General features: G+C 44.2%; 1 protein-coding gene across 3 annotated transcripts; it reads left to right on the top strand.

Annotated features, from left to right (window-relative positions):
- The first annotated feature begins 17525 nt into the window (after positions 1-17525).
- LOC122945998 (perilipin-3-like) lies at positions 17526-63942 on the top strand. Of its 3 annotated transcripts, none has more exons than XM_044305269.1 (8): positions 17526-17569; positions 39237-39320; positions 44226-44424; positions 48334-48416; positions 49412-49697; positions 60701-60900; positions 61017-61136; positions 63403-63942. In XM_044305269.1, the coding sequence occupies exons 2-8, from the start codon at positions 39264-39266 to the stop codon at positions 63763-63765; spliced, it is 1308 nt and encodes a 435-aa protein (XP_044161204.1). In that variant the 5' UTR covers positions 17526-17569; positions 39237-39263; the 3' UTR covers positions 63766-63942. The 3 variants fall into 3 exon arrangements, with proteins under 3 accessions (XP_044161204.1, XP_044161214.1, XP_044161195.1); XM_044305279.1 differs by lacking the exon at positions 17526-17569 and adding an exon at positions 39023-39086 and having other exon boundaries at positions 60701-60837; XM_044305260.1 differs by lacking the exon at positions 17526-17569 and adding an exon at positions 39024-39086.
- Positions 63943-64633: the final 691 nt, after the last annotated feature.

The following is a 64633-nucleotide window of genomic DNA, read 5'->3' as shown; positions in this document are numbered from 1 at the left end:
TAACAAACCGTTTCAAAACATGTGGTATACCAACATTAAAAAGGTTAGCTGATACGCGTTGGTCTGCTCATCATGATGCTGTGAATGCCTTACAAAAAGGGTATGCTACTATCAAAGAAGAGAACACAAAGGGAGAGGTCTGTTTACAAGCAAAGGGCCTAAGCAGTATTATGGATCAGCTGGAAACGGGAATAATGATTGAAATATGGTCTGTAATTTTACCCAGGTTTCACAGAACCAGTCAGAGTCTCCAAGATGGAAAATTAGACTTGCATACAGCAACAGGCATGCTGAACTCTCTGAAGGATTTTGTTCAGTCTCTGCGTTCTAAATTCTCTGAATTTGAACAGCAGGGCAAAGATATTACCTGCTGCGATGAGTACCAGCTACAACATGGGAGGAAAATTAAAAGAAATAAGAAGTGGGACTATGGTGATGCAGAAGATGCTGATATGACACCATCTGAAAAGTTTAAAGTGAGCACCTTTTATCTTATTATTGACCAACTGACAGAATCACTGAGGCACAGACAAGCAGCATACAGCGTCATTCAGGAAAGATTTGGCTTGCTGTTGAAATTGCTGTTAGAAATGTGCACTCTAGCAACAGATGGTCTATGCTCCAAAGCCAGAACACTAGTGACACAAAATCCTGAAGATCTTGACCCCTTGTTTGCAGATGAAATTGTACAGTTTGCCTCTCTTTTCAAAATTTACCAGTCTTCCCCTGCAAAAAAAAGTCATTAATGAAAGTCAAGAACTACAAATGAACAAGTTTCTGGTCACACAATCCCTAGTCGGTGCATTTCCAAACACACATGTGACCCTCCGCATGTATTTGTGTTTAATGGTCAGCAACTGCAGTGGTGAGCGTTCGTTTTCAACATTAAAACGTGTGAAAAATGAACTGAGATCTTCAATGGGTCAGGAGCGTTTAAATGCACTCTCTCTGTTATGCATTGAAAATGGGTTGCTGAATGAGCTGAATCTTAAATTCTACAATTGAAGAATTTGCAAGCAAGAAGGCAAGAAAAGCAAATGTGTAGTTTAATTATAATCTGGCTATTTGATTCGTTTTAGGTTAAAATGCAGTTTAGGATTGAGTGAATATGAATAACCCTGTTTTTGTGTTCGTTACTCTCTGCACTGTTATCATACAATTATATTTAATTTGTTTATATGGTTTATGTTCTATTTGTAAAAAATGGTTGTTCTGAATGTTGTATTTATTATGGCTTTATTTAATTAACTGGTTTCCTACTGTTTGCTAAAAAAATGAAACTTTTTCAATCCGTTTCTATTATGGCACTTTAATGGTAATTAAAAATTTTCATTTGTCTTAATACAAATGCTTTGCGTTTTGATTTTATATATTATGTATATATTTCCATAAAAAGGCCCAGCAAAATCCTCAGCACCAGGCCCATGATGCTCTTAATCCGGCCCTGCTTGCAACAATTTTCCAGTTAGATATAATGGTTCCCCCAGTAGATGATGACCCCTTCACTGCCAGTTATATATAATACTTCCCCAGTAGATGATGGTCCTCTCAGTGCCAGTTATACATAATGCTTCCCCCAGTAGATGATGGTCCCCTCAGTGCCAGTTATACATAATGCTTCCCCCAGTAAATGATGACCCCCTCATTGTCAGTAATATGTAATGCTTCCCCAGTAGATGATAACCCCCTCACTGCCAGTTATATATAATGCTTCCCGCAGTAGATGATAACCCTCTCAGTGCCAGTTATACATAATGCTTCCGCCAGTAGATGATGACTCCCTTAGTGCTAGTTATATATAATGCTTCCCCCAGCAGATGATGACTCCCTTAGTGCCAGTTATATATATAATGCTCCTCTAGTAGATGATGACCACCTCAGTGGCAGTTATATATAACGCTTTCCCCAGTAGATGATAACCCTCTCAGTGCCAGTTATACATAATGCTTCCGCCAGTAGATGATGACCCCCTTAGTGCTAGTTATATATAATGCTTCCCCCAGCAGATGATGACTCCCTTAGTGCCAGTTATATATATAATGCTCCCCTAGTAGATGATGACCACCTCAGTGCCAGTTATATATGACGCTTTCCCCTCCTGGTTCCCCCAGGACATGATGACCCCCTCAGTGCCAAATACATATAATGCTACCCCCTCTTGGTGCCCCCTGTAGCGGTGACCTTTAGTGTAAAAAAAAAACACAAAAAAACACATCACTACCGTTGAAGAAGCATCCTGCCTAATCGCCTCTTCAGTTGTTCTGTAAGGTACCATTCTGTCAAAGAAAAAGGTGTAACAAGATGTATTTCAGAGTCATTCAGGTAGAATAAAAATAAAGCATCTCCTTTAAAAAAACAACAAAAAAACAACAACTGTGTGCCTATCCTTTAACCTTTCTGTTTCTATATATTCAATACTCAAGAGATGCTTCACTTGATCTAGTATAGTGGAGATGGATGGTGGGGCTGTTTGCAACCATCCTTGTAAAATACATCTCTTGGTGACCAAACAAATGGAAAGGAACGTCCAGAGAAGAGGCATCCCCTCATCATAATGGAAAAGAAACAACTGAGGCCTCAGGAGAACCCTCTGACCCCACATAGCATAAAACATCTGGTTCACTTCCCCTCATACCTCAAGGGTCTTCGGACACGACCAAAAACCACACCACACCACACCGCACACTTAGGACAACAGGTCAACCTTTCTGGTTTATCAGGATGTGGTGATACATTAAACCCGTAAATAGCTTTGTAAATTATTCTAATTTGGGTATCTCTTCATGCCTCATTTATTATATGCTTGCATACTACCTCTTGATTTTAAGTTCCCACTCAGTATCATTCAATTGGGTGGACCAACTGGAGAAACACGGGTACCCAACAAGTAGGGCCTTCTGCTGTCTCATATGGTTGTAAATGGAAGTTAAATACTGATACTGTGCCACCCCATAGATCGCAAATTAGGAACCACCTTCCTGTCTACCTTTAGGAAAGCTGATATAAAGACAGCTTTGATTTGGTCACCCCACAGATTTTCAAGTCATGGCCAGGCAGGATGATGTGAACACTGCCTGCCATGTCATTCAAGGTGAGCAGTGCACCGCAGGAGGAGGGAGAACAGAGCCTCTAGGAATAGGGGCAACATCCCCATTGCTCCTAGAGACTCATTTGCATAAAATAAAAAATTTTCCCCCTCTAAAAACACAACACATCCTTTCCTGATGATAGGGTGGTGATTGTCTTCCTATCCTCAAACACAAACAGTACCTAATTAAAATCCCCACCCACTATCTTAGCAAGACTCTGTCACATAGGTAATTCACAAAGGACTTCTGTCCCGAATTAGGGGCATAGATATTATAAAGGTTTATTTTCCTGAAGGAGCCTGTGATATGGATACGGTATGTAAAACATGCCCTGAATCTTCCGCCTCTACAGTCTGTACTCTATGAGAGAGAATTGCTTTCCAATTAATACTAAAACCACCACCTTTCAGTTGAACCAGCGCACAACTTCTGCATTCTTGGGAAGCCTTCTATTTTAAGATTCCAGATTTTGAGAAGTGATCATTTATCTGTGCTTAGCAAAGGTCTAGGTCAGGGGTGGCCAACCTTACAGACACAAAGAGCCAAAAAAAAAACGTATGAACACCAGGAGCCGCAAGCTATACATTTAAACACGAGACACCGTATTTTCCGCCCTACAAGATGCACAAATCAGGCGCCAAGTGTCAGACCCTCAGTGCTCAGATCTCTCCCCATGCTTAGATTTCCCCCCATGCTCAGATTTCCCCCTATGCTCAGATTCCCCCCCATGCTCAGATCTCCCCCCATGCTCAGACCTCCCCCCCATGCTCAGACCTGACCAGACCATGCTGAAACAAGACCCCCCCAATGCTCAGATCTGCCCCCCCATGCTCATATCTTGTCCCCCATGCTCATATCTCCCCCCTCATGCTCATTTCTGCCCCCCATGCTCATATCTGCCCCCATCCTCAGATCTATCCCCATGCTCAAACAAGACCCCACCATGCTCATATCTGCCCCCATGCTCAGATCTGACCCTCCCATGCTCAGATCTGACCCTCCCATGCTCAGATCTGACTTCCATTGCTCGGATCTGACCCCCATTGCTCAGATCAGAGCCCCCATTGCTCAGATAAGGCCCCCTCACATGCTCAGATCAGGCCCCCCCACTGCCCAGATCATGACCCCTCCATGCTCAGATAATAACCTCCCATGCTTAGATCAGACACCTCAGTTCTATAATTTAAAAAAATGTCTTCCCTCTCCTGATCAGGCACTGGGCTCCTGCTCGGGCACCTGCTACACTGCAGGTCTGACACGCTCTCCACTGTGACCTGATGAGCACAACGTCAGGTCATAGTGCGTGTCTCCACGTACTACGTTCTTACACTGTGTGCATCAGGACATCGTGGAGAGTGAGATGGAGCTGCAAAGTAGCAACAGTGCCCGATCAGGAAAAGATATGAGCATGGGGTGGAGAGTGAGCCGGCCTGATTGCTTCCCGACTCCAGAGCTAGAGCCGCACTTTAAGAAGCAAAGAGCCACATGCAGCTCAAGAGCCACAGGTTGGCCACCCCTGGTCTAGGTTTTTCCGCTAGCCACCATTTTGATTTATATAATACAATTGTGAACATTAACTGCTTTTCTTATTTGCTCACTGTAAAGAGACATTTTTTTAATTGAATCTGATAATTCCAGTGAAATAATGGAAGATATAACGTTTGCTCCATTGCCCATGTGCTAACTAATGTATCTAATGCACATATTCCTTTCCAAAATGTGTTCTGTTCCGAGAACAGTTTTCTAATTCTACACTATGACATTTGCGACCTGAAACTGCCTCTGACAGCAAACATATTTTACAATCTATATCACATATTCCTTGGTGCCCACATTACCTGTGATGTCACATCTTTGTACTCAAGCATATCTCAAGATCTAACCTTGATAGCTTTATCCAACCATTTGAACAGGTACAGTGATTATGACGAGGAAACCAAGGAGCTCACATATCACAAATCACGGCGTTGATTTTTTATGAAAACACTTTTTTTTTTGTTTCAATGGTGAATTTTTCTTGCAAGTTAGAGAAGCTTCTATAGGGGCAAAGTTATTTTTGTCGCTCGCTAATTTATTCGTAGCATGGTGGAAGGAAGGATTTGTTTTTACCAATAGCAGCCCTTTTTTCTCATCCACCATTTGGTATGAAAATTTATCGACGACCTCCTCATTATATGGAGAGGTCTTCAGGAAGACATACCGGGATTACTTAAAGGATAACTGTCACACTTAGACCCTAATTTCAATTTTCATATATGTAGTTACTAATAACATGATATTCCAGAATCAGTTACTATTAGACTGACTTACCCCATATTTAATAAGATTCAGTCCTTAGCAACCAGTCTGCATAAAACTGCAATCTCACTATTCAGTTAAGATGGCCGCCACTGCCCTCATCCTGAGGCTAATCCCGCCTGCCCTCACTAGCCAGTAACAATAGCCCCCCAAAAGTGTCAGTAACCAGAGTCCTCCCCCCTAAAGGGTTAATCTCCTGCAGCACAAAGGGGTCCTCTTACCACATGTTGCTTTCATTTATACACTGAGCAGACGGCAGATCTCCCTTCCCTGGTCTGCGCTGCTTATACTTTAAATCTATACTGGCAAATAGTGCACATTATACACAATAATATACCAGTTCTATATCAAGATGATACTTTTTCAACAATATTGAATGGGAGATTTACTTGTGTATCAAGAAGGCATCCTACTATTGGTTCTTTGATTTAACCCAGCCTTTTTTTTATCTGGAAAAAATACAACATACTTGGCTAAATACAAAAGGGTTTTATAAATCTTGTCATAGAATATGCAGTTCCTGTGATTTTGTGAGCATTACCAAGTCTTTCTGTTTAAAACCAGAATACAGAAACACCTCTCCGATGTGAACAATGAAAAAGTTATAAATGCTTCTGCAATATCGAGACATTTTACAGCTGTATACAGAGGTGGTCTATCTGTTTTTTTTCATTCTGTGGCATAGAACGTGTCATCAAGCCCCAGAGGGGTAGTGACCACAGGAAAAAATCTACTAGCAATAGAAACGTTTTGGATTTTTACGTTGGAGACGAGAAATCCAAAGAGTTTAAATAAAATACAAGCTGCTATACTTTATTACAATCTACTGCATTGTATTGTACAGCCATCTGACCCACTGGATCTTCAAGAAAAATAATTATAAAATTGCAATTTTGCCAACCTCACTTCCCCAAAAATGGTTTAAAAGTGATCAAAATGTAATCTGTACCCCAAAATAGTACCAATCAAACCGTCACCTAATCCCGCAAAAAATGAGTACCTACATACGACAATCGCCCCAAAAATACAAAAATATGGCTTTCCGAAAACTGAGACACAAAAACATATTTTTAAAAAAGGCTATTGTTTGAAACAGAAAAAAATAAGCAAAATAGACATACAGGTAAAACAAAAAAAATTTGAATATCGTGTGAAAAGTTTCAATATTCTAGGCTCCTAGACTCAAAGTATCACACGCTAGTCAGCTAATTACTCCATACCCCCTGAGCAAAGGGGATCTGAGATTGGGACTTTGGGGTTTCATAAGCTGTAAGCCATAATCATCCAAATTCTAACAAATAAAGGCTTGAAATATCTTGCTTTGCATGTAATGTGTCACGAGGGTGTCAAGAGCCATGCCTGACTCCGTTGTACCCGGGGTCAGGAGGTCGCAGCGGTTGGCTGCACGCTCTATGTCAGATAGGGAAGTTTCCTTATGGTAGCTTTCTGGGTTTGCTTTACAAACCCTTTTGGCTCACTCAGGGATCCGTAGCTCCTTCTCTCAGCTGTTCCTTGTCCAGCACTCCCAATCCTCCTTATATTCCCCTCTCACACTTCTCTGGTTGCCAGATATAGAGCTTCCTGCCTGGACATCTATTCTGACCCACTGGAGCTGTGTTGCTGTGTTCTCTGAGTGTTGCCTTAGAACGCTACCCTCCGGATCCCTGTTGGACCTTTGTGGACAATTGTTGCCGTCCACCTGGGTGTTTGTGTTTGTCTGTGTTTGTCTGTCCTCTCCCTGGTGTTTCCCTCTTAGTGCAGTGGTGAGGACTAGCGATCCCACCGGCCCGTTCATTATCTAGGGCTCATTTCAGGGAAAGCCAGGGTTTAGGCACGTGATCGCCGCACGGGTGAGGAACCCGTCTAGGGACGTCAGGGCAGGCAGGTGCCAGCTGCAAGGTGAGTTAGGGGTCACCACCTTTCCCTCTCCCTTGGGCAGGGCTTTCCCTGTTTTCCTCCCTCTGCGTGTTGCCGGTCATTACATTATATCTGGCCCTTATTTTTGTGTAGGTAAAAAAAAAAAAAAAAAAAATTTTTTTTTTTTACCTACTTAGAATCCAGTATGGATCCAATTGCTGCTCTGTCCGAACAATTTCATGGCCTGTCTTTGGAGGTGGTAGGATTGAAGGCGTTGGTCCTCCAGCAACAGCAGCAATTACAACAGACCGCAAGCCCAGCGGTTGCTACTGGTAACCAGGTTGTTGCGGAACCCAAGGTCCCTCTCCCTGACAGATTTTCTGGGGGAAGGGACAAGTTTTTGACGTTCCGTGAGGCCTGTAAACTATACTTTAAACTGCGTCCTTACTCCTCTGGTAATGAAGAACAGCGGGTGGGTGTTGTTATTTCCCTGCTGCAGGGGGACCCGCAGTCCTGGGCGTTCTCTTTACCTACTGATTCCCAGGCTCTTCGGTCAGTGGATGAGTTTTTCGGGGCCTTGGGTCTCATATATGACGACCCTGACCGAGTCGCACTGGCTGAATCAAAATTACGGAGACTCCTACAAGGAGAGCGGCCGGTAGAGGAGTATTGCTCTGACTTCCGTAGGTGGGCTACGGATACCCAATGGAACGACCCGGCTCTCAGGAGTCAGTTCTGCTCTGGGTTATCCAAAAGGGTTAAGGATGCGCTTGCATTGTATGAGACCCCCTTTTCCCTTGATGCAGTTATGTCCCTTTCTATCCGTATAGATAGACGCCTTAGGGACAGGTTGAAAAAACCGGAGCCATTGGTAACCCCTCCCAAGCAGCAGTTAGTCTGTACGGACTTAGACGAGCCTATGCAGCTAAGAGGAACCACTCGTCAGGTCCGTCCTCCTGAGGTTCGCCGTAGGCGTGGGGGTTGTTTTTTTTGTGGGGAGAGGGGTCATTTCATTAACGTCTGTCCTTCTTTCCTCAGAAACAAAAAAACCGTCGGAAAACTACTAACCCCAGGCTGTGTGGAGGATGTCAGCCGGGGGGTATACGTTTCCTCCATACGTACATCGCAATTTGTGTTGCCAGCGGTTATTGTTTTTGGTGATAAGACAGAGACTGTTTCTTTCTTTCTAGACAGTGGAGCAGGGGTAAATTTGATAGATGCCCATTTTGCCCGCACTATGGGTTTGTCTCTCTGTACGTTACAGAGACCCATTCCCATATTTGCTATAGATTCTGCTCCTCTGTCTCAGAGAAACCTCACCCACATCGTTCATAATTTACACCTTCGGGTAGGGGACCACCATAACGAGATGCTCTCATGTTATGTTCTGGAGGGGCTTCCCACTCCGGTGGTGCTGGGCCTTCCCTGGTTGGTAGCACACAATCCAGTGGTGGATTGGCAGGCCAGGGAGATATTGGAGTGGAGTGAGCCGTGCAGAGAAAATTGCTTAAATAGCAATTGCTTAGTCGCCTCCATAACTACCCTACCTACATTTGTTTCGGACTTTGAGGACGTTTTTTCTGAAAAGGGTTGTCAGAAGTTACCACCTCATCGTCCTTATGATTGCCCGGTTAACCTTATTCTTGGCGCAAAATTACCCAAGACCAGGTTATATAATCTTTCAGGTCCAGAGAGACAAGCCATGAAGGATTATATCTCCGAGAGTTTGGCTAAGGGACACATCAGACCCTCTTCTTCACCCGTGGCTGCAGGGTTTTTCTTTGTTAAAAAGAAAGATGGGGGGCCTGCGTCCTTGCCTAGATTTTCGTGAATTAAATCGGATAACCATCCGAGACCCATACCCTCTTCCTCTCATTCCTGACCTGTTTAACCAGATTGCGGGTGCTAGGTGGTTCTCCAAACTCGATCTTAGGGGGGCCTACAATCTGATTCGTATTAAAGAGGGGGATGAGTGGAAAACAGCTTTTAACACCCCTGAGGGGCATTATGAAAATCTAGTTATGCCTTTCGGCCTGACCAATGCTCCTGCCGTCTTTCAACATTTCGTTAATGACATTTTTAGTCATCTAATCGGCAGGTTTGTGGTAATATACCTAGATGATATCTTAATTTATTCGTCTGATCTGAAAACACATGAGGAGCATGTCAGACAAATACTACAGGTCCTACGGACGAATGAATTATATGCTAAAATTGAAAAATGTGTTTTTGCCGTTCAGGAGATACAATTCCTAGGTTATTATTTATCTGCGTCAGGTTTCCGTATGGATCCCAGGAAGGTCCAGGCAATTTTGGATTGGGATCTTCCTGAGAACCTCAAAGCACTACAACGGTTCTTGGGCTTCGCGAATTTCTATAGGAAATTCATTAAAAATTATTCGGTGATCGTAAAACCCCTTACTGACATGACTAGGAAGGGGACTGATTTTTCTAAATGGTCTGACGCCGCTAAAGTTGCTTTTTCCTCTCTAAAAGAGAGGTTTACCTCAGCACCTGTACTAGTCCAACCTGATGTCTCTCAGCCTTTTATTGTTGAAGTCGATGCATCAGAGGTGGGAGTGGGGGCTGTGCTGTCTCAGGGTCTGTCTCCTGGCAAATGGCGTCCTTGTGCTTTCTTTTGCTAAAAAACTATCTGCAGCAGAACAGAACTACGATATTGGCAATAGGGAACTGTTAGCTATTAAACTTGCGTTTGAGGAGTGGCGTCACTTTTTAGAGGGGGCAGTCCACCCCGTCACTGTGTTTACGGACCACAAAAATCTGCTGTACCTCGAATCAGCTAAGCGTCTCACCCCTAGACAGGCTAGGTGGTCGCTATTTTTTACCAGGTTTAACTTTGTGATTACCTATCGTCCTGGGGTAAAGAATACCAAGGCTGATGCACTATCTCGTTGTTTCCCTGGAGGGAGTAATGTGAGTGATCCGGTACCCATTCTACAAAGAGGAGTGGTTGTCTCTGCGGTACACTCTGCTTTGGAGGGGAAGGTGTTAGAGGCCCAGGGGGACGCCCCGGTCTCTTGCCCCTCAGAGAAATTGTTTGTACCGTTGAACCTACGTCTCGAATTATTAAAGGAACATCATAATTCGGCACTTGCTGGGCACCCGGGTAGTAAAGCAACCTTAGAGCTATTGTCTCGTCGTTTTTGGTGGCCAAGGTTGCGTCAGGATGTATTGGATTTTGTGTCTTCTTGTTCTACCTGTGCGCGCGCAAAAGTTTCACATACACGTCCTGCAGGGTCTCTATTTCCACTCGTCATTCCCAATAGACCATGGACACATCTGTCTATGGATTTTATCACTGACTTACCTTTGTCTGCGGGTAAAACAGTGATTTTGGTAGTAGTGGACAGGTTTAGCAAAATGGCACACTTTATTGCGTTACCCGCACTACCTAATGCTAAAACTCTTGCTCAGGTATTCGTCAGTGAGATCGTGAAGCTTCACGGGGTCCCCTCCGATGTTGTTTCGGATCGGGGAACCCAGTTTATTTCTAAATTTTGGAAAGCTTTTTGTTCCCGTTTGGGGGTTCACTTGTCCTTTTCCTCAGCTTTCCATCCTCAGTCGAATGGACAGACTGAGCGTACCAACCAAAACCTGGAGACATATCTAAGATGTTTTGTGTCTGAAAACCAAGAGTTGTGGTCGTCATATTTACCGTTAGCTGAGTTTGCCATAAATAATCGCCGTCAGGAATCCACTGGCAAGTCACCTTTTCTTGGTGCATATGGTTTTCATCCCCAATTCTGTACTTTCAAAGAGGGGGGGTCTTCTGGGGTTCCCGAAGAGGAACGGTTTTCGTCATCTCTTTCATCAGTATGGCAGAAGGTGCAAGCTAACTTGAAAAATATGGGAGGTAAATACAAATGCATGGCTGATAAGAGACGGTCGCCAGGTCCGGACCTAGGATTGAATGACTATGTGTGGTTGTCTACTAGGAATATCAAGTTGAAGGTTCCCTCTTGGAAACTGGGTCCTAGGTTTATTGGTCCTTACAAGATTGTAGCCATCATCAACCCCGTGGCTTTTCGCCTGGAGTTACCTCAGACTTTTAAAATCCATAATGTCTTTCATAAGTCGTTACTCAAAAAATATGTTCCATCTCTAGAACCGTCACCGCTGCCACCCCCTCCTGTTGTCGTGGATGGTAGTTTGGAATTTCAGATATCCAAAATTGTTAATTCTCGTCGGGTCCGCCGCTCTCTTCAATATCTGGTGCATTGGAGAGGTTACGGTCCCGAGGAAAGAATGTGGGTTCCTGCGTCTGAGGTAAACGCCGACAGGCTAGTCCGGATTTTTCATGCCTCTCATCCTGAGAGACCTGGTCCTGAGTGTCCGGAGGCCCCTCGTAGAGAGGGGGGTACTGTCACGAGGGTGTCAAGAGCCATGCCTGACTCCGTTGTACCCGGGGTCAGGAGGTCGCAGCGGTTGGCTGCACGCTCTATGTCAGATAGGGAAGTTTCCTTATGGTAGCTTTCTGGGTTTGCTTTACAAACCCTTTTGGCTCACTCAGGGATCCGTAGCTCCTTCTCTCAGCTGTTCCTTGTCCAGCACTCCCAATCCTCCTTATATTCCCCTCTCACACTTCTCTGGTTGCCAGATATAGAGCTTCCTGCCTGGACATCTATTCTGACCCACTGGAGCTGTGTTGCTGTGTTCTCTGAGTGTTGCCTTAGAACGCTACCCTCCGGATCCCTGTTGGACCTTTGTGGACAATTGTTGCCGTCCACCTGGGTCTTTGTGTTTGTCTGTGTTTGTCTGTCCTCTCCCTGGTGTTTCCCTCTTAGTGCAGTGGTGAGGACTAGTGATCCCACCGGCCCGTTCATTATCTAGGGCTCATTTCAGGGAAAGCCAGGGTTTAGGCACGTGATCTCCGCACGGGTGAGGAACCCGTCTAGGGACGTCAGGGCAGGCAGGTGCCAGCTGCAAGGTGAGTTAGGGGTCACCACCTTTCCCTCTCCCTTGGGCAGGGCTTTCCCTGTTTTCCTCCCTGTGCGTGTTGCCGGTCATTACATAATGAGTCTATCTCATATGTTAGTTTCACCTTTTAAGTTACATTACTGAAATAAATGAACTTTGCACGATATTCAAATTTTTCGAGTTTTACCTGTATTAGGTATCACTGTGTGATTTAAAGGGACACTGACAGCCCCAATTAGCATATTTAGGTATATATACGTGAGTACAGGTCTTATAAAGTCTATTAAAATGATCTAAGTATCCCCCCTGTCCACCTTATAAGTACCAAAATATAAAGTTTTATAACCTGCTTGTCCGGTCACCAATCTGCCCAAGGGGCGGCGTTTCATCACAAAATGCGCCCAGCCAGCCGCTCCTAACTGCCGTTCTGAAGCCCCGCCCAGCTCATCAATATTCACTTAGCTGGGCGGCGGCTACAACTCTCCGGACTCAAGTGCTGCAGCCTCTGCTTTATGCGCATGCGCCGGGCACTTGAGTCGGGAGAGTTGTAGCCGCCGCCCAGCTAAGTGAATATTGATGAGCTGGGCGGGGCTTCAGAACGGCAGTTAGGAGTGGCTGGCTGGGCGCATTTTGTGATGAAACGCCGCCCCTTGGGCAGATTGGTGACCGGACAAGCAGGTTATATAACTTTATATTTTGGTACTTATAAGGTGGACAGGGGGGATACTTAGATCATTTTAATAGACTTTATAAGACCTGTACTCACGTATATATACCAAAATATGCTAATTAGGGCTGTCAGTGTCCCTTTAAATCGAATTTATTACTGGCATGAAGTACAATGTATCATAAGAAAATAGTCTCAGAATCTCTTAAAAGCGTTCCAAATCTATTACCACATAAAGTGACAGATGTTAGATTTCCAAAATTTGGCCTGGTCTTTAACCCCTTAGTAACCATCCATACACTTTTTTACGGCAGCCCAGTCTAAGCTCTGCACGGGTCCTGCTCTAAGGCCTCTTGCACACGACCGTATGGTTTTGCTGTCCACTTTAAACTGATCAGTTTTTCTGTTTAAACAGTGTTTCCGTTCTGTTTTGCCTTTCCGTTTTTTCCGTTTGGTTTACGTTTGTGATTTTTTTTTGCGAATCGTAAACGGAAACAGAAGCATACAATAATGTTTAAACAGTAAGTACATTAAAAAAGTTGGGCTGGGCATAACATTTTCAATAGATGGTTCCGCAAAAATGGAACGGATACGGAAGACATATGATGCATTCCGTATGCATTCCGTTTTTCTTGCGGAACCATTGACTTGAATAGAGCCACGGAACGTGATTTGCGGGCAATAACAGGACATGCTCTATCTTTGAACGGAACGGAAATACGGAAATGGAATGCATACGGAGTACATTCCTTTTTTTGCGGAACCATTGAAAGGAATGGTTCCGCATATGGACCGCAAACGGAATCCGCAAAAACAGAACGGAAACGAAAAAATTAAACATTTGTGTACAAGAGGCATAACAGCCTGGACAAGCAGAAGTGCCAATCTGGGCTGTTTAACACTTTACATGCAGTAGGCAATGGCTCCCACCGCATGTAAAGCGCTGACAGTGGGAGCAGATGCGATTGCAGGGTGCCGATGTGTGTAAAGGCTGGCTCTGGTCTGATTTAGACCCCAAATCAGCCTTGAGTAGTTTCCAGCAGGCTGTGCCTCTCTGGCACAGCCTGCTGGTCAATGTCAGTATAACACTGACAATAAAATGCAATGCACTATAGGGATAATGCATTGTATTTTAAAATCAATCAAAATGTATTTATTAAATTAATTTATTTATTACATTTTAAAAAATCCAGTAAAAAAAGACACTTTTTTCCCACTGAAATTACACTTTTCAATAAAAAATAGCAAAAAAAAAATCTCGCCCCTATGTTTGGTATCGCCGTGTCCGTAACGACCCGCACTACATAAATATCATGTAAATTATCCCCTACGGTGAACGTCGTAAAAAAAAAAAAATTACAGAATTGCTTACTTGCCACTGAAAAAATGTAATAACAAGCGAGCAAAAAGCGTAATTTACTCCAAAATGAACTACAAATTGTCCAGCAAAAATCAAGCCCTCACACAACTCCATATAAAGAAAAAGAAAAAAGTGGGTCTTGGGAAGTGGCGATGCAAAAAGATTTTCTTCCTTTTAAAAAAAGGGGTTTTATTGATCAAAAGTAGTAAAATAGAAAAAAAAACTTAAAGGGGTTGTCCCATTTCATTAATTGCTGTTAATCAGTTTCCCCAAGTGTCCTTGAATAATCTTCTAAATAACTTTCATTTCCTAACTTGCACGGTTCTCCTGAAAAATGCCTTCATCTGCGCCTCTGTTGTCTACCTGTATCCCATGGATACGGCCAGCTACTTGCGGGGCTTGTATGTGCCGCGCCTGCGCACAATGTCCTACCTTCTCCCCAGCCGGCCGCTCGAGACCGCGCACGCATGGCTGTTTTACAAGCTGGGGAGGCGTGTCCTGCATGTTGGAGATAGTGCCGGGGAGAGAAACAGTCTGCCTGCTACGCTGCTGTCCTGCAGATTCTAGAGGAGGGAGGAGGGCCCTGGAAGATCACGGTGGCAGAGGTTAGTGATTGATATGCTCCCCTGGGCCCTATTAGTCACGGGCCGACTCCTTCTGGGCGCCGGAGCACACGGCGTCCTCGGTTGCTATGACGCCGTGCGCTCCCTCATGCTGCCGGAATACAGTGATACATCTTATAGATCATAGCAGTGTATTACTGTTTTCCGGCAGCATGAGGGAGCGCACGGCGTCATAGCAACCGAGGACGCCGTGTGCTCCGGCGCCCAGAAGGAGTCCAGGCAGCAATCCACAGATGCCCCCCCCCACCCCATAAGTGCCCTCCACAGATGCCCCCCACCCCATAAGTGCCATCCACAGATGCCCCCACCCCATAAATGCACTCCACAGATGCCCCCACCCCATAAGTGCCCTCCACAGATGCCCCCCCCCACCCCATAAGTGCCCTCCACAGATGCCCCCCCACCCCATAAGTGCACTCCACAGATGCCCCCCCCCCCATATAAGCTGGGTAATAGGTCAGTGATAATATCAGACACCGGGAAAGCTGGGTAATAAGTCTATAAGAGTCCCAGCTTTCCCGGTGTACAATAATATTACAGACTTATTACCCAGCTTTCCCGGTATCAGATATTATCACTGACTTATTACCCAGCTTTCCCGGTGAACAATATTATCACTGACTTATTACCCAGCTTTCCCGGAGTACAATATTATCACTGACTTATTACCCAGCTTTCCCGGAGTACAATATTATCACTGACTTATTACCCAGCTTTCCCGGAGTACAATATTATCACTGACTTATTACCCAGCTTTCCCGGTGTACAATATTATCACTGACTTATTACCCAGCTTTCCCGGTAAAGCTGGGTAATAAGTCAGTGATAATATCTGATACCGGGAAAGCTGGGTAATAAGTCAGTGATAATATTGTTCACCGGGAAAGCTGGGTAATAAGTCAGTGATAATATCTGATACCGGGAAAGCTGGGTAATAAGTCAGTGATAATATTGTTCACCGGGAAAGCTGGGTAATAAGTCAGTGATAATATTGTTCACCGGGAAAGCTGGGTAATAAGTCAGTGATAATATCTGATACCGGGAAAGCTGGGTAATAAGTCAGTGATAATATTGTTCACCGGGAAAGCTGGGTAATAAGTCAGTGATAATATTGTACACCGGGAAAGCTAGGGTAATAAGTCAGTGATAATATCTGATACCGGGAAAGCTGGGTAATAAGTCAGTGATAATATTGTTCACCGGGAAAGCTGGGTAATAAGTCAGTGATAATATTTGATACCGGGAAAGCTGGGTAATAAGTCAGTGATAATATTGTTCACCGGGAAAGCTGGGTAATAAGTCAGTGATAATATTGTACACCGGGAAAGCTGGGTAATAAGTCAGTGATAATATCTGATACCGGGAAAGCTGGGTAATAAGTCAGTGATAATATTGTTCACCGGGAAAGCTGGGTAATAAGTCAGTGATAATATCTGATACCGGGAAAGCTGGGTAATAGTCAGTGATAATATTGTTCACCGGGAAAGCTGGGTAATAAGTCAGTGATAATATTGTACACCGGAAAGCTGGGTAATAAGTCAGTGATAATATCTGATACCGGGAAAGCTGGGTAATAAGTCAGTGATAATATTGTTCACCGGGAAAGCTGGGTAATAAGTCAGTGATAATATCTGATACCGGGAAAGCTGGGTAATAAGTCAGTGATAATATTGTTCACAGGGAAAGCTGGGTAATAAGTCAGTGATAATATTGTACACCGGGAAAGCTGGGTAATAAGTCAGTGATAATATCTGATACCGGGAAAGCTGGGTAATAAGTCAGTGATAATATTGTCACCGGGAAAGCTGGGTAATAAGTCAGTGATAATATCTGATACCGGGAAAGCTGGGTAATAAGTCAGTGATAATATTGTTCACCGGGAAAGCTGGGTAATAAGTCAGTGATAATATTGTACACCGGGAAAGCTGGGTAATAAGTCAGTGATAATATCTGATACCGGGAAAGCTGGGTAATAAGTCAGTGATAATATTGTTCACCGGGAAAGCTGGGTAATAAGTCAGTGATAATATCTGATACCGGGAAAGCTGGGTAATAAGTCAGTGATAATATTGTTCACCGGGAAAGCTGGGTAATAAGTCAGTGATAATATTGTACACCGGGAAAGCTGGGTAATAAGTCAGTGATAATATCTGATACCGGGAAAGCTGGGTAATAAGTCAGTGATAATATTGTACACCGGGAAAGCTGGGCAATAAGTCAGTGATAATATCTGATACCGGGAAAGCTGGGTAATAAGTCAGTGATAATATCTGATACCGGGAAAGCTGGGTAATAAGTCAGTGATAATATTGTACACCGGGAAAGCTGGGTAATAAGTCAGTGATAATATCAGACATCGGGAAAGCTGGGTAATAAGTCAGTGAATATATCTATCTATATCTAGCACAGATCATATGGCTACTAGCTAACATGCATTTGGGCTGTAGTGATTTATTGTTTTTGCTGAACAGAATGGGTTTGTAACACAGGTTTTATGTGTAAAAGTGCATTAGAATGCAGGACAGCCACAAGTTACTCCATTAGTTCACTAGCATTGGTCAGTGGTCACTGAGTGATTCCCCAGCAGGGGGAGGGGCTTTACATACTCTGCAGGCTCCATGTGGATGACTCATCCACATGAACGAGCACGGACTGAGCTCTGAGGGTGAGTCATGAGGGGGCGTGGCCTTCACTCAACTGCCTGAGAAGCAGGAAGTTATCAGGACATTTACTGCTGGTAAGATTGAAACAGCAAAGTGGGACAACCCCTTTAATGTATTTTGTATCGCTGTAATCTTACTGAGCCAGAGAATAAAAATATTATGTTATTTACACCAAAAAGTGAACGCCATAAAAACTCTTTGGCAGTATTGCTGTTTTCCCATCTCCCTCCCATAGAGAGTTAATAAAAGTTAATCATTGAGTTATGTGTACCCCAAAATGACACATTAAAAACTACAACTTGTCCCATAAATACAAGCATTCATACAGCTATATAGATGGAAAAATAAAAAAGGTATAGCTCTTGGAAGGCGACGATGAAAAAAGTAAGAAAAACACTTGGTCAGTAAGGCCCAAAACAGGCTAGTTACTAAGGGGTTAAGGTGAAAAATGGCTAGGTACTGAAGAGGTTAAATAAAGTATATGTATTGATTTATTTATTCATTTATATTCCCCTTAATTGGCCCTTGTTACTATCTGCACTATATGTTTGTTCTGACCTCAATGTGTTTTTTGTTACTAGTGTTTACATTTATCTCTGCAGGGTTTTTCAACTCCGGTCCTCGGAACCCACCTACCAGTCATGTTTTCAGGATCGGAGTTGAGAAACCCTGTCTAAGGCCTCTAGCACACGACCGTATATATTTTGCGGTCCACCAAAAAACCGCCTTGCAAAAAATACGGATGACATCCATGTGCATTCCGTATTTTGCGGAAAGGAACAGCTGGCTCCTAATAGAACAGTACTATCCTTGTTTGTAATGCGGACAATAATAGAACATGTTCTATTCTTTCGCGGAACGGACATACGGAAACGGAATGCATACGGAGTAACTTCCGTTTTTTTTTGCGGACCCATTGAAATGAATTGTTCGGTATACGGTCCGCAAAAAAAAAAAATGGACGCGGAAAGAAAACATGTTTGTGTGCAAGAGGCCTTAATGAGTTAATGAATTTTGATTCTACCCCACTATTTGGAACCATTTTACTTCTTTTAACCAGCATGCACGCAACTAAAAGTCGAAGCTGACCCTATCGAAAGCCTTCTCTGCGTCTATTCCCAATAGCAGCAGTAGGATCTTCGTTTGTTTGGCATAATATGCAGCGTGGAGCACTCTAGAAACATTATGTCTCCCTTCTCTTTCTCTAATAAAGCCCACTTGTTCCTCCCCAATGATCCCAGGGAGAAGGCAGGAAATTCTATGTGCAAGGATTTTAGCCCACAATTTAAGATCCGTATTTAACAGTAAAATTGGATGGTAGCTTCCACAAAGCTCTGGATCTTTGCCTTTTTTATGTATCATTTTAATATAGGTTTCAAGTGATTGGGTGGGAAGCACAGAGCCGTTAATTAAAGAGTTGCATAATGCCACAAATCTAGAGAGCAGTACTTTCCTGTTTTATAGCAAACTATAGGAAAGCCATCAGGTCCTGGAGTTTTTCCTGATGGGATAGTTCCCAGGACTTTCTCTGCCTCTTTTTCTGTTACAGGAGCTACCAGCTGGGGATGTTTATATTTTGTAAGAAGGAAGTGATCAGATCATCCATCTGGGGTCTTACAGGAGGATTGGAGTCACTCCCGCTGGACGGGTGCATGTTGTAAAGGTCGGTGTAGAATCGATGGAACTGTTGTGCTATTAGAGGGGTGGAAGTGACTCTTGAGGTTTGGGTGGTTTTAATGGCAGAGATGAAGGTCCTGGTTCTTTGTTTTTTCAGCAAAGAAGACATTACCTTTGTACCTCTATCTCCGTGTGCATATTATTTATATCTTAGGTGTTGGAGTGTTTTTTGCGGATTTTGTGTTCAGTAAGTCTTTGACTTGGCGTCTGAGGGATACTAATTTCTCATGACAACATACGGATTCAGTTGATTTATATGAGCTTTCCATAAGAAAGATTTGTCTCAGTAGGGATGTTAGTTCATTTTTCTCTCAGTTTTTTTAGATGACTACCCAAAGCGATCAGTTCCCCTCTAATGAGGGCCTTGTGGGCTTCGAACAGTATGGGGGTGGAAATGTTAGGGTCCTCATTGGTTTGAAAATACAAATCTAGTTTTTGGGTAAGGGATTTTACATGAGATGTATTATCTAATATTGTAGGATTAAGTTTCCAAGTCCAAGATTTAGGAGTCAAAGATTTAGGAGTTGCCGTTTAGTGGATATATGTGCATGGCCTGAGATGGTTATTTGGGCAATATGGGCCGAAACAATGTTGGACATGCAGTGTGCTGGAACAAAAATATAGTCTAGGTCAGTCTTTCCCAACCAGTGTGCCTCCAGCTGTTGCAAAACTACAACTCCCAGCATGCCCGGACAGCCTTTGGCTGTGTGGGCATGCTGGGAGTTGTAGTTTTGCAACAGCTGGAGGCACACTGGCTGGGAAACACTGGTCTAGATGATGGTAGGTGCTGTGTGTGTTAGAATAAAATGTGAAATCTTTGTCATCTATGTGTAACATGCGCCATGCATGCACCATTCCCATATCTGAGAGCAATATTTTCTTCTCTTTTGTGGTGTATTTAAGCCTCTAGCATTGATGGACACAATGGTCAGATCTGCCATGACAAATGTAGAGTAAAAGGCATAAGGTCTGGCCTACCCATCCCACCCTCGGAGCAATTAACTAAAAGGAACATCATAACAATCCAAATGTCCAAATGTACACAGCATAGCTCAACTTGTATGCAAGGAGCATGTAGAGAACTAAGGGTTTCGCCACCAGGTCCCACCAGCCACCAGTAGCAGCTAGAGGGGCCCCAGGGGAGAACCCTGTTAAAGCAACGGGAGGATGCCTCATAAGGTGGCCACTCTGCACCCCACCTCGTCAGGTAAAAATGAATTACACTTATCAAAGAGAGTCCATCTGCTATATTAATCAATCTTGTAATATGTCGACAGTCAGTCGTGAAGACAGAGAGTCCCAGTGGATGAAGAGGAGATCAGCAGAAGTTATTGTTCTGGGGTCTCTGCAACATAAATGAAGTTTGAAATAAAAAAGGAGAGACAAGTAGAGAGAGAAAAGACAAGCTACTGGTTAAGTTCTCAAGTTGGCGCAGAGGCTGGAGTTGTAGATGATCCTCTGTGAGGCTTGTCTTTCCCAACCACTGACCATACTTGTGATTTGGTAGCTTTGGAACGTCAGTGGGAGAGGCTATGGGGATCTATGACGGTATGTTCAAAGGCAAAAATTCTCGCTTTTCCCAGGCTTGTTCTAGATCTTCCGGTGTGCGTGTGATGATTTGACGACCCCCTTTCATAACTGCCAGTCCGAAAGGAAAGAGCCAGCGTAAAGGGGTGCGCTGTGCTCTGAGAGCTTCCGTGAGGGGCTTCAAAATGCGTCTTTTTGCCAGAGTGCTGGCTGCTAAATCTTGAAAAATCACAATGCGTATTCCTTCGTAGGATAGTTCTCTGGTCTCTAGGGTCGCCCGAAGTATTGCAGCCAGGTCTAAGTAGCTGAGGAGACCGCAGATGTCTAGGAGGATTGTCAGGCGTAGGCTTGGGCCTGAAGACTCTATGAGCATGCTGTCACGGCCTTTGGTCTGCACTGTGACACTGTTGCCACACTTGTGGTTGCCCGCGGCAACGTGTTGCTGTGAGAGCATGCCATGGCAGTGTCTCGGCCTTCTGGGTGATTGCCGGGACATGGTTGCCACGCATGCTTTTGCCGGTGGTAACATGTGGATTGGTATGCTTGTGTGTGCACTTCCCCTTTAAGTGGCTTCCTTCCCTTGTCTGGTGTTGGAAGGGTTAACTCTCTTCCTAGTGTTTTGTGAACACTGGGTTTATGTGTGTGGGTGTGGCTTCTTGGGCTATTTAGCCTCTGCTGGATGCCTGAAGCTCTGGGTTCCTCCAGCCTTGGTGTATGCTGGTGGTTCACGGTTCCTGGCTTGTTCCATCTGTCCAGTGAGGGCCACCCTTGTGGTCATAGATGTTCTATGTCATCCCAGTGTCTCCTTCTCTTCCTGTCCCTATTTGTATGGCGTGGGTTATGTGCAGGGTGTTTGTTATGTTTAGTTTGGTATTTCATGTCTAGTGGTGTTTGGTGTCCAGCATGTTTGGCTAGACATTCCCCTGTCTTATGTTTAATGCAGCTATGGATGTCCTGGGTCCCTGTGTGGTTGGTGGTGTGTGCTGTGTCCTTTAATGTTGGTGTGGACACTGGCACTTGTGCACAGGTTCCAGTCAGTGTGTCTGTGGCAGGTAAGTGTGTTACTGGTTTCACTTACCTGCCATCTTCTTTAGCTGTATGTGTTTTTCTCCCCTAGTTGCAGCCTGGCCTTAGTTAGAGACTCCTGTTCCTCCGTTTTGTGGATGAACGGGTAGTCTCTCACCTGCTCCTAAGTGAGGGATTTCCAGGGCGACTCAGGATATTAGGTTTCCAGTGTATGAGCCGTCCCACCATCGGGGTCCGCTCATATGGTGAGGAGTCTGGGAGAGGATTAGGGACGCGGTAGGAGGTGACCTGCTCTCTTATCACTCCTTTTGGCCAGGCTGATCCCCTTTTTCTCTTTGACATCGCACAGTGGAGGGTTTCCCCCACTCTCCGCCGTGACACATGCTCAATAATAACCTGCTTAGCTCTTTCTCCCCCCGGAAGCTGAGTAAATATCAATGAGACTGTCTTCTGGATGGGCATCTGCGCCAATTGTTTCTGGTAGGCATCTGATCCTGAGATTCTTCCTACGGCTTCGGTTCTCTTGGTCCTCGATCTGAAAGAGGGCCTGATTAATATGGTCCTTGTAGGAGAGGGAGCATTTATCAAGCATTTCATTGTGCTGTAAAAGCCCCGCCTGTGTGTCCTCTAATGCGGACACCCTGTGACCCAAGTGCTTCATGTCAGCTTTTATGTCTGATAGTTCCTTTATTACTGGGGCGATAGCCTTTTTTAAAGCTTTGGTTAGGAATGATCTGGAGATATGAAAGGAGTCCGACTCACTGGCTGCATCAGATAGCGCTCCCGAACTTTCCTCATCTGAGTCTCTTCGTGTGCGTGGCCGGGGAGCGCCTCTCGCCATCTTGTGTCTCCCAACCAGAGAAGAATGCTTCTTTTGTAGGTATTTGTCCATGTTGGACTGCGTTTTTTCTGTTGTAAGGGTGAAAGGAACGTTCCCCTGTCTCTCCTGTCCAATTTTCACCATCTCTTCCCTGCTGAGGAGAATCAGCCAGGAGCACTGCAGTTAAGCAGCCATTCCACAGCGCAGCAAGCTCTGCCCCTCAATTGCTGATGTTTTGGGGATGTGTGGGCTACAAAAGCACAGGAAATGTTATCAGAATTGATGGCAATATGAATGCAGTAACGTATCAACAAATACTGGAGGAAAATTTGCACTCATCATCCCGGAAGCTGAGCATGGGACGTACTTGGACATTCCAACATGACAATGATCCAAAACACAAGGCCAAGTCGACCTGTCATTGGCTACAGCATAATAAAGTGAAAGTTCTGGAGTTGTCATCTCAGTCTCCAGACCTCAATATCATTGATCCACTCTGGGGAGACCTCAAACGTGCAGTTCATGCAAGACAACCCAAGAATTGGGGAACTGGAGGCTTTTTGCCAGAAGAATGGGCAACTTTACCATCTGAGAAGATAAAGAGCCTCATCCACAACTACCACAAAATACTTCAAGCTGTCATTGATGTTAAAGGGGGCAATACACGGTATTAAGAACTAGGGTATGTAAACTCTGGGGAGACCTCAAACGTGCAGTTAATGCAAGACAACCCAAGAATTTAGGGGAACTGGAGGCTTTTTGGCAGGAAGAATGGGCAACTTTACCATCTGAGAAGATAAAGAGCCTCATCCAGAACTACCACAAAATACTTCAAGCTGTCATTGATGTTAAAGGGGGCAATACACGGTATTAAGAACTAGGGTATGTAAACTTTTGATCAGGGTCATTTGGCTAGTTTGTGTTGTGATTATGATTTAAAAAGAGTAAACACAGTTGTTTGACAATAAATGGCTTCAGCCAACCACTATCCATGAGTGAAAGAAAAGTTTTTGTGTTATCATTCATATTCTCTGAACAAAGGTTAAGAAATTATAAATTCTGCAAGGTTATGTATACTTATGAGCACAACTGTACATAATAGAAACCCCAAAATGGCCCTATTTTAGAAACTGCACCCAAGTTATTCAAAACTGATGTTACAAAGTTTGTTAAACCTTTCAGTGTGCCACAAGAATTAAAGGAACATGGAGATGAAATTTCAAAATTTCACTTTTTTTGCAGATTTTTCATTTTAATCAATTTTTTTCTGTAACACAGCAAGGGTTAACATATGTGGTTGTCGACTGCTGTATGGGAGTACGACAGAGCACAATATGGCTTTTGGAGGGTAGATTTCACTGGAATAATTTCCTGGCGCTGTGTCTCATTTGAATGTACCCTGAGGTACCCCACAGTGGAAACCCCCAAAAAGTGATCCCATTTTTTTTTTTTTCATCAGTAAATTTTTATTGAGGTTTTCAAAGGAGTTATACTTTGATATATGTCATAAAATGCAATGACATTTTACATAAGATTGTGGGAACAATCAGTAAAAGGTAATAAACATAGGGGGTAACATAAGGAATGAGCGGCACAGGCACAATTCTGAGATATGAGATTATACAATCAAGGTATGCAAACCTACAGCAGTCAAGTAAGGTTACAATATGGTGAGTTGGACCATGCCTCCCAAATCTTCAGAGGGCCATCCGGGGATTTATGTAGAAAGGATAAGGTTTTTTCATACATAAATGTAATGTTAACTCTCTGGAGTATCTCTGATAGTGACGGGATAATGTTGCTTTTTCAATTACAAGTGATGGACAAAGTGACCCTATTTTGAAAACTACACCCCCCAAGGAATTTTTCAAGGGGTGTAATGAGCACTTTGGCCCAATATGCTTTTCATAGAATTTAGACACACTTAGCTGTAAAAAAAAAATAATAAATTACATATTTTCACTTTAGGGGTAACAGGAGAAAGTCACCAAAAAATGTGTTACCCGTTTTCTCCTGAATATGGCAACAGATGGAGCACCATATAGTTTTTGGAGAGCAGATTTCACTGGAATAATTTTCAGGCGCTGTGTCGCATTTGAAGTTACCCTGAGGTACCCCAAAATGGGACCCCATTGTGGAAACTACACCTCCTAAAGTATTCATCTACGGGTGTAGTGAGAATTTTATTATTTTACGGTTTTCATCTAGGGGTATAATGAGAATTTATTTTAGAATTTTGGAGTTTGCCTAATTTTCCAAATTATAATTTGCTAATAATACAATGAAATGTAAAAAAACTGTGGATTGCATAATAAATTAAAAATAGCCAAAAGTGCATAAAAGAAGTAAACATTTTTTTTTTACTTGATTAAATTAATAATCTAGGGAAGTATGGTAAATGCAGAACCATCTGAGTGACCAATCACAGCGATCGGGAAACAGGGACCGCTGTGATTGGTCCCCTAACTGGTGCCCGGACATCTTTGCTGTCCGTGACACTTGTTAAGATGCCGGTGTCACCGTAAGTATACTTGCGGTGACACTTTCATTTCATGACGTACTGTGCACGCTATGATGCGGTAACTTTCATGACGTACTGTGCACGCTATGATGCGGTAACTAACACCACATCATGACCACATCATGACGTACATTGTATGTCATTCGTCACTAAAGGGTTAACTGAGTCTCGCTACTTCTTGCGTTATGTTTGGACTGATTTCAATATGAACACTGCCTACACTGAATATTTATGGAGCTATGACCTGCGTTTTTTGTTACTAGTGTGAACAGCGTCCACACTGTTCTTTCAACGAGTTAATGAGTTTTGATTACATCCTGCTATTTGTAACCGTTTTGCTTCTTCAGATCAGCATGCACATGACTATCTAATGTGGTATTGCAATGCTGTATGACATAATGTTGTGTAAAGCATATGTATTGATTTATTTATTTACTTATACTGCCCTGCATTGGCCCTCGCTACTGCCTGTGTTATGTCTTTCCTGACTTCACTGCCTACACTGAACATTCATTGAACTATTACTTGTGTTTTTTATTACTAGTGTGAACAGTGTCCACACTTTTCTTCTAATGAGTTCTGATTCCACCCCGTCTTTTGCAACCATCTTGCGTCTTTTAACCAGCATGTATCAAATTATCTAATTAATGACATATCAGGAAGTTGATTTGCTCAGTACTTTGCACATGTGTATTTTAACTTTTTCATTTGTATATTAATGTATTTTTGTATATTAGTGTAGCCCGAAATGCGTCAACAGTTTTACCTGCTTATATCCTGCTAATAAAGAACCTCGTTTTTAAGAAGTCGGAAGAGCTGGATTCTCTTTTTTAATCTTAAACTGGACAAACCCACAACTATTGCATTAATCGGAAGCCTTCTATTTTAAGATGAGCCTCCTGCAAGAGAGCTATATAAACCCACAGGCAATGCTGCATATTTAGGGAGTGCAACCCTTTAGGCAAGGGCTGCATGGAAACACTGATCGCTGCCAGGATCGCTGAGCAGCGATAATCCCATAGAAATTAATAGGATCGCCGCTGCAGTCACAAGAAATCCAACATGGCCAGATTTCTTGCTGCCGCGGCGATCCCATTCTTTTCTTTGGAATCACCACTGCTCAGTGATCCTGGCCGGGACAGGTTTCTTGCGACCAGGTGTGTAGCCCTTGCCTTAATGTTCCATGAAGTCTCATAAAACATTATTATATGTAGAAATCATAGCGCTCCTCTATAAGCAGGAGAACCTGCAGGAGGGAGACATCCAGTGGTAAAAGAGCATACAGTACCAGCCCCTCAGTGTAAACGGCAAGGCACAATTAAGACATTGAAAAGAATAGACCCATTGTACTAAAAGCAAAGCAATAAAATAACTGAAACAGGTAATAACAGAATCCGAGAATCCGAAAAACATTCACTTGTGTGACTCCATTTTTTGTGGTATTCATGCCATATCCTCTCCGTCTTTGTGAAGGTAAGTAGCAAGAATTTCTCCTTAAATGGTTTAAAGAAATAAGAGAAGACAACTGAAAAAATAGCTGTTCAGCCCAGCAGCCAGGTAATGGACCTCAGGCAAGCAAAATAGGTATCCTGAAGTAGAAGCTAATCACTTCCCTTTCGGCATCTTGTGCGGTTCCCCCAAATCCTTTAGTACTCAGGTCCAATCCTGCCTCGGTGGAGATGAGGACGGTGAATTGGTCGAAGAAGAGAGTAGACAATCCGATGGACGCTCCGTCATGTCTTTGCTAAAGAAGGCCTCCACCATTCCTTGATCAGAGAACAGTTGGAAGGAACCATCACTCTGTCGTACCCGCAACATGGCAGGATAAATAAGCTGGAACTTGATCCCTTTCTTGCACAGGGAAGAGCATATATTACTGAAAGCTCTCCTTATCCCAGTGACCTCCTCAGAGTAATCAGCAATTAATAACACTTTGACACCTCTCAATAGAAATGGCTCCTGCCGTGCTCTATACATCTGCAATATTTCCTCTTTATCTGTATAGTGCAAGTACTTGGAAATACCCTGTCTTGAGAATTGATCATACACCTTGGAGCTTGGGACAGGTACCTTTCTGGGGGGGTCCCACATGGTGTGCTCTTTCCACCTTTCGCTGCTCAGGGAGAAGGCCCAAAGCCTGAGGCAGTTCATATTCAAATAAATGGCACAGGTCTTTTTTAGGCACCGTCTCCAGGACTTCTATGAGTCGCAAGTTGCTCAGTCGTGGAGTGATTTTCCAGGTCGTCTACCCGGTCCATGAGACGGGCTGCCATACTGAGTAAGTCTTGTAGCATGGCAGAAGCGTCGGTAGAGTCCTCCTCCATACATACCACATGCTGCTCTAGCTCAGAGATCCTACTCTCTTGTAAGGCTACTTCTTCTTGTAGATTATTAAGAACAAATTGTATGTTAGTAGACAGAAGGGCATTGCTGTCTGGGGCCAATTATTTATCCACCACTGTTGTCAGCAGTTTTAAATCAACTCCGCTCCCTGTCTGATCACATAGCTCCACCTGAGAATCGTCGGTATTCAGTCGCCTCGTGGTCCGCCAAGGCAAGAGGTGGAGAAAATAGCACCATCTTTACTGGTTGGGGAGATAAGCCGACACAATTCTGGTTTGCTGAGGAGGATTTTTGGCCGTTCCGCAATAAATAAAGCTTCATACATCTCAAGGAGCAGATCTCTCTCAAGGTAATCACCCAATAAACCAGGGCTGTATGACAAAGACGGCTATAGTAGTTTAGGAGAGAGGAGCTGAGAGACATGCATCTTCACATACCAGAGCAAGAACCAGAAGTCAATATGGGTTATTTTTAAAACATCCTAGACATACATATCTTAGGGAAATAAAAGGGTCAGGCAAAAGGAAAGCATTTAAGTTACTAAAACAGGAATGTAATGAAGAAGAAAAACTACAAGGAGAAAATTGAATATGTAAAAGACAGATAAAGGCAGCCAGACTGGAGACAGAGAGGCTCATTTCCAAAGAGAGTAAAACTAACCCTAAAATGTTCTTCAATTATATAAATGGTAAAATGTTTAAACCTGAAAGTATGGTCCCTCTAAGGAGTGATGAGGGAGGAGTTATAGAGAGCAATGAGGAGAAAGCAAATTTATTAAATTCTTTTTTCCTCTACTGTATTCACAGTGAAATGTCAGATGAAATACAGAGTGTCAAAGTAAACTCCCCCATTAAATGTAGCCTATTTGACTCAGGAAGACGTGCAACGCTGTCTTAAAAAGATTAAAACAGAAAAATCACTGGGTCCAGGTGGCATACCCCCCAGGATTGTAAGAGAATTAAGTAATGTTATAATGAAAGACCTTTATTTATGATATTTAAGGACTGTAAAATGACAGGTTCAGTTCCACAGGATTGGTGCTTAGCAAACGTGTTGCCAATATTCAAAAAAGGATCCCAGAAACTATATATAAGTTGAACATCTGGCATGAGTAAACTGGTTGAAGGTTTTCTAAGAGATGCTATTCTGGAGTATCTCAATAAAAAAAAGTGTATAACACCTTTTCAGCATGGCTTCATAAGGGAGCGGTCCTGTCAAGTTAATCTAATCAGTTTCTATGAGGAGGAAAGTTCTAGACCAGTGTAAGTCAATGGATGTCATATACAGTGAGATGCGAAAGTTTGGGCAACCTTGTTAATCGTCATGATTTTCCTGTATAAATCGTTGGTTGTTACGATAGAAAATGTACATTTTCACTATTTTGTGGAAGCTGGTATATATCGCAGCCCTCAATCAGTATTTTGTGGAAGCAGGTATATCGAACCCCTAACCACTTCACATCTGGGTCATTTCCCCCTTCCTGACAGAGCCTAATTTAGCAAATCTGACATGTGTCACGTTATGTGGTAATAACTTTGGAACGCTTTTACTTATCCAAGCCATTCTGATATATTCTCGTGACACATTGTACTTCATGAGTCATAAATTTTAGTCAATATATTTCACCTTTATTTATAAAATAATCAAAAATTTACCAAAAATTTTAAGAAATTTGCAATTTTCTAAATTTAAATTTCTCTGCTTTTAAAACAGAAAGTGGTACCTCACAAAATATTTATTACTTTAACATTCTCCACATGTCTACTTTATGTTGGCATAATTTTGGAAATGTAATTTTGTTTTTTTAGGACGTTAGAAGGCTTAGAATTGTAGAAGCAATTCTTAAAATTTTTAAGAACATTTCCAAAACCCACTTTTTAAGGACCAGTTCAGGTCTGAAGTCACTTTGTGGGGCTTACATAGTGGAACCCCCCATAAATAACCCCATTGTAGAAACTACATCCCTCAAGTTACTCAAAACTCATTTTGCAAACTTTGTTAACCCTTTAGGTGTTCCACAAGAATTAAAGGAAAATGGAGATGACATTTCTAAATTTCACTTTTTTGGCAGATTTTCCATTTTAGTCCATTTTTTTCTTTAAAGGGAACCTGTCACCCAAAAATCGCCTATTAAGCTGTTTACAGTACCTTATAGTGCTGTATAGTCGTTTCCTGATGCACTTTTTGTTAGTTTTGCAGCATGTATGCTCAGTCAGAAATCGATGTTATATTCAGCTGCTGCCCCGTGCTTCAAGTCAGGCTTGAAGTCACGGGGGCAGCGGCCTCGGCGTCTTACATGGCCCTCTCCCCGCCCCCTGCCTCTGTGACTGACAGCCGAAATCCGATTCCGGGACCGCGCTCAACGGCCGCATGCGCAGTAAAGGGCGGCAGGAGCGCGGTCCCGGCTGCCGCGCGCACTACGCGCCGTCTTAATTTCGCCGCACTGCGCATGCGCCCGACATCCTGTATCAAACGCGCCCGCGCCCAGATGCCGGGCGCGGGCGCGTTTGATACAGGATGTCGGGCGCATGCGCAGTGCGGCGAAAGTAAGACGGCGCGTAGTACGCGCGGCAGCCGGGACCGCGCTCCTGCCGCCCTTTACTGCGCATGCGGCCGTTGAGCGCGGTCCCGGAATCGGATTTCGGCTGTCAGTCACAGAGGCAGGGGGCGGGGAGAGGGCCATGTAAGACGCCGAGGCCGCTGCCCCCGTGACTTCAAGCCTGACTTGAAGCACGGGGCAGCAGCTGAATATAACATCGATTTCTGACTGAGCATACATGCTGCAAAACTAACAAAAAGTGCATCAGGAAACGACTATACAGCACTATAAGGTACTGTAAACAGCTTAATAGGCGATTTTTGGGTGACAGGTTCCCTTTAACACATTGAGGGTTAACAGCCAAACAAAACTCAATATTAATTACCCTGATTCTGCTGTTTACAGAAGCACCCCACTTGTGGTCGTAAACTGATGTAACAGCACAAAGTAGGGTGCAGAAGAAAAGAAGCGCCGTATGGTTTTTGGAAGGCAGATTTACCTGTTTTTAGATGCAGTGTCCCATTTGAAGCCCCCCTGATGCACCCTTACAGTAGAAACTCCCAAAAAGTAACCAATTTTAGAAACTAAGGGATAAGGTACTAGTTTTATTGGTACTATTTTGGGGTACATACAATTTTTAATTGCTGTATATTACATTTTTTGTGAGGCAAGGTAACCAAAAAATGTCTGTTTTGGCACTTTTTATTTTTTACAACATTCATCTGACAGGGTAGATCATGTGCTATTTTTATAGACCAAGCAGTTATGGACGCAATGATATCAAATATGTCTACTTTCTTTGTTTGTTTCAGTTATACGTAATAAAGCATTAAAAAAAAAAATATTATGTTTTTGTGTCTTCATTTTCTGAACGCCATATTTATTTTTATTTTTCTGCCGATCGTCTGGTGCAGGGGCTCGTTTTTTTGCAGGAAGAGTTGACGGTTTTATTTGTACCATTTATGGGTACATATGATTTTTTGATCATTCATTATTTCACTTGAGGTGTTAGGTCATGTGACATTTTTATAGAGCAGATCGTTAAGGACGTGGCGATACCTAATATGTATACTTTTTCTTATTTAAGTTTTACACAATAATAGCATTTTTGAAAAAAATGTTTTAGTGTCTCCATAGTCTGAGAGCCATAGCTTTTAAATTTTTTGACCGATTGTCTTAGTTAGGATCTCATTTTTTGCAGGATGAGGCGACGGTTTGATTTGTACTATTTTGGGGGGCATACGCCTTTTTGATCGATTGGTGTTACACTTTATGTGATGGTAGGCGATAAAAATAACGAGATTTTTGTATAACTTACCAGTAAAATCTCTTTCTCGCTCTTTCCTTGGGGGACACAGAAGACCTTGGGTATAGCTCATCTCCATAGGAGGCGTGACACTAAGTGAAAACTGTTAAGCCCCTCCTCCACAGCTATACCCTCAGCCTGGAGAGAGAGACTGCCAGTTGCGTGTCCAAGCAGTGAGAAAAGGCAAAGTCCAACAAGGAACCAACAAGCCAACTACCCAACGGGTAACAAAAACTTGGAAACAGTACAGAGAAAAACAATGAATGGGCGGGTGCTGTGTCCCCCAAGGAAAGAGCGAGAAAGAGATTTTACTGGTAAGTTATACAAAAATCTCGTTTTCTCGCCCAGTTTCCTTGGGGGACACAGAAGACCTTGGGACGTTCAAAAGCAGTCCAAAAGGGGGAGGGACCACAGCACCAAGGTGAAGCACCCGAAAGGCATCAATGAACCGCCGCCCGCAAACCCAGGCGGGGCAGGCAGCATCTGCCAAAGTCAGAGTATGCACCCTGTAGAACTTGTCAAGGCGTGCAAGGTAGACCTGTGGCCGCCTTGCCCAAATGCATGGCCGAAGCCCAATGCCTCCGGCCCAGGAGGCACCGACCGCTCTGGTGAAATGAACGGTGACACCAAGACAGAACCCTGCCCTAGGTGCGGGAACCTCAGCAATAGCCAATCTGAGCAAGCGGAGGACAACCACCCTGGAGTCCGTCAACCCTATGCACAGACCTCCTGGAAACCCAAGAGGCCGAACATCTACAAGAGTCGGAGATCTCCAAGGAAAAAAACGGCAAGGCCCAAACAACGTCCAAATAGGTGAGGTGTTGAAGCGAAAGGCAAACACCACCTTCAGAAGGAAGGAAGGAAGGAACGAACGAAGAAAAACGGGATGTAGAACAGCCCTGTCCTGGAAAAGACAGAAGGCTCGTAACAAAAGAAGGGCCATTCCGGCACCCGTCAGAGAAACGACTGATACAGAACACAACCGTACCGGACAGAGGGGTTAGAGAGAACCTCTGTAACGGCCCCAAGGACAAGATTGGAGCGCCGAGAGCTCAGTATATAGTCCCAGGGCGGTACCGAAGGACAGTACAGAGGAACCAAAGAGCCACTCCGAGGAAGGAGGTCTTGGCAGGCCCAGAGGGCCGGGAACGCTGGAAGAGGAAGAACAGCGCCGACACTAGACACCCCAAGTAAACGACAGAACCATGGGGAGAGAAATCCAGAGTGGGGAATGCACAGCTCCCCACAGAACCCCATACAAAAAAACCCCAAGCCTTACGACAGATCCTGGACGAAACACAGCCAGGAGTGGACAGTAGCGAACCCGCTGGAGTCGCCTGGCAAGCGGGCGAAAACCCAATGTGATCAGGCGCAGACCAGTAACACGGGCAGAAGGGTCGACAAAACTAGCCCCGTCGGCCCTCGAACAACGTTGTCCCGTATCCACCCGAGTGGGGGAGCAGAGGACAGATGGAAAAAACCCAAAGGATCCGCCAGATACCAGGAGAAGACAGGCAAAAATCCATGCTGATGTAACCACGTTGTACAGCCCCGGTGTGGGAGATCAAAGGACAATCCGGATCGAAAAAGGTAGTCCCCCCAAGTTATCAAGAAGGCAAGTCTACAGCAGGACCATGCAATCTGCACTCAGCGGGAGGACAGCACGCGGTAGACTCAGTAAATAGGCACACAGCTAATACAGCCAGTGTGAACCAGGGAGACAGCACGAGGCCAAAAGGAACACCGGAACCATCCACATGAACAACCATGCTCTCCCCAGAGGGGAGGACAGTGAAAGAACAGCCTCTGAAGTCCGGCGGGAAGCCACATCGGAGTGATCCGTACCGAGCGGGAGCCAAACAAAGCCGGCGAGATAAGGCAGCGGAGACAGAGGCCGGCATAACACCCTCCAACCGAAAGGAGGAGGGGAGGGCAACAGGGAAGCCATAGGCCAGCTGAAAAGCAGAACCCGCTACACTGAGAGACGCCCAGTCCACCGCCTCGCAGAAGGCGAATACCTTGGCGAACCCAAGGCGGAGGTCCTCCGGACCTGGGTAATCGAGCACCCAAGAGAAGTTGGGTGACCTTCCAGAGAATAGCAGCCCGAACCTGGCAGCAGATCAGACAGAAGCGCAGAGGCGCCAAGACGAAGGACTCATACCACACTGCATCCGAAGAGGAGGAAATTGCAGCAGGCAAGGGAATCGCAGTCCTGTACGAGCCAACGAAGCATTCGAGAGGCGCTGCAGACAACAGCACTCTCGAGCATGTGACCACTAGCGCAGGGGAACAATGCCGCGGGAGAACGAATGGGTACGCATCTAGGGACCACGAACACACCCCGGGCGGAAGGGCCACGAAAGGAATGAGTACCACCCAGCCAGGTGCAGTAGCGAACAAGTAGAGCCCGTCTACTGATAAAAAAGGTAGGTACCTTGAATACATTGGGCATTCATCTGCTGTTTGTTGGACACCACCTCAGGCCCACACAGTTGGACCGAATGAGCTCCTTAGAGAATAGTGCAAGGCTTGCTGGAAGCACCATAACCCAAGAGAAAAAAGTACATCTCAGGATAAAGGGGGGCATACGGACGAGCAGCCCCGTAAGCAGTGAGAAGGCCAACCCACCAATGGGAGAAGGCATACACGGCCAAAACAACGGATAGAGCGCACAAGAAAGTCCGCCCACTGCAAAAATAGTCACTCAGCGAAGAATCAGCCAGAGTCCAACCGTAGCAATGGAAGTGCAAAGTGCAACCCGAAAGGTAGTCATGCACAAGACTAGCACGGCATGCGATGGAACGCAAACAGTCCGCCCAGAAAAGGGGGAAAATGTACCTGGCAACCACTGCAGAGGCCTGCCCAAAAAAAGGGGGGGATGCCAAGGCCAGAACCTACTCCGGAAAGGTAGGACATACCATACTCCGCCCAGAAGGGGGCCATGCCCATGGCCGCACATATCCAGCAGAACGCAGGAAGGTCCACTTTAGTGAAAGGGGGCATGCACAGGTTATTCTATCATTAAGTGATTGTGCAAAAAAATCCACCCAACACCGAATGTCGTGAGAGTGCACCACTCCTCCAATGACGGGGGACGTGTACCAGTCCAGCACAGCATAAACAAGGACAGCCGTGGATCGTGTGAGCGTGCAAAATGCCGCCCATGGAATAATGGGGGGTTAAGCACAAGACCAGCACCGTATCCAATGGAAGTGCCAGCATTCCACCCAAGCTAGAGGGCAGGCTCCTGACCGGCAACGCATCCAGTGAGTGCAGTATTCCGCCCAGAAAAGGGGGTCATGCATATGGCCAGCCACGCATCCAGTGAGAGCGCCGCCATGGATGAGAGTGCACGTATGTCGCCTGAGGAAAGGAGACATGTCCATGGCCGGCAGCGAATCCAGTGAGAGTGCGGCACACCACCTACGGAAGGGGGGGTGGTCATGCAGATGGCCTGCAACGGATCCAGTGAGAGTGCAGTGTACCTATGAAAGGGGTTCACGCACACGGCCGGCACCGTATCCGGTGAAAGTGCAGTATTCCGCCTATGGAAGGTTTCATGCACATGGCCGGCAGCGAATCCAGTGTTCCGCCCATGGAAGGGGAACGTGCACAAGGCCGGCACCGTAACCGGGGAAAGTGCAGTACACCTCCTTATCCGGGGAGAGTGCAGTAGACCTCTCATGGAAGGGGTTCATGCACATGGCCAGCACCGTATCCGGTAAGAGTGCAATATTCCACTTATGGAAGGGTTCATGCACAAAGCCGGCAGCGAATCCAGTGAGTGCAGCGTCCCGCCTGTGGAAGGGGGTCGTGCATATGGCCAACACAGCATCCGGCGAGAGTGCAGCAGTCCGCCTAGAAAAAGGGGGATCATGCATGAGGCCAGGCCGCAGCCAGGGAGAGTGCAGTATTCCGCCTAGGAAGGAGGGTCATGCACCTGCAGCCACCAGAACTGGAGTGGGTGACGAAGTCTGGTCAGAAAAAAATTTGCATGCACTTGGCCAGCGCCGAATCCCGGGCGAGGGCAAGAAAAAACCGCCTGGGAGGCGCCGCGGCCGGGGAACACGACACACCGCCTAAGAGAGGGGGGCATGCATACAGACAGCAGTACTGAATGATGAGGCTCCCGCATCCTGCGCAGCCCACAAGTCCAGTTATTTAAAACAAAATAATAGTATTTTTTTTTTTTTTTTTTTTTTTATTATTATTATTATTTCTATTATCATTATTATTTATTTATTAATATTACAGCCTCCCTGAGGCAGAAAGGGGGCCACCATACAGGGGCACAGGTCGTACAGGCCCTCAGGAGCCGGCCAGTACCCCAAGGGTTAACCGGCATCTGGCCTGGGGGCGGCGCAGCGAACCCCTGGGGGTGGGGGAACCTCCAGGCGGGAAGAATCAGCGCCTGGAGAGTTCCCGCCCCCCCCCCCCAGAGGCCAGAATGTTGCGGCCTAGCAGGCCGTGAAGCCGGGGCCTAAATTTTTGCGTCGCCCGGCTGACCGGGGCCGCAAGTATTTAAAGTATCGGCCGGGCCTAAGCCGGCCGCGGGAGCACCCGTACCGGTCGCGGGTGCCCAACCCGAGCGCCGGAAGTGCGCAGCAGGCCGCTAAACAAACTATGCAGCGCCCCGGCCGGCCGCGCCGCCATGGATGAGAGAATGCACCGACGGCCGGCCGGGACCCGTTGGAACACAGCGCTATCCAATGCCGGCTGCGGGAGCCCACCCGGCAGCCGGGAGAATCAGGGACCCGAGAGGAGCGTGAGGTGCGGCCCAGTAGGCCGCGATGTCTGGGCCCAAAGTTGTGGCGTCCGGCCAACCGGACGGATGGTCGGCCGGCCCAGTTATAGCATAGTGCGCACATGCAATGCAGACCGCGGGTGCTCACCCCGCGGCCCGGAAAAGTCAGGGGCCCGAGGAAAGAGCACCGGATGGTGCGGGCCAGCAGGCCGCGAAGCCTGGACTAAATTGTGGCTGCGCCCAGGATTACCCATGCCGTCAGGAGCGGCAGCAGGTCCTGAGCAGCGCACCGGTAAGCGCCCCCTCTTCGGTATGATCTATGGCGGGAGAGAGAGGGAGCAGATTGCCGCCTTGCGGCACCCCAGGGACCACCCTAGGTCCAGCAGGGCCACCCTATAGCCACTCTGCTATAAGAGACAAACATATTAAAACTGTCTTAGGTAAAGCAATGTCAGCCAGAGTCCTATGGGGGGTCAGTCACGCAGGAGACCGGGGAGGGAGGGGACGTAGGGCTGGAGAAGCCACTCTCTCACCACAGATGTCTTCGCCCTCGGTCCGTTCCAGCAGGGTCGCCCCTTCAGCTACTGGCACCGTAGTGGCAGGACGCTGGAAGAGGGGCTTGGCGTGCGGGCGACCCTTCCGCTGGCGGGATGCAGGGGAGCTGGGCTGCCCTGGTCCACCTTGCCTTCTGTGGGGGAGGCAGCAGTGCGGATGACCGGCACTGGCGCAGCTCAACCCCGGGAGAAACAGAGAGGTCTAGTGCGTCTCTGTTGTCCCGTATTCTGGAACAAAAAGAAAAGAAAAAGTAAAAATCAAAAATTTTAAAAACAACAAAGGAGAAAAGAGCCCTGCAGAGCAGGGAGTGTCTTGCCTCCTTGGACACTAAGCAAAAACTGGCAGTCTCTCTCTCCAGGCTGAGGGTATAGCTGTGGAGGAGGGGCTTAACAGTTTTCACTTAGTGTCACGCCTCCTATGGAGATGAGCTATACCCAAGGTCTTCTGTGTCCCCCAAGGAAACTGGGCGAGAAATATATTTTTTTATGGTGTTCACCTGAGGGGTTATATGATACTTTTATAGAGCTGTTTTTTACAGATGCGGCGATACCTAATATGTCTACTTTTTTATTTCACTTTAACACAATAATAGCAGTTTTGAAGAAAAAAAAACATATTTTAGTGTCTCTATTGTCTGAGAGTCATAGTTTTGTTTTGTTTTTTTACTGATTTCCTTAGGTAGGCGCTAATTTTTTTCAGGATGAGGTGACGGTTTTATTGGTACCATTTTGTGGGACCTTTTTGCTCACTTGGAGTTGCACTTTTTGTGATGTAAGGTGACAAAAATGGCTTTTTGTTTTACATCGTTTTTATTTTTTTATGGTGTTTATCGGATTGGGTGGATCATGTGATATATTTATACAGCCGGTCTTTACGGACGCGGCAATACCAAGACCTCTGGGGGACATTTACCTTCAGATTTTTTTATTTTTTTTCCCACTATTGATTTCTCCTGACATAGTAGCCCCAGTTACAGGGGAAATACACCCTCCAGAGAGGCTGTACAGCACTATACTGTAGAAGACCCGACAGCTCCTGCAATCTCACATGACCGCCGGGCCGGAACAGGAAGCGCATATCACTTTCTGATCTGTATACACAGCACCCGTTGAGCGCTGTGTATGCAGCGATTTAGAAGGCAGGGACACCTGGGAACTGTCCCTGCCTTCTCCCTGGGGTGCCCTGCACTATTAGCGTGCAGCTGCGATCTCTGAATGGACGTTCCAAAACATCCATTAAGAGATAAACATCGACCCATAGGACGTTTATATCCTATGGGCGGATGTAAAGTGGTTAATCAGTATTTTGTGGAAGCAGGTATATCGCAGGCCTCAATCAATGTTTTTTTTTTGCGTTTACGTTCCATTTTTTGCGTTCTGTATACGGACCCATTCATTTCAAACGCCTTCCGTTTCCGTTCAAAGATAGAACATGTCCTATTATTGTCCGCATAACGGACATGGATAGTACTGTTCTATCAGGGGCCAGCTGTTCTGTTCCGCAAAAACGGAATGCACACAGACGTCATATGTATTTTTTTACGTATCGCAAAATACTGAAAAAGCAATACGGTCGTGTAGGCAGAATCAGGGTAGATATTGAGTTTGTTTGGCTGTTAACCCTTGATGTGTTACAGGACAAAATGGATTGTCCTGTTCACACTAGTATCAAGGCTTTCGTTGCTAAGGGTGGGTTCACACTAGCGTTAGGGATTTCAAATAATGGAATGCCCAGACAGAATGCAAAATGGAAGCCTTTAAAAGGCATTCCGTTTGCTTTCCGTCCTAATAGAAGTGTCGATAGGACTTTGTTTTCCGTCTTGCATAACGGGACCCAGACGGATCCATTTTGAATCCCATACACTTCTATTAGGACAGAGAGCAAATGGAATGCCTTTTAAAGGCTTCCGTCTTGGATTCCGTCATAAGACAAGACTATTGGCAGAAGAATGGATCCGTCCCTCTGCCGTATGGATTCCGTTATAACCATGTTATAACGGAAAGCCATAACGGAATCCCTAACGCTAGTGTGAACCCACCCTAACAGAGCCATGACAGTTACGCCGAATACTTTTGACTTATAATGGGGTCAGTGTTTGTCATAGTTCAGCCATGTTTGAAGGCAAGAATACTTATATACATTATTACACTTCATCTTCCCTGATATGTCTATGGGATCCCTCTGTTTTCCGTAGTTGCAATCATTGCAAAACAGCAGTGTGAACGGAGCCTTAGTCAAAGCCATTTGGGGGAGAGGAGAGTAAGAACTAAAGCAAGGTGGAGTAATTGCTAGCAGCCACCAATCAGGCGATGTAGAACACCATTCCATGCGGCCATTGCTTTTAGTAGGTCCCTTGCACTGCATCCATATATCTGCCGCTAAACCCGTGAGGGGATCCCTGGAGAAGGCGCCTCTCAGGACTGTCGCCCGGCCCTCTGATAACCCCGCCCACATCAGGATGGGCGTGACGTCACCGCCTCTTTAAATAGCGGCCGAGCGCGAGGCGAAGGAAGCCGCAGAGCCAGAGTTCTTGGTGAGTGAGGAGGTGGGGAGCGAGCTGTGCTCTGGGTGGGCTGTACTGTGTAGCGCAGTGCGCGCCTGTCATGGCGGCAGACAGAGGGAGCCTTGAGCTCTGGGTGACTTTCAGCCTCACTTTCTACGTGGCTTTGCTCTTTGTCCTCAGGTGAAATCTCTCCTCCACATCTGCACCATGTCCTCAGACGACACGAATACCCCCGTCCAAGTGGCTGAGGCTGCAGAGCAACAGGTGAGTAGACTTTGGAGCGCCCTCTTATCTGCTGGCAGGGCACTGTGTGTGTGCTGCTGCCCTTTGTATCTTCCAAGGGTATTTGTGGGGCAAAAGGTGCCTTCCATCTGACACTTAACTCTTTCTGCTCCAGAGGAGTTTCTGTTTGTGTGTTGCCTGCTAGGGATGAGTGAACTTGTGTTTCAAGGTTCTGGTTATCTAAGAATTCCATTATGGGTTCTGCTACCACAGACCATAAGTTATGGATCCATAACGGAGTTCTTGCATAACCCGAACCTTGTACGCCGAACTTGACACCACAAGTTCACTGAACACTCGCTGCATTAGGTGTGGGGAGTGAAGTGCCTGGGGCTGTACTCGCCTTCCCTGGGGCTACAGGTCCTGACCACATACAGCTTCAGCATGTAGTGTGCACCCTATGACCTGACTGCACACAGTCAGAAGACAAGGGTGCGTGACTGACTGGAGAAGTGATCTGCTGACCTGGAGAAGGAGCAGTAAGGGTACTCTCACACTTGCGGTAGAGGATTCCGGCAGGCAGTTCCATCGCTGGATCTGTCAAAATGCATGTAAACTGATAGCATTTGTCAGACGGATCAGAATCCATATCTGTATGACAAATGCGTTGAAATGCCGGATCCATCTCTCTGGTGTCATCTGAAAAAACAGATCTGACACTTTAAGTCTTTTGCGGTCCACAATGCCGGATCCGGCATTAATGCATATCAATGGGAAAAAATGCAGTATCCGGCATTCTTGCAAGTGTTCTGGACTCTTGGCCGGAGATACCACAGCATGCTACGGTTTTATCTCCGTCATGCAAAAAGACTGAACTGAAGACATCCTGCATGGAGATAAAACTGATCAGTTCTCTTCTGGTATTGAGCCCCTAGGATGGAACTCTATGCTGGAAAAAGAATAACGCTAGTGTGAAAGTGCCCTTAGTAATATTTTTTTACTATGTCTTTCTTAGGTGGGAGGGGGTGCCTGGCACAAAATATTTGATACCATTTTTGGCATTATTCACTTTTTGGAGAGGGGGAAGGGGGGGGGGGGGGAACGGTGACATGGTAAATATATTTATTTAATTTTTATTTTATTTTTTTCCCCTTTAGTGTTTACAGGATAAAAACATTTTTTATATCTTAATAGTTCAGGCATTTACTTGGTCACCCTAGAGAACTATGATAAGCAGTCATTAGATGCTTCTACAATACATTGCAGTGAATTCCTAAAGCCGTTCATTGTGGACTTGCAGTGTTCTTATGGAGCACTGCCACCTGTAGGGCTCAACAGGAACTCCAGCTCTAAAAGCCCTGGATTCTTCAGAGAAACCATGGCTTTAAGAGCAAACAGAGCGCTGTGCTGGGGCAGCTGTTCGCTCCCAGGTCTTCTGCTCTGGGATGCCGTGGTCACAATTGACTACAGCATCTGAAATGTCTATGGCTTCCGCTGTACAATGACGGTGGTGGCCAGGAAGGATTTGAAGGGATTCTGTCATCGGATATGTTGCAGTAAAAGAATCTCTCCTTGACAATTGAATATCATGATATTGGCCCTATCTTCCTCACTATATATAACTGGTGCATTAAATGTTTTACAAGATCCAGTGAGACTTAAGGTACAGACACTGTTCTCTTCAAACAGCTGATCGTCAGTGGCTACTGAACGGGAAGTCTTAACATGAACTAGTGTGTTTTTTTTTTTTTTTTTTTTTTACATAAAACTTTAAACAATGTAGCATATTAAAATCGTATATTGTTGCCCACTATTTTTGCAGCAAAATCTGACTTTTGCTGACCAGCCATACTTTTCTGGTGTGATGTGGATGGGCAAGAACGTGGGCCATCAGGACCAGCTCATTTATTTTGTATGCTTGTTTTTTGGCGTAAATCTACACCAGCAAGGGAGCTGGCTAGATGGAGTGCCAACTCATGTAGAGACCTGTGCCTCTGCATAACTTTGCCGCTTCCTCTGACAGTGACCATCATGAAAAACGCTAGTCCTAATGTCCCCCCCCCCTCAGATATTCCCCCCCGAGATCTGCCACAACCAGGCAACTTTGTATCTCAAGAGGGTAGGGAGTACAGTTTCTCACTGAAGTGATATAGCGCTCTGTGGAGACTTGCGGTATTTTCAGGCAATGCTCCGTTGGGAAAAATCTGCAAACTAGCTTGTACAGCCAGAGCTTTTTTGGGGGTTCTTGTCCCATTGATACAGTGCAGGGTACTGGTTGACTGGATGAGAATCAGGTTCAGCGAGGGACGGTATAGTTTGTGGCTGGTATGGGCTAGTTTACATAGTCTTCAGTTAGGATGGCTTTATGGTTCAGTATCGGAGTAGCTAGGTGCATATGGACTGCAGCAATGTACAGTCGTCCTTTGCCTGTGACCTAGCTGTTGACATTGTGCACCTATAATAAGTTGCTAAAACTTGGCACCAGGGTCTCAGCCATGTGACTGACAGGGGACAGAGTCAAAATATCTCTGCCTCTTGTGGCAGGCACTCTGCAGTATAAAGCTGAACATTCAGGGGGCACCTATGGCTTATACAGCAGTTTCTCTCACTCCACTCTTGTGCCGCTTTAAATATTTTATTTATTTTTTTTTCTCTTCAGTTTTATCCACTGGGTTGCTAATAAGTCGGTATATTGTGACTCGAATTGGTACTACAAATCTGAGTAAAATTACTAGATTCTGCCTTCAGTAAGGAGAAACTGACTACAGGACAACAGTGACTACACAGTAACTGTTAGCGTTGAGAAAATATGCTTCGGGTATTATTTAATGGGTTTCTTTTTACTAAAACAGATGTTAGGAAAGCTGAAAGTGTAGCTGTCTAACACCATGTACGGCAGATGGCGCCCTATAGCCTCCGGGTACTTGCAGCCAATGTCGGTAATTTGCAATAATGCCAACTCCTCAGATAATGTGGTCAGATGTGACCACTGTCTAAGGGCTAAAACCTGGAAGTGCATGCTTCTGTGTAAAGAATGCCTCCCTCCGAAGGAGAAAGGTGAAGGTGTTCATTTGTAGTAATGAGCCTGTATTAGGCTTCCAGGTTCATTACTTGTATATTACAGTTCAGCCCAGCAGGTGGCAGCACTGAACTGTAATAGAGATTTCTGTATAGAATAATGGAGCAAATTCCATTCTACAAATTGCAATCTGATTGGAAACCTATCAAAATCTAAATACCCCCTTCCCTAAAATATAAATAACTTAAAAGTTACATGGGCATCACAGCATGCAAAAACACCAGTTTTGTTGGTATTGAAACAAGAAACTATGCAAGTGTGGTATTGTAATTGTACTGGCTTGGAGAATGAAGAGCAAGTCGGTCTCACTGCATATTGAACGCCATAAAACTGTCTGAATTGCGTTTAGTTTTTTATTTTCAATACCATCTGAATTTTTCCCAGTTTCCCTCTATATTAGAGGAATCGGTCACCCTGCTTTTACAATTTTAATCTGTCACCATCGCTATGTTCACTAAAGTACCTTATTTCCAGCAATTGTCTTTACTTTCGTTTTGTCCTTTTGACAAAGTGATGCCCCTCTGCAGTGCCCACGAACACCTCCTGATCCTGAAATGACCTCCCACAGCCCCGGCAAAGGGTTCCGCCCCCTCCCCACGTCAGTCTACCTTCTAGAAATGCCCTGTCCTGCCTGTCGGCGGCCAGAAAACTCACGCAGGCGTGATGGTGACAGCTTAAAATGGTAAAAGCAGGTGACAGTTTCCCTTTAAATGGTTGCATTAGAAAGTACAACTTGTCCTGCAAAACGGAAGATCACTGTCAGAAAAGGGGCAATTTTTTTTTTTTTTTTTTTAATTGCAGTCAGCCCCGCTCCCAGCTGCTGGTTAATTGGTGAGCCGTGTGACAATGGAGGGGAGCAGAGCTGACAGTCAAATAGGCAGGGAAGGGACACTTTTAAAAGCAAACCTTTCTTGGTAAAAAGTCAGACATGATTTTATACATGTATGGAGGCAGCAACTGGGACAGCGAAAGGTGAGAAGCCTGCCTTAGCATCTTAGACTACTTTCACACTAGCGGCAGGACGGATCCGACAGGGTTATTTCGCTGGACTGCTGCTCCGTCCCTATTGACTATAATGGGGACAGGGGCGGAGCTCGGGCGCAGCATGGCAGTTCGCGGTGAGAGACCGCTGGACTGAAGTCGGACATGCAGTACTTTTAGTCCGGCGGCCTTTTGCCGTGCTGCGCCAGAGCTCCGCCCCCCCCCCCTTAGTCAATAGGGACTGAGCGGCGGTCCAGTGAAATAGCGGCAGGTCGGGTCCTTTTATTTGCAGATTTATAAACTTCAATGGATTTGTGGTCTAGACATCACATATGTCCTTTTGCATCTTTTTGCAGAACAGACATACGGATGATCCATGTGCTTTCTGTATCCGTATGACTGTTCCACAGAGGTAGACCATGTTCTATACTTGGCTGCAAAATGTGGTCCCCAAAATTGATGCAACCCAGGCGGTATCCACAATTTGCAGACTACCAAATACATTCGGTCATGTGAATGAGGCCTTAGCAGTGTTCGGTAGACTCTTAAGGCAGATTCTCCTTGGCAATGCTCAGTGTTTTAATACTTGTACACAATTTGTTAATAAGGTATATAAGTTAGTCAAATTGCTGTTCCTACACAAGTGTGTGCTAATCCTATGTGGGTTACAGCAAGACCCCACACGATTGCATGAACCAGGCTTTATTTTGGGGTAGAAGTTTCCTTGCTCAACACAAATGCAAAGGAACTGTCCCTTTACTGCTCATAACCATTTGTAATAAATCTTTGGTATGTTTTCAGTTCCTTGATAAAATCGGTGACCTGCTTTTTCAGCTATGTATTTTCCTTGCTGGATCAAAAAGTTACTTTTCTTTACTTTTCTACAGCAAAATGTGGTGGAACGTGTTACACAACTGCCTCTTGTCAGCTCTGCATGCAGTATGGTTAGTGCAGTCTACAACTCTACTAAGGATAGTCACCCATACATCCGCAACGTTTGTGATGTTGCTGAGAAAGGAGCAAAGACCTTAACTGATGTTGCAGTAACTGGATCAAAGCCTATTCTAAGCAGACTGGAGCCACAGAGTAAGTCCATTGAATGTCTATTTGCACTCATCAGTCTGAAATGGTTTGCTTTTTAGGTTTAGACGACCTGTCGCCACTTCTACCGTAGAGGCCAGAACTTGAAGGACCAGTTGGTGCGTAGTTTCCTTCAAGATGTTGAAACTAAAGATAACAGATACATATCAGGGATTGGCAATCTGCAGAGATTGCTCATTTTGCAGATATAGTCCACGTATCAAAACATTCACTAACCCAAGTGATCAAAGGGAATAGGAGATTAGAAAATTCATTAATTGTAAAACCCAGGGGGTGGTCTACATACCTTCATGCCCTCGCCCCAAATTATGTCGTGAAGATGACACAAGAATTAAGGCCATGTATATTGGGCCATTTAAGTACAATAGAGACAAAGGCATGCCCATTTCAAGACTTAAGATATGCCCATGGTAAAAATGCAAACGTGTTGCGTTTTTTGGAATACAAAAGATGAAAGTGGGACCTAGAGGCGGACAGGAAATTTTTTTGCAATGTGAGGCTCGCTGGATTTACAGACTGAATACAATGAGTCCCATTGGACTAAATGAAGGATGCGCTTTTACAGCATTTAGCTTGAAAAGAAAGGGGGGAAAGGGATATTAAACATATCACTATGGTATCTCTATTGATTTTGAATTATAAGTGATACAATAGCTCAACAAAATAAGGGATAATAGGCCTAAACATCTGATGGGTGCTATTTAAATAGCTATATTAATGTACCTCTCCAGTGAGTATGATCTAAATTCGATGAAGGCATGACTTGTGGTGATTTTGTGTATGTAAAATAATTTTATAGATTACAGTAAAATAAATCACTGTTATGATGGAATAATGACTAAAGATGTGAATAGTGATTACAACTAATACAAATAGGAAAGGTAATACATTTATAATACATGATTTTAATTAATCATAATATACTTGGGGCACTTAGTTTTATAATCACTATGTAGTGTCACTAAGGGGATATTTTATGCAAATAAAATTATGGATAGTAATTCCATAATCGGTAGGATAATTGAAATAATAAGGGGTCATAGTATTACAATCATGTATTAATTGATTATGACATGACAAGTGAAATCATAAGGTATATGATGGTAATTGATAATCTCCTCTGTTGTTGAAATGTAACAGGGAATGAAAATACCAAAAATAGTAAACGGTAAAGAGAAATACAAACCAAGTCTGAAGTCATGTGTAATGGAAAATCGGGGGTATATGTGAAGGAGTCTAAATTTGGACCAGGGCTTCGGAGTCCCTACTAAATTTAAATTGGAATAAAAAAGTTTAAATGTCCTAATTCTCAAAGTTTTAATTACTTCTATACTGTAAGAATAAAGGCCAATGCATGCAGTGATCACGTTACTGCAAACGAACACGTTAAGTGACCGTGAAGAGGCATGCTTTGCATATGCTTCACTATATGGCACGCAATACTTATACTTTCCATTGTGTTCCGCTGTTACAGGGAATGGTTAACCTAGCCTCTCACTGATAACTGATTAAGTAAATGTTTTTTGCAGGACTAGACACTTGTATAAGTGAAGGGCATGGATAGTCAATAGCTCAAGACTGAAGCTGTAAACATTTAAAAAAAAAACTGTCGTTCAGCTAAGGCTATAAAAACTTGTAAACTCAGATTGTTAGCTTAAACTTTAAACATGACTATGGGATTCTACTAGGGAAATCCTGTGTTAAAATAAATGCCCCTTCCCGGATCCTCCCACTGCCCTATCTTCAGCAGAAGATCAGCACACAAAGGAGAAGGCAGCAGCTTCTGTCCAACTACCTCTCTGCTATAAGAGCTTAGAAGAACTTGGTGGAACAGCTGTATGTTGCCTTTCTTTCCTTCAAGGAATGTATAAAATACATTTGCATATTAAATAGAGGAGTTGGAGTCGAAGTACCAAAAACCAAGGAGTTGGCGTCAGATCTTTTATCTACTGACTCCATGTAAATGAATCTCTAGAGTTACTATTACAACAATTTAAAAAGTTGCAAAAAATTGCGCAATTTCACTCCAGTGAGGACCATGCATATCTTGTGCGACTTCTGTAAAGCCACTTGCTGAAGGATAAACTGCTACTGTCAAACCACATTTAGGACCATTAATAAATCTGACTTGGCCAAAAGTGACTTTGGACATATGTAAAAGGAGTAATATGTAAGTGTAATGATAAATCTGGCCTTACGAATGTGCTAGGGGCAATTATATGATACTGACATTAATTGTTACAAAGGAAGCATGGTGAATAAAGCCACATCACGGTGACTAGGGCTCCATTCCCACATCCGCAATTCTGTTCTGCATTTTGCAGACTGGCATTGCAAACCCATCCACTTCTATGGGGCAACACTATGTGCCATCCAAATCCGGAAACATGGATCCACAATTCCACTCCTGAGACTATTTTGTCTGCAATTGCAGACAAGAATAGGACATGTTCTATTACAGTGCTGGCGATGTGCGGCCCGCAAAATGCAGACTGCAAATTGCCGGTGTCCATGTTTTTGTGATCCATGGAGCTGCAAAACGCATACGGATGTGTGAATGGACCTTAAGGGGATATGAAGCAAATATCCCAGTGGATTTCTCACAGCAGTTAAAGATAATTGCAAAAGTAAACACTCACACGTGTTTGCTGCAGATCCGTCATGGGTCTGCAGACAGATCAGTTCAGATAATACAAACCTCTGCATCCGTTCAGAACGGATCTGATCTGTTTGTATTATCTTTAACATGGCCAAGACGGATCTGTCTTGAACACCATTGTCATAGAAAACAGATCTGTCCCTATTGACTGTCAGTACACATCTGTTTGGCTCAGTTTCATCAGGTGGACACCAAAACACTGCACGCAGCGTTTTGGTGTCCGCCCCTCCAAAGCGGAATGGAGACTGACCTGATGCATTCTGAGCGGATCCTTTTTCTATTCAGAATGCATTAGGGCAAAACTGAAAATCTGATCGGAAACATAGAATGTGTCGGCAGATGAGAACCATTTGGCCCATCTAGTCTGCCCAATATACTGAATACTATGGCTAGCCCTTGGCCCCATCTTATATGAAGGATGGTTTTATGCCTATCCCATGCATGCTTAAACTCCTCCACTGTATTTGCAGCTACCACTTCTTCTGCAGGAAGGCTATTCCATGCATCCACTACTCTCTCAGTAAAGTAATACTTCCTGATATTACTTTTAAACCTTTGCCCCTCTAATTTTAAAACATGTCCTCTTGTAGCAGTTTCTTTAAAATATTCTGCTTTTTACAGTGATTCCCTTTTATGTATTTAAGCTTCTATCACATCCCCTCTCTGAACGGATCTCTCAAACCGAAAGCCAAAACATCAGTGTGAAAGTAGCCAAACGTTTATCAATGCTAGTATTTTGGTATATGTATATGTTTTTACTACAAATGTTGAAACATTACCTCAAAGGCAATAAAATGGCCTTAAGCTTTTGGATTTATCATGCTATAAAATCTGGTGCAAAACGAGGCTCTCCTACATTAATTGAATGGAAATTAAGTGCAAGTTGAAAAACTTCAAAATTTGTCTTAAAACTTAAAATGGGTGCAAATGCCTTTCAAAGCAGGCACAAAACAGTTGGTAAATGAGACTTAAAAAATAAGTCGTAAGCGGGCTTTTTATTCATGAAAGCAGGTGGTGACACTTTAGTGAATGTGCCCATTTATTTCTGAAAACTGATACTGAAAGGTTAACCTGCGCCTTTAGGCAATAAAGGGGATCTGTCAGCAGTTTTGAGTTTTCCTAATCTCGTATGAATTTGAAGTTTTATGTCAAATGTTTAAGTCTTTGCATTGAAAAAAGTTTAAAAAGTTAAAAAAAAAAAAAAAAAAAAAATCGTATTAATCAATTTTTCTTAGTTGCCACAGCTAATGATCTTGCCTGCAAAGGTTTAGACAAACTGGAATCCACCCTACCCATTCTTCAAAAGCCAACTGAGAAGGTAAGTGCCTAAGACTCTGGGATTTTGGTACTTAGTGTATCTACATGTGACATTAGTGTACTACATGGTCAGAATGGCACAGCAATTATATAATTTTGGGCCATGTGATGTATATAGAATGTGTATGCTGACAGAGTGTCATTATAATTGTTCAGAAGAAAATGCCCCTGAAGACCATAAAAACCCTATGTGGCATGGAAATAAATGCAAGTGGTTTCAGTCACCACATTTCAAAACCATAATTTTTATTTTTTACTTTTCAGGGCTCTTATGTATTTTTTATTTATTTTTTATGCAAGACGTAACTTTTCAACTGAAATAACTAAAATATTGTCTTGATAAGGGATTGCTGGAACCCCTCAGCTATTATGAGAACAGAGATCCACTGGAGTGGTAGTATGCATGCATGACCTCTGCTCCATTCACTTGTGAAAATGACTTTGATATGGATAAGGATGTCCAGCATCCGAATATTTTGTTACTGGTTAAAAGTACGTTTGAGACTTCACCACCCTCCACCGCAGGTTAACATGTTTCAAACGCAGTGTTCTTTAGTCATAACCTCCTGATGTGTGTAACACCTGGGTAGAAGTAACCCAATTCCACTTTTTCTTCTTTCTGTGCTTTTCCCATTTGTGGACATGGGTTACTTCTACCCAGGTGTTACACACATCAGGAGGTTATGACTAAAGAACATTGCGTTTGAAACATGTTAACCTGCGGTGGAGGGTGGTGAAGTCTCATACATGTACTTTTAACCGGTACCTAAAGACTTTGTTTTATTCGGATGCTGGAGATTCTTGTGTGTGTTTTTTTATTTTTATTTTTTTTATTTTTTTTTTATTGTGAAAAGGGCGGGTCCAGTGCACTCAGTGCACCGAACATGTATGATGAGCTGTAACTTTTATAAATAAGGATATGTTGTCTGTGGGATACCCCTTTTAACAGTACAGTCCTGCCATAGAATAGTAGTGACCTGATATGTCTTTATACAGGTTGTATCGGACACTAAAGAGCTGGTGACTGGAGCACGCGATGCAGTAGTTGGTGTTGTGACCAACACTGTGACCGGTACCCGTGACACTGTCACAAGTGCAGTGTCTGGTATAATGGGCTTGGCAGCTGGTGCGGTGCAGGGAAGCATGGGTTTGACTCGGTCAGTTGTCTCAACAGTGATGGACACACAAGTAGGACAGTTTGTAACCAGCAGTCTGGATACAGTCTTGGGAAAATCCGAAGAGTTGGTCGATCATTACCTTCCTATGACGGATGAAGAGCTATGTGAGTAGCTAGACTAATTTGTTCTTTTTTACAAACATATATTTGTGTATTGTCTACTGTATACTTGGTAGGGTTACAACAAATTGTGCTACTTGAATAATCTTTGTTTAATCAGACTGCTCTTTAGTAGGCTGCTTGGTTATCCCTTTGCATGACCCAAACCTTCCCCGTTATAGACCTAAAATTCATAGGTTGTCAAGTGGCCAGAGACCTACAGATCCCTATATTCAAGGTAGCTGTTCATGTTGACTGCCCAATTAAACATGCAATTATCTACATGGCTGTTTGCGGGCTTATTTTGTCTTTTGGTCACTGGAACCATTTTGACATATAGCTTCTTAAGAAACCAGGATTTTCAATTAGTATTCACAATTTTTTATTTTTTTTTAAATAAGAAAATACAAATGGTCTTGCAGGAATATAAAAACTATACCAATGTGAATCTAGCCCTCATTTCCTTCAAAATAAAGTAATGGAAGCTGGCCAGTTGCCTCCACAAAATTGAGCATAGCGAACCATGTTTGGGTCCAGAAAACTTGCAATACTAGACAACTAATAGCCTGGTCAATGTGAGATGGGTCTAAATTTGGTGGGGCATGAACATTTTGTGTATTGAGGGCAAGTATGGGGCAGCCAGGGAATTGGAGTCTCAAACATAACCACAAAGATAAACTAAGGAAAAAACAAATGGCAAAAGGAAGCGTAAGAAGAAACGAAAGGGGAAGGGCAGATGGGGTAAAGGAAAAGGCAAGATAAGTCATAAGCCCAAAAGTCACTTGAGGGGTGTTGAACCCTTGGGTCAACACCTCCAAGACTGTAGGAAACCGTCTGAAAGTCGGAAGGATTCCTGAAGGTCATTCAGGGCTGCCAAACTCACAGGTTGTCTAGGATTTTAATATTGATGGCCTGTCCTTGGATGGGGCAGAGCCTCCCTAGCATTTCAGGTGATACTAGGGAGGCTTGCCGTTGACTGCTCTCCCACCTACGCTGGATGTTTTCATCTGCCCACAGGGAGAAGCGGGAGCAGTGAGCCAGGTAAGTAGATTCAATGTGAGGGGCCCGCATGTATGGGACTTTATATTTTTTTTATTTTTTTTGCTTGCCACAAAAATGGTAAAAAATTTTGCTATCGCCATAAACGTATTGACCCACAGAACAAAATTATCATACCGTATGGAGAACCCCAGAAAAAAAAAACTCTCCTCCCAAAAAATGGTAGAGATAAAAAAAACTGAAAATAGAACCAATAACTAAATGTTCCACAAAAAAACAAGCCCTCACATAGCTCAGTCAACAAAATAAGCTATAGCCCTTAAGGAGAATCTGTCATCACAAAAGTGCAGTCTGAGAGCACCATGTTACAGGGCAGGAGGAACTGAGCAGACTGCTTTTGTTGGAAAAGATTCAGGAAAAATCTAATTTATAGACTTGGATCTCTGCTCTTTCCACTTCCTGTGGATTGGTATAGGAGGGAGGAGTTATCGGTGACTGCCAGCTATCTCTATGCACACTTGTACACAATGCTATCAATCACTGATTATGTCATTTATCCAGGTCATGGTATATCTGTAAAGAATAAATCAAGGCAACTGGGCATACTGTAGATTTCTTGAAAAACGTTTCACTCGTTCTTCCAACGAGCTTTCTCAATTCTGAGTGACTGTACAAGAATTATCTGGGAACATGTAACTGAATCAACATCTGGTAATTATACCCTGCATGGGTCAAAGGTGTTGATTCCATTATCTTAATTGGAGTCAGTAGGTGATGATGACCTCCCAGAAAAAGGTGTCAAGACAGCATTGTATGTGGCAGACAATAGATGTCTAACCCTGCCTCTATTCAAGCTCGGCTTCTCCATTTTTATGTAGATGCTTCTTTCACACCTCACTTGTACCAATCTGCCTCCTTATCCAAAACACTTCACTGTCTTCAAAGGTGTGACCTGTTTCTTTTAGATGTAAGTACACAGCTGAATCTTGACCAGAGGTTTTGGCTCTTCTATGCTGAGCCATATGCTGATGTAGTTTGTGTCGCCAATATACAGTTCTGAGCATTCCTCATTGCACTGGACTGCGTACACAATGTTGTCCATCTTGTGTTTAGGCGTTGGGCCTTTGTCAGAACAGAAGGAAGGAGCACCAAGACTACCAGTGAGGGCAAGAAGCATGACAGATGCAAGAGTATGGTTATCCCCTATGTAGCTGGGGTGTCTGAGAAACTCAAAAGGATTTTTAATAAACATCACATCTGTCTGCTTTAAACCCAGCAACAGAGGCAACAACTGGTTCACCCCAAAGACTCCTAAACACAAGATGGACAACATTGTGTACGCAGTCCAGTGCAATGAGGAATGCTCAGAACTGTATATAGGTGAAACAAAATGACATTCCCAGAGAATTCTTGTACAGTCACTCAGAATTGAGAGCTCAAACGAGTGAAACATTTTCAAGAAATCTACAGTAAGTCAGTTGCCTTGATTTATTTACAGATAATCACTGATTACCACTCCCTCCTATACCAATGCTGTTTCACAGGAGGTGGAAAAGGCAATTTATGTATAAATTACTGGTTTTACTGAATCTCTTCCTACAAAAATGTATTGTATATTCTGCTCAGCTCCCCCTGCTCTAGAACACTGCATTTTGGATTGCATTTTATTTTGGGGTGACAAGACCTCTAAAGACTGCAGCAAATTTCATGTTACAAAATCCAGGTAGAGCTCCTTCCCTTCTGAATGCTGGCATGTCCCCAAACAGCAGTTTAAGACCACATATGGGGTGTTGCCCTATTCAGGAAAAAATGCATAACAAATTGAGGGATGCATCTTCTTCTGTTACACCTTGTGCAAATAAAACATTTGCTAAAGCAACATTTTATTTAGAAATCAAATTTTACATTTTCACAGCTTAGTGTTCCTAAGTCCTTTTTGAAGCGTTTGCAGAGTCACTGCACCATTCATAGGTATAGTTCCCAAAATGGGGTAACTTTTTTTTTTTTTTTTCCCCACTGTGTGTCAGGGTCTCTTTAACCACTTCAGCCCCGCTAGGTGAAACCCCCTTCATGACCAGAGCACTTTTTACACTTCGGCACTACACTCCTTTCACCGTTTATCGCTCGGTCATGCAACTTACCACCCAAATGAATTTTACCTCCTTTTCTTCTCACTAATGGAGCTTTCATTTGGTGGTATTTTATTGCTGCTGACATTTTTACTTTTTTTGTTTATTAATCAAAATGTAACGATTTTTTTGCAAAAAAATGACATTTTTCACTTTCAGGTGTAAAATTTTGCAAAAAAACGACATCCATATATAAATTTTTCGCCAAATTTATTGTTCTACATGTCTTTGATAAAAAAAAAGTTTGGGCAAAAAAAAAATGGTTTGGGTAAAAGTTATAGCATTTACAAACTATGGTACAAAAATGTGAATTTCCGCTTTTTGAAACAGCTGACTTTCTGAGCACCTGTCATGATTCCTGAGGTTCTACAATGCCCAAACATTAGAAAACCCCCACAAATGACCCCATTTCGGAAAGTAGACACCCTAAGGTATTCGCTGATGGGCATAGTGAGTTCATAGAACTTTTTATTTTGTCACAAGTTAGCGGAAAATTATATATATATAAATTTTTTTTTTTTTTTCTTACAAAGTCTCATATTCCACTAACTTGCAACAAAAAATAAAAGATTCTAGGAACTCACCATGCCCCTCACAGAATACCTTGGGGTGTCTTCTTTCCAAAATGGGGTCACTTGTGGGGTAGTTATACTGCCCTGGCAATTTAGGGGCCCAAATGTGTGAGAAGAACTCTGCAATCAAAATGTGTAAAAAATGACCGGTGAAATCCAAAAGGTGCACTTTGGAATATGTGCCCCTTTGCCCACCTTGGCAGCAAAAAAGTGTCACACCTGGTATCGCCGTACTCAGGAGAAGTTGGGGAATGTGTTTTGGGGTGTCATTTTACATATACCCATGCTGGGTGAGAAAAATATCTTGGTCAAATGCCAACTTTGTATAAAAAAAATGGGAAAAGTTGTCTTTTGCCAAGATATTTCTCTCACCCAGCATGGGTATATGTAAAATGACACCCCAAAACACATTCCCCAACTTCTCCTGAGTACGGCGATACCAGATGTGTCACACTTTTTTGCAGCCTAGATGCGCAAAGGTGCCCAAATTCCTTTTAGGAGGGCATTTTTAGACATTTGGATCCCAGACTTCTTCTCACACTTTAGGGCCCCTAAAAAGCCAGGGCAGTATAAATACCCCACATGTGACCCCACTTTGGAAAGAAGACACCCCAAGGTATCCAATGAGGGGCCTGGCAAGTTCATAGGATTTTTTTTTTTTTTTTTTTTCGCATAAGTTAGCGGAAACTGATTTTTTTTTATTTTTTTTTTCTCACAAAGTCTCACTTTCCGCTAACTTAGGACAAAAATTTAAATCTTTCTTTCATGGACTCAATATGCCCCTCAGCAAATACCTTGGGGTGTCTTCTTTCCAAAATGGGGTCAGTTGTGGGGTGTTTGTACTGCCCTGGCATTTGAGGGTCTCCGCAGTCATTACATGTATGGCCAGCATTAGGAGTTTCTGCTATTCTCCTTATATTGAGCATACAGGTAATGAGATTTTTTTTTTTTTTCCGTTCAGCCTCTGGGCTGAAAGAAAAAATGAACGGCACAGATTTCTTCATTCGCATCGATCAATGTGGATGAAAAAATCTCTGCCAAAAAAAAAGATGGAGGGGAAAGGCGTCTGCCAGGACATAGGAGCTCCGCCCTACATCCATACCCACTTAGCTCGTATGCCCTGGCAAACCAGATTTCTCCATTCACATCAATCGATGTGGATGCATAAATCACTGCCGGGATATATATGTTTGCCAAAGCATAGGAACGCCGCCTCCTCCTCAGCTCGTATGCCTCGGCAAACATCTGTTACTGCAGAGGAGAAAATCCCGTCTTGCAGCGCCGCATACACCGACTTGCGTGTAATCTGACAGCAGCGCAATGCTTCTGTCAGAATGCACATCGGTGCTGCAGCTGGTCGATCGGTTGGTCCACCTGGAAGGTAAAAAGACAAAAAAAAAAAAACAGGCCGCAACGCAATAATTTTATTAACTTTGCAACAGAACATGTAACTTTAACTTTTTAACTGAACATTAACCTTTTTGCTTACTGGTGTTTTTTTTTTTTTTTTTTTTTTTTTTACCTTTATAGAACAAACCTCTCCTTCCCCATGGGTCAATGTGCAAAGCGCAAATCGCCCAAAGATGTGGCGAAGTGCATTATGCACTTTGTCCCATGTGAAAGGAGATGTTTGCAGCAGTGAGTGAATGGGCCCTAATAGCCCTGTGTGCCTATCCTGGTGAGATGATCCCTATGCTAATAGTGTACCTGTGAGTGGTACTTTCAGAAACACTCTCCAAAGCATAGGGCAGGGTGGTCAGGACAGAAATAGCGGGTGTCACGCCTTATTCCACTTCTGCTACAGACACGACATCTTTTTCGGGGTGACGGTTGGGTTGAGGTACCAGGAACGACATTGGGGAAATGTCGCTCGTGTAGACAGCTAACTACACTGGTGGATGGGGCCACGGAACCTCCTGGGTACAGGAGGTTCTCGATGATCTCTTCCTGAAATTTGAGGAAGGATCCAGTTCTCCCAGCCTTACTGTAGAGAACAAAACTATTGTACAGAGCCAATTGAATTAAATATACAGACACCTTCTTATACCAGCGTCTGGTTCTGCGGGAAACTAAATACGGAGACAACATCTGGTCATTGAAGTCCACCCCTCCCATGTGGAGGTTAGTCGTGGACTGAGAGGGGCTTTTCAATGACACGGGTTGCTTGCTCAATTTGTATTGTGTCTGCGTGAATGGAGGAGAGCATGTAAACGTCACGCTTGTCTCTCCATTTCACCGCGAGCAGTTCTTCGTTACACAGTGCAGCCCTCTGCCCCCTTGCAAGACGGGTGGTAACGAGCCGTTGGGGGAAGCCCGCGCGACACCACAGGCGCCAATCCGTTCTAGAAACAAATGCCTAAAGAGGGCCACACTTGTGTAAAAATTGTCCACATAAAGATGGTACCCCTTGCCGAATAAGGGTGACACCAAGTCCCAAACTGTCTTCCCACTGCTCCCCAGGTAGTCAGGGCAACCGACCGGCTCCAGGGTCTGATCTTTTCCCTCATAGATCCGAAATTTGTGGGTATAGCCTGTGGCCCTTTCACAGAGCTTATACAATTTGACCCCATACCGGGCGCGCTTGCTTGGGATGTATTGTTTGAAGCCAAGGCGCCCGGTAAAATGTATTAGGGACTCGTCTACGCAGATGTTTTGCTCTGGGGTATAAATATCTGCAAATTTCTGGTTGAAATGGTCTATGAGGGGCCGAATTTTGTGGAGCCTGTCAAAAGCAGGGTGGCCCCTGGGACGGGAGGCGGTGTTGTCACTAAAGTGCAGGAAACGCAGGATGGCCTCAAAACGTGCCCTGGACATAGCAGCAGAGAACATGGGCATGTGATGAATCGGGTTCGTGGACCAATATGACCGCAATTCATGCTTTTTTGTCAGGCCCATGTTGAGGAGGAGGCCCAGAAAAGTTTTAATTTCGGAAACTTGGACTGGTTTCCACCGGAAAGGCTGGGCATAAAAGCTTCCCGGGTTAGCGGTTATAAATTGTGTGGCATACCTGTTTGTTTCGGCCACAACTATGTCTAAAAGCTCCGCAGTCAAGAACAGCTCAAAAAATCCCAGGGCCGAACCGATCTGAGCTGTCTCAACCCGAACTCCAGACTGGGCAGTGAAAGGGAAAACTACGGGTGCGGCTGAAGTTGGGGACTGCCAATCAGGGTTTGCCAGCACCTCTGGGATTCTAGGGGCTCTACGGGCACGTCTTTGCGGTGGCTGCGACGGGGTCACTACTGCACATGCCACCGTACCAGCTTCAACTGCCCTTCTGGTGCTCGCTACTTCACCAGGTTGTACGGCAGTGCTGGTACTAGGTCCAGGGAGGGCTGGGCTGCTGGTGTATGCCTCACCACGTAATCCGACAGCACCAGCCCCACTCTGCTGCTCTTGAAGCGGATCCTGCGCAACCTGCGGTCTAGCGACACGGGGCCGGGTACGCCTGGTGGTATCAGGGACCTCAGCCTCCTCGTCCGAACTTTGGGTCAGAGAGCCACTGCTTTCTACAGGTTCGTATTCTGACCCGCTGGATTCATCAGATGAGGGTTCCCACTCCTCATCCGACTGGGTCAGAAGCCTGTAGGCCTCTTCAGAAGAATACCCCCTGTTAGACATGTGGGCAACTAAATTTAGGGGTATTCCCTGAGACTACCCAAGAAAAAAAAAGCAAGCCTGTCTTACAAAGGGGAGGCTAGCGAAGTACCGGAGGCCGCTGCGGTTGATAAAAAATATCAACTGATTATTTTTTTTATCGCCGCAGTGCGTGTAAAGTGATTGTGCAGTGAACCAAAAAAATTTATTATTTTTTTTGTCACTGCGGTGGGGCGGGTGTGGGCGAACGCACGTGTGGGCGACCGATCAGGCCTGATCGGGCAAACACTGCGTTTTGGGTGGAGGGCGAACTAAAGTGACACTAGTACTATTATAGATCTGACCGTGATCAGTTTTGGTCACTTCCAGATACTATAAAAGTACAAATGCTGATTAGCGATACGCTAATCAGCGAATAACGGACTGCGGTGCGGTGGGCTGGGCACTAACTGATCGCTAACTACCTAACCAAGGGGCCTAAACTATACCTAAAACCTAACGGTCAATACCAGTGAAAAAAAGTGACCGTTTACACTGATCACTTTTTTCCTTTCACTAGTGATTGACAAAGGGGTGATCAAAGGGTTAATTGGGGTTCAGGGGGGTGATCTGGGGCTAAAGTGTGCTGTTTGGTGTACTCACTGTGAAGCCTGCTCCTCTGCTGGATCCAACCGACGAAAAGAACCAGCAGAGGAGCAGGCAGCCATATATCAGATCATATTTACTAATATGATCTGATATCTGGCCTTTGATTGGTTTTTCTTAAAAATCGCCAGCCTGCCAGCCGCGATCATTGGCTGACAGGCTGGTGACCCGACCCCCCCCCCCCCCCCCCCCCCTCTACGAAATGCCGGCGCGAACTGCGCATGCGTGCATATTCGCGTCATCTCGCGAGATGACGTGTATATGCGTGACTGTGCGCAGTGCTGCCGCCTCCGGACCGCACATCTGCGTTAGGCGGTCCGGAGGCGGTTAAAGAGGACCTTTCACCAGTTTGTAATTTAGAAAAGCAATACCTCACTGTAGCCCATGTTCCCTAGATGTCATACCATATATATATATATATATATATATATATATATATATATATATATATATATATATATATATATATATCTAAATTTATTTTTATTTATTCTGGGTGTTTCTTCTATCTGGCTGTGGAGCTGTCCAATTGCAGCAGAGCATGTCACAACCATTGAGGGGGGGGGGGGGGAAGCTCACCTTCTCACTAGCTGTGACATGCTCTGCTGTGATTGGACAGTGCCACCGCCAGATAGAGGAAACTCCCACAGAGAAGCTGATGTCTCCTACCTGGTATTTAGATGCTTCATTAGCATACAGGGCGCCTAAACAAAACAAGGGGCACTGCGGCGCAACAGGAGCAGATCAAGTTTTTCTTTTTTGTGATATAATGTATACTGAACATGGGCTACAGCATGAGGTATCATTTTTCTAAAGTACAAACTGGTGAAAGGTCCCCTTTAAATGCAATATGGTGCCTGAACCATTCCAGCAAAACCCACCCTCCCAAAAATTGTGCGCCTTCTCTTCTGCACCCTGCTATGTGCCCATGCAGCAGTTTATGACCACATGGTGTTTCTGAAAACTGCAGTATCAGAGTAATCAATATTTAAGTTTGTCTTGCTGCTAACCCATGCTGTACTACAGGAGAAAATGGATTATAATGGAAAGTTGTTTTTTTGTTTTTTTATGTAAGCCCCTAAAAGTGACTATATACATAGCATTTTTTTTTTTGGGCCTGGTTTTATTTGTGCTTAAGCAGTGTAAACAAAAGAAACCAAACCTTTACTATTTGGTGTACATGATAGTATCGCTTTGTACTAGGATAAAGGAGACAAATCCCAACCGAAAGTGGCAATATTGAAAGTTTACCACTGGAGGTCCCACTTTCCAAATGCTCAAATGTTGTACACATACACACAGTTGTGACCTTCCACCACTTATCTGCATACAAGAAAAACAGACCAACCAGAGTAACACAGCTCAAAATAAGAAACTTAACAGTTCAAAACGCAGTGGTCTCCTAATCCAACACAACCACACCTTATAACATTTTTAGGCATGTCTTAGAGATACTAATTCACCAACTATCACCACCTTGCATGCACAGACATAAATCTAAAGAGAACCTTGTCATAAAATCTCTGCACAATTCCAAAAGGACAGATTCTACGAAACCCAAAGTAATTATTCAGGAATGTGAGAACCAGACCAGAAAGGGCAAAGGTTCTAAAGGAGGACCATGCTGAGTGAAGAAAATAATTCACTTGCACCTGACATAGAAACCATAGCAGTCGGGACAGATCGAGACCCATTCAAGTTGAATGGGTCTATAATCCATCTGCACTGCAAAAAATAGAACGAGTTCTTGTTGGCCTAAGGAAAAACATTGCCGGCAAGCAACTAATACACTGGACCCTTTTTAGGACAATGCCATTTCACAGCCCATAAAGTATTCAGATTAAGTGGGAGGAGACTTACTGAATGGAAAATCAATCAATGGAGGTTTTAAATTTATAGAGACCCTTTCTCTTCAAATGTCTTCTCTTCTCCATTTGACCCGCAACATTCACTGTTAACAAATTTAAGAATCGGTCGAATCCAGTACTAAGCAATTCTTTTTTGGACCTGCAATAGAGGACACTGTATGATCAAACTTGTGATGGGGTCCCTGACACAAGATCCTAAAATACTTTTATATACATGTTATGTTCAAAGGTACCAACACATCATGCATTCACTTCTAATTCAGTTGAGCCCCTTTTATTTACCCTGATACTATGCACAGCTTATACATTCCACTTACAACTCCCTCCCTTCTGACCTGTGCTGTTAGCCAAGGTAGCCAAATTTTCGCTTTGCACCATCAGGTGTGCATTAAATTTAGGGTCAATACCTGAGACCAAAATGCACACTACAGTTAGATGTTTGAAGGGGTGTCACTTCTCAGGGGGGCTTCAAATATTGACACCCCTAAGCATCTGTAATCATTGCACAATGCAATAAGTAGTCCTCAGTTTGCACTGTGCTTTTTCCCTTCTGGGCCCTGTTGTATGCCCAGGCAGCAGAGACCAGCCACATGTGGGTTATTGCTGTACTTTGGCGATCAGGCTTCACAAATTGTGGGATGGTTGTCTCCACACTGTGCACAATGTATTTGGCACTTAAGTAGAATATATGAAAATAAAATTTGTAATTCACTGCACATTAACTTTTGGACAACAATTGTGGGGTTAAAATGCTCACTCCACTCCTAGGTGAATGTATGAAAGAGGTGTGGGCTCACGTCTGTTTTCCACTGTGTTGCTCTGCAAATGTTTTTGGGTGCCATGTCACATTTTCAGCACACAAATGGCACCTTCCTTCCCAAAACCTGCCATGTGCCTAACTAGTCTACAACTATGTATAGGGTAGTGCCTTATTCAGGAGAAATTGTTACAAATCCCCCCGCCCTCCCCAAAAGCAATTGTCCATGCACTGCCCAGACGGTCTGCTCTAATTATGAAAAGTGCAGAGGAAGAGTTGAGCATTTGCCAATTTGAACCAACTATATTGCAGCTATCACTTTCTAGATGCTTTGTAGAATTCAAGTTGTGTCCACATTATTTCCTGGGACTATTTCTTATTACGTGATCTGTTGGCTTCCATCTTTTTCATTCGATATACCTTTTTTTTTTTTTTTTATATATAGCTCAGCTTGCTTCAACTGTGGAAGGATTTGAAGTAGCTCCACTTCAACAACAAAAAGAACAACAAAGTTACTATGTTCGTTTGGGTTCCCTGTCTTCTCGTCTCCGTCATCGTGCATACCAGCATTCTTTGGGCAAGGTGAGGAGTGCCCAAATCAATGCTGTGGAGACTCTAGCACAGCTGCACCAAACTATTGACCTGGTAGGACTCTATGGCCATTGGAAGTTAAATATTTAATTGGTATTTAAGGTCTTCTGTTTTGTAATTGTAAAAATGTTTAATTTTTATTTCATTTTACACTTATTTTTTTTGTAAAGATGGAGACTGTCAAGCAGAGTGTTCATGGTGGCCAAGAGAAACTGCACCAGCTGTGGCTGGAATGGAGCCGCAAACAATCAAAAACTGAATCTGTAGATGGTGCAAGAAAAGATGACCAGGTATTGTAAAAGTTACACTATTGGAGTTCATTGCAATTATCTATTACCACCTCCTATTTTATTATTGAACCCCCTCAGAAAAATGCAACAGGTGCAGATGTGAGAAAAATCACATGACATGCAATAGACACCAGAGCATGTTGCAAAAAATTTTAAGAGCCATTGTCCTCACCATAAAGAATGCGACTAAAAAAAGTATTTGTCCTGCATGTAATATTTCCTGAAGACTTGCGACATCTGGAGCTGGTGTTTTTGAGTAAAAATATAACCAAGGGCCCAAAAGTGCTATTAAAAATCTGACACCGACCTTTGTGGCAAATTATTCAGTATAATTTGTATTTTGTTTAAGTTCCTGCTCATTCTGGGCTGTAGTCAAGGAGGTGATCCTATCAGTGATAGCCTTCTGTTTGACTCTGTATACACAGATTTTTTTTTTTATTTTTTTTTTGGAGCTTTTTTTCCATCATCACCAGGCACTTATCTCCTGTAGGCCTCCATTGCATTTCTCTACCACAGGTCTACTTACATGTGAAGAATTTCTGCAGTGTGAATCCGATTTGTAAAATCTCCTACTTGTGCTGTTTTACATTGCAGTTATTCTGTTTGTAAATCCATAGCGAATACACTACATACATATATATTTCTTTAGGCTGTGAACATGCTGATCTTGCAAGGAGCCCCTATCCTACACTTGTCTTGATCCAGCTGCCTGTGATGTAGTTCCAGCTTCTGCCCTTGTGTAAGGACTATGCACCTAAAAGGCCTAATCTCAGGATAGGTTGCCAGTATTAGATTGGCAGGGGCCCAACGCTCCGCGCCCCCCTACTGTTCAGCCATAGCTAGAACTACACAACTTCCTGTGTGTAGTAGACAGAGCTCATAACTGCAATTCTGTTCCCATTCACTACATTGGGGGCAGCGATGCAGTTGACAGCCCCATTCACTGCGCAATGAACAGAGCTGTGTAATTCCAGAGCTACAAGTAATCAGCTCATCTGATATTGATGACTGGCCTCAATCTAGTGTAATCTCTAGTATGTACTCTGTGCCTCCATTATTGAATAACACTTGTGGACTGCCAGCTAGACATCTGTTAAATGGGAGTCTACATAAAATGGACATCATGCTGAATCGTGTCTTAAAGGGATTGTCTGGAATTGGGGATCAGTCACACAACCATATGGTCTGTGCCTGAGTTGTGGGTCCGCAATACACAGGCAATGGTTGTGTGAACTCCATGCTGTGGTGTGGACCCATTGACTTGAATGGATCTGCAAGTTGCAGTAAAAGATGGGACATATCCTATCTTTTGCAGAACAGAGGCATGAATCTGAAGCTCATGGAAACACTCAGAAGCCTCTTCATGGGCTTTCATATCATTTCCTGCAAACCATAGGATATGTCCCATCTTTTGCTGTATCTTGTGGACCCATTCAAGTCAATGGGTCCTCACTGCAGCAAGTAGTTCACACGACCAGTGACTATGTATTGCAGGTACGGAGACCATATGGGCTGTTGAATGAGCCCTTACTTAAATCTTCAGTTATCCCCTATAGCATTTATGACCTATTGAATAATTCATACTTACCGGCTGCCCGTCATACCAGTTGTGTGCCCTGGCTCCTGCTTGGTCATCCAGTCCCTGGCTGGTTTGACTGCTTACTTAAAGGGCATCTGTCAGCAGATTTGTACCTGTCAGCTTGGCAGCTGAAGGCATCTGTGTTGGTCGCATGTTTGTGTCCATGTTGCTTAGAAAAATATCTTTATATATGCAAATGAGCCTCTAGGACCAACAGTGGCATTGCCACTATGCCTAGAGGCTCTGATCTTTCTGCAACTGCTGCACCTTTTGCACTTTGACAGGACCAGACAGTGTAAAAGTGATCACACCTGCTTGGCCCTGTCAAAGTGCAGAGGCTCTAGAAGTAATGCCAACGCCCCTGTTGCTCCTAGAGGCTCATTTGCATATAGTCATTTTTTCTCAGCAATGAAGGCACAAATAAATATGGGACCAACACAGATGCCTTCAGCTGCCAAGCCGACATGTAACAGGTCAGTCAGTTTCATAGGTACAAATCTGCTGACAGATGGCCTTTGAGAACCAAAAGAAATATCAGATTTTACTAGGTTAAAGGATTTTTTTTCTTAAGAGTTCCTGTAGCATAGACGGGGGCTTTTTAGGACTTGTATGTTGAACATATGAAATATTTGAACAGTTTATGTAACTATGAGCAGAAGTGCTAATCTATTAAAATTGTCACTGCAGCCACTGGATTCTCGTGTTTTAACCATGACCCGTACGCTGACCAAGCAACTACAAACTACTTGCTTTACTCTGGTATCTGGGGCACAAGGCCTTCCCGCTAACATACAGGATCGCATGCAGCAGCTACGGCAAACCGCTCAAGACCTGCATTCTTCCTTTTCCTCTGTTCACTCCTTCGGAGATATTTCGTCAGGAATTCTGGCACAAAGCCGAGAACAAGCCTCAAAGGTCCATGACCATGTGAATGAGCTTTTAAGCTATGTCGTTGCAAACACTCCCTTAACATGGTTGGTGGGCCCTTTTGCGCCTCAGCTGGTTGAACACCCAGAAATGCCTGAAGAGCAACCTGAAAAGGTGCAGTAAGGGAACCCGACACCCCAAATGTCTGCACTTAGTTTTGTGGGAGGTATGTGTGTTGTGTAACTTCTGCAATTTGGAATATTTTGCTGCTTTAGCAGTAGTACTTGGGTAATCAATGATAACTTTTGTATTTCTCTGTACAAGTGCCAAACTTTATAAAATTTGCTATGCAGTTGGTCATTCTGAATTTATTTTGTTTGTGTAAGCAACCAGACTTATCCAGCAGGTAATGGCTACAGGACTCTTGTAGCTCAAGGAATTTTATTTTTCCCTCGAAGAACAAAGGTCAAATTCATACAAGCACACTGTATTAACGGTCTATATTGCCTGCATGTCACTGTTTGCTTGTGGGTTTAACTGACCCAAACTACCTGCATAATGGGGATCTATTTGAGTTTTGGTCAGTTAGAGTTCAACCACATGGTGCGGTCATGCTGCAGTTCCCAATAGAAGACCGTGGGGAAATAAGTTTGAGACAGACCTGGCACTTTCCAAGTTGTGACTACTTGGTTGGATGTGCAGTCCACTGCACGTAATACATGCCCACCTGCTTGCAGATGCTGACTGCATTGCCTTATACGGCTTTTCAGTTGCTTGTGGTAAATGATACATGTGGTAAAAACGTGAAACAGGTCAGTTCGAACAGTCCATAAACAATCACAGACTAACACACAATTATGTGCAGAAACTGTATGTGGTTGGTCATATGCAGTCACACAGGGGTTAGGGAACGCAACACTGCTGTACTGTGTGGTCATACCCTTAAACTCACAGTTGGGCTCTAACACGTGAGTAATATAGACGGGTATGTCCTGCATATGCTCATGGGAATCTGGCCTAACAATACCTCAACTTGTGTGTAACCCAGCTG

This window comes from Bufo gargarizans, chromosome 1 (genome assembly GCF_014858855.1).
Source record: "Bufo gargarizans isolate SCDJY-AF-19 chromosome 1, ASM1485885v1, whole genome shotgun sequence".
NCBI classification, from domain to species: domain Eukaryota; kingdom Metazoa; phylum Chordata; class Amphibia; order Anura; family Bufonidae; genus Bufo; species Bufo gargarizans.
This window is presented reverse-complemented; position numbering and strand designations above follow the sequence as displayed.

Bases quoted from the DNA above. Each gene is read 5' to 3' on its own strand.
- LOC122945998 (XM_044305269.1), top strand. From the start codon at position 39,264: ATGTCCTCAGACGACACGAATACCCCCGTCCAAGTGGCTGAGGCTGCA. The intron at 39,321-44,225 runs GTGAGTAGACTT...ACTTTTCTACAG, and splicing joins CTGAGGCTGCAGAGCAACAG to CAAAATGTGGTGGAACGTGT. The intron at 48,417-49,411 runs GTAAGTGCCTAA...GTCTTTATACAG, and splicing joins TTCAAAAGCCAACTGAGAAG to GTTGTATCGGACACTAAAGA.